The sequence below is a fragment of the Cantharellus anzutake genome, assembly GCF_015039405.1.
Source record: "Cantharellus anzutake strain C23 chromosome Unknown EI90scaffold_154, whole genome shotgun sequence".
NCBI lineage: Eukaryota > Fungi > Basidiomycota > Agaricomycetes > Cantharellales > Hydnaceae > Cantharellus > Cantharellus anzutake.
Window position 1 is genome coordinate 96,116 of NW_024067104.1, and position 72,089 is coordinate 168,204.

A 72,089-nucleotide genomic window follows, 5' to 3' on the forward strand; every position below is an offset into this window, starting at 1 on the left:
GTTCGCTGTCGTCACATGAAGGAACAGCATACCCCTTGCACGGAATCGTTCAAATGCACATTCTGTGCCAAAGTGTACGCCATGTGTGTATATTACCTGAGAAGGACTTTTAAATAATGGTTGCATCACAGATTCAAGCGAAAAGGTGTCCTTCAACAACACATTTTCAAAGTTCACGAGTCGACGCCATCGGATGTTACAGACGTTGACACCCCAACGACCGTTGTTGCGACAACTCCGCTTTCCCCCACGCAAACACCTCCATACTTCCCCGAAATGTCCCTTTTGGATATGGACCAACTTCTCTCCGCAATCTCAGAGCAAAACCCCAGTTTGTATCATTCGACAGTGCCGGGTACATCCACGCTCTCGTGTCCCCCCACGTCACCTCCATGCCCAGAACAACTATTTCTAGCGCCGGATCCTGCTATTTCTCCCCTTTCAACCCTTCAGCACCCCCTCGAACCCTCTTCTCGCTGCGAAAAGGGCCTTCACTATGATGCACAAGCAACGGTTAACTTATCCGACCTTGAACTTTGCAAGCAGCCCGTCACGTCACTTGAAGTCCCCCTGGTGTCGTATTTAAAATCCTCTCCAAAACTCCCATCCATGACCCATTCCTTCAACTCCTTGTTGGGGACATCTTGGACCGTCGCCATGAGACCCGTAGACCCTTCAGAGATGGTCGCAATGGATGATGTGTTCTACCCTTACTACATTCCCAATAGCGTCCCTCTGTCGTCGGGAATCGACGACGTGACGCTCGAGGATTTCATGCGGGCGCCATTGATTGGTTCACTCTATTCGGGAAACGAAACCTGTGCGTTCTAACTCCATGGCACTTCCCATTCGCGTACTTTTGGTTTGGGTTGGTTTGTTGTTGATTTTCATCCATCTCTACTTTCATCGTAACCCTCATTTTTACAAGGTTGCTTTTATCTTCTGATTTTTCTTTTCTGTGCGCAAAGGCCAATACTGTAAGGTACGATCGGGATAAATCAAATCCGTTGTAACACCATAAGTTCCTGTTCAGGAGAAAAGGAGCGCTATATAAAAAGATATCAAATGGGTGATCGGGTCAAAGAGGAGGCTTAAATTCCGAGGACATTGTCCTGCGCACAGTGTGGGAACATGATGTTAACGGAATGAGAACACAAAAATTCGAAGAAAATCTGTTGGAGGGCAGCGCATATAGTGCCCAAAGGCACTAGTGTGGGACCTCTTCCGGACGTTGCCGGAAGGTTGGTCTGACCGGTTAGACCATGTGACTTGTCCCCACAAGTCACACTTCTCTTGGCCATTTCGGACCTATCCGCGAAGGCCACATACATGAGGTGAGCGCGGGATTGAATTGCTAGTAAAGCGTGGCAACTCAGTCTCAAGCAAATATGCGAAAGAGAATGAAACTAAAGAATGTGGTGTTACTAACCTCAGTCTCAAGCAAAGAGAACTGAGGGAAAAAGGAATTGAATGAATGGAAATTCCCATGTAGTTTGGGAGCGGAGTAGTCCGAAATGAATACAAAAGTGAAAAATACTACCATCCGGAATTATCCGAATGTGGCAGTGCAGGTCGTGAGCGGCAAATATTTCTGGTCATTGCAAGGTCACGTGGAAAATATTTATTCTCTATAGCTGGTTATGTAATTAGGTGGAGTTGGCTGTCTCTTTCGAAATTACTTATGTACTTTATACATGTCCTTTGGCTGAGAATTCTTGATAAACCTCATGTACTGCTTCAGGTGGTAGTCCATGATGCCCTTTGTATTTCTTTACTGCCCAGGCAGTCTCACAACCATTCAACCCATGTGTCAGGGCACACCTGCCTGACCCGGGTCCACCCGGACCTGTCAGAACCGTGCGAATCTTCGCTGATGGTAGCCATAGGTGACCGAGCGTTGCCCACTAGTGGAACAGGCGTCCTACACACGACCGAGCTTTAGCGAGGGATAAACCCCACCGATCTCGAGGCCGAGGCTACTTAGGCGAGTGAGCCGGGATTTCGGCTTCAATGACTTGAGGAGGAGCGTTGTGCCTTGTTCTCGACGTGGTCCCGATACTTCAGAAGGTCGGAGGTCTCACGGGGGACAGAGGTAAGCCTAGGGGGTGAATTCTAGTTGATTTCGAACTACAGTACAAGCATTAGTTACAAGCCATATATAAGCGCTAGGGAACTGAATAGGGAATAAGTCGCCAGATCTCGTGGAGATTGCGGGTGGAGAAAAGAAGCAGGAAAACAAACAAAGAGCATGTGTTCAAGACAACGAAGGTCAAGCGTGACCTTCGCTGCGAGATAACAAGGTGCGGCGAAACATGGAACAACGGGTCGCGGCACTCTGTGCCGCTAGGTCGTTCAATGACAAAGAGGAAAGGTGTTGTGGAGAGGTGGCGGGAAGTGGTTAGACGGCGACGGGCGGCGAGCGGAGTGTGCAGGGAGTGTTCGGGCGTGGGAGAAGGTCAGGGAGGAGGTCGTCTGGCCCTGGGGAACGCCGGGTCGTGACAGGACCCACCCAGCCACACCACACCCACTCCCCACTGTCCAACCCTCTCCCTCCTCCTTCCTCCCTCTCCTCCCCTTTCCTTTCTCTCTTTCTTCCCCTTTCTTTATCTCATTCCTCTCATCTTCCCTTTCTTGTTTATTTCCTTCTATCTACACGGACCACCTTCCTTTGTATCAATGTACTATTGACCCGTCTGGCCCACACACCCCGGATGGCTTCCCGCTGTGCCCAGCACGCACGCATGCAGCGGACGCTCTCGGGATCCCCCATGGGGATACCCGGATGCCTGCGGCTGTCTCCGAGGGTGATGTGGCACTTGTCATGTGACTCAAGCCGCATGTACATAAATGTACCTGAAGTGGGAACCGAAGAAGTAACCTTCTTCTCACATTCTCCACTTCAGGTAAGTAGTATAGTTTTCCCTTTTAATAACAATAACACATTCTCCACTTCAGTCTAAGTGGCCAGGGACTGCTGTCCCTTCCCGGACCTGCCAGTACGCACACCTGGTTCGCACCCCGTGAGGGCCCTTCTGCCGGGCGGTACATCCGGACCCCCTCTACCCCGGATGTGTCCCTGACACCATGGCAATAACCATCCATGTATCACAATGAGCGATTTGAAAACCTGAGAATTAATGTTATCTGGAAAGTATGAAAAAATAAAAGGTTTCCTTGTGCATTGATGTGATTGATACAGATTCCAGTGCTTTCTGTAAATTTAGTTTGACATCTTTGACTCTTGAAGAAGGTGGGAACTCACGATAAACATGCTTTGAATACCCCCACACTTGCTCAATAAAATTAAGCTCACAATGGAATTTTGGAAGAAATAGGATGCCAAACCCAGCAGCTTCACAGTGTGTCTGAAGCAGGGATTTGATATCAATGAAATCAGCAGAATGAAAAAGGATATTTTGGCAGCAACATTGTGCTGCCATGCCACTGCATTTGAACCTGTCACACTGAGCATGGAGCCCAGTGACATCATAGCCTTGTTCTTCTAAGAGTTTGGCCATCCCCTTGAAATATCCTGGATAATCAGGGTGGTCATCAGGGTAATAAAGGTGTTGTATGTGACCATCCCATATTGTATCTGCCATACGCTTAGTTGTGGTTTGAGGTTTTCTGTAAGGGGTTGGTGTAGGTGCCAACCCTGGTTAGCCTAGTTCCTCAGGCTGTCAACAAAACTAACTTGTATGAAGTGGGAGGAAAAGGCTAAGTTGCTCTTTCCACTTTCCCACACTATTGTATGTACTTTGTATATACATGTTTATTACAAGACAATTATACAATTATGTAATGGGAAATAAGGGGTGGGGTTACCACTCCTTACATTTTCCATTGGGCTTGTATATGATTGCACCACTCTCATCATGTGCATTCACCAATACTCCCCATGGCTTAGGACCCTTTGGCATCTTGAGTGCTGACAAGGCATTTTCAGCATGTTTGGAGTGAGTACGTGCATTATTGAAGACCAAGACATGATGGTCATTGGGGTAATGCTCTGTCAAGATCTGCATTGCGTTTGATGCTTGTTCAATTACACCATCACTTGTGAAGTATCCATCGCGATTACTGTACTAACACGACCAACAACCGGTCATTTCACGCGTCACACGAAGGTCTTGGATTGAAATAAAAATCAACACAACTGAATTGATTGGGTGCCTCCGGCAATTCCCGGAGACCGTGGGAACCAGTTGTTGGTCGTGTGAGTACAGTACTCCCCAGTCTGAGTAGGACCTGAGCTGTATGATCACCACCTTTGAGCCAGCCATAATTGGCTGAGTGTCAGGGCCTGGCCTTGGACTCAGAGGCTCCCTGACCTCAACCCCCATCTAACCTGTCCTCACTATGTGGGGCATGAGATGTTGTAAGCGCATGGTTATAAGCGCCTCACACTCCCGGTCCATCACACAAATACACTTTAATGAGCTATATTGTTAACGGGGGAGTAAAGGCTGGGTTGCCTTTCCTCCTACCCGTGCATCTTATATACTTGTATATACATGATGTAATGTGGCTTCAATACATATTCCTTACATCCTCCTCCCTTGCGATATTAAATATCGCACAGAAAGGAAGGGTAACAAAAAGAAGAAAAGTAAAGTAAAGGTGAAGAAGCCTCCACATTCCCGACTTATCGGGAATAAATCAAAATAAACAATGAAAGCGAAGGCAATTAGGCCTCCACTCTTCAGTGTATAGACAAGTATAACACAAAGGCAATTAGGCCTTCATGGCACGTTCCTACATGTATGGATGGAGGTAGTTGCACAGGAGCAGTGGTAGGAACCACTGGGCACTGTGACCCCAAAAAGGTCAAAGCACGTGGGTGCTCCATGAACTGGCACCCAGCTTGGGCTGGTAAGCGATTTTCTCCACTTAGAACTGGTGGGGGAGTGGTCACAGGAACTGTCTCTGGCCTCTCGGAATGAGAGGAACAGGCTGGGACTGGAGATCTGACAGCTCCAGAGAAAATCGACGTGCAGGGCACATCGATGAGCTGGCACTCAGCAGAAGCTGAGCTGCCCCCATTCTGGCATGAAACAGGATGGAAGACAGTTGAGTAAACTGTCTTAGACCTCTCAGAACCAGAGGAGATAGCATGGGCTGGGGATTTAACCAGCCCAGAAAAAGACGAAGCGCGGGGCACTTCAGACAGCGGGCACTCAGCAGATGCTGAGATGTCCTTATTCCAACGTGAAACCAGTCAGAAGATGGTTGAACGGACCATTGTTGACCTCTCGGAGTGAGAGGGAAGCTCAGGAGGTAGGGGAGGTGGAAGTTGGCAAGCCTTTGGAAAGAAGGCATGCCAATGTGTCAGGGCACATCTCTGGGTTGCTAGTGTAAGTAGCGCAGCGCCACATGGCCCATATCCCCATCAGGTTCTTCTTCTTTTCCGCTTCTGATCTTCTATTTGATCCAGTCACACGGTATCGGTTATGATGCCATGTGATCTTCTATCATCTTTGATCCGCTCCTACCGGTTATTAGTTAGTTGGCTAGTTACTGTCTCTACCATGTACATATACATCCTTTGCTGGCATGGGCATGTCCCCCAGCTTTGCTATCAACTTGGTTTTGGGGGCATCCTTTGTTGCGAGCATGCATGACCCTGACACAATGATGCACCCGGTTTGGAAAAATATCTTTTCAAACAACCTCGAAACTCTTCAGAGGTCATTGAAGGCCCTAGCAGCCGCGCAGATCTTCGAAAGTTGGTGGAGATCTGCTGCCAGGTTGCCACTGAGTGGTGTGTAGGTGCACGTCTGGGAATGTCCACGCACGGTTTGAAGAACATGATGTGACAGTGCCTAATGCGGACCTATTGGTCGCCTCAGTACACCTTATTGGGGCAGGCAGAGGCATGTAAGGGACCCAGGAAGGTCTCCCAGATGCGTCAGAAGCACCGATCTGATTAAGATTGGCTGGATTGGTCATGGAATCATACGTGCTTTTGTGTGCAAATCTGGCCTTATGCAGGCCAGTGGGAAAACCTGCCACCCTTCTAGACTCCATGTCATAGAAGGCAGATTGACCAGCTACTGCTGGTTTTGTTGGCATCTTGCCCCATGAGGGAGCCAACACTTCGCACAAGTGATCAGCACACACGAATAGTGCGTGCAGCGATGCCTGTGAGAATATAGCCTAAGAAGCTTAAAAAAGTGTAAGGTCGGTGTAGGTGCCAACCTTGTATCTCCTCACTCCTCAAGTCCGTCAAAGATATAAGCTTGAATAGAGCTATATTTCAACGAGGTAGAGGAAAGGAGTATAACTCCATTCATCATACCCTGCATCATTTATATATGTAATTACATGTGTTGTATGTTATTTATAGCAGGGCATTCCTTACAGATGTATAGTAAAAGAAAGTGAAATATGTACACTTGCCTATGTGGGGCATGAGATGAGAAGAAGGGTAAAGGTCTCATCTCCCCGCATGGTTGCTATATAAAGGAATGGGTCACATGCCCACAACTATACAGCTCCTAGAGTTGTGTAGTGTGACCCGGAGGGAACATCCATGTTACAGGAATGGGTTCCGGGGAACCCAACCTGAGCCGTTCTGCTCACAGACGGAGGTGGCTGCATAGCTGTTGAGGGGAGAGCAGGAGATCCGAGGCCAGGTGGGCTAACGGTAACTTGGCACTCTGAGGAGCGTACTGGCAGCGGGTGTGGTGGTCTGCTAACGGTGACTTGGCACTCCGAGGAGCATACCGGCAGCGGGTATAGTGGGGGCTCCTTGGGGGAGCCACCTAACAGTCAGCTAGCAGTGACTTGGCGCTCATGTGAGTGTACCGGTAGCGTGGGTAGTTGGCACTCCTTGAGGGAGTAGCCCAGTGGTCGACTATCGGTTACTTGGCGCTCAGGGGAGCGTACCGGTAGCGGGATTTGTTGGGACAGGCAGGTTGGTTGACCAGTGCACGGTAGTGAGTGACCGTGGGAATTTGGGCCCGCGGGTACGTGGCCAGGCATCCTGGGGCTGCCTGAGTCACTTCTCCCTCCCAAGAAGGGAGGTAGGGTTGTAGGACCCAGTAGGGTACTACAGGAAGGGTAGGAATGGGAGCTCAACCACCCAGTGGGGGGGTGGGAGCAGGAAGGGTGAGGTCCGGTGTCTGAGCACTCACCGGGCCGTTGAGGTTTTCTCACAGATTGTAAGAATATCGATGTAGACATCGATATGGACCAAGTCAGATATTACAGAGAAGGCTTACAGTGGTGGCACAATGGTGTGGCAGTTACAATCACGGTACAAGGTTTTGTGGGTTATGTATTAGATGAAGAAAGACATTTTTTGGCATCTGCCTTACACATCATATGACTTCTAACTATCTAATATAAAAGTCACAATGGTCAAGGGAAGTCCCTTGAAACTCAACAAATTCCCCAGCCAGCACCAAAACCCAGTGGGAAAGCTTGGCATGGGGTTTGACAGTGAAATAAAGGTGAAGGGACCAAAGGCTTGATTGTTCATAGTCACGGACCATAAGATTCTAGGTCCATTCCTATAACAGGGCATGCCCTGACAGTAATGTAGTGGGATATGCTGCTCTGTCACATGTTGGAATTTGTACACGTGGTCTTGGGAACCTAAATGCTAAAATATGGACATTCTGGGAGTCGAACTGCAGAACCCTGCATAGGTACCAAGAGTGTGTTACCATTACACTAAATGCCCGCATTAGGCGGAGGTGGTTTCTAACACACCCCCTTCACATTGGATTGAGCCCGTGATCCACATGTGACCCTAACCACCAGGCTTCCAACAGCCCGTGAGCCATCACCCCCTGAATTCATATTCAGGCCGGACTTACTGTTGGAGTTACAACGACACGTGACTCACTAACCAAACTCACATGATCTTACTTTTCGTTTCCGTTGTATTGATACCGTGACTGCATTGTATATAGGTAATTGTTTGGGTCTACTTTCCTTTTCTCCTCAGTTCTTCATTAACGGAGACTGAGGTTAGTATCATTGCTTTTAGTTAGTTGTTACATTACTTACTCTGTACTCTTCTGTACTATAGCTCCCGCTTTAGGTTAGTACTAAATGTAGTAATTCAGTTCTTCATTAACGGAGACTGAGCTCCCGCTTTAGCCCTCCTATTAGGTTATGAGCCCAGCGGCTCTCTAATTCTAACCAGAAAGAACTCCCATCAATCCAGTATCAATCATGACCACCATTTCCCACAAAGTCGATACCAGAATCTTCGAGAATGACCGGCTACGAGCCGATGGATCAAACTACGGAACTTGGAAATCAATGATCGAACTCGTACTGGAGAATCACCACTTACTGGAATACATTGATGGTTCAATCCCTAAACCTTCCTCCACTCCCCCTGCTCCCGCACCCACTACTGCGCCTGCCAATACTGGTACAGGTTCAGGAAACACTCCCCCTGCTACTCCTGCTCCACAACCCAGCACCGCGTTAACTCCACTCCAAATATGGAAAGAGGGTAATTCTGCGGCTTTACTCCAACTTGTCGTGTCCGTCGATGAGGAAGTCAAACTCCTCATAAAGGGTATCAAAGAAGCTCCTATAGCATGGGTGGAAATCAAAAAGAAGTTTGAAGGAAAAGGCGCGAAGTCTGTCTTTTACCTTATGAAGAAACTCTTCCGCACCGTTATGCTTCCCGAAAAGGATATCTACAGTCAAATTCAGGAGCTAAAGGATTTGTTCATTAAACTCGACTCACTTGGAACCAATATTAGCGAGGAAATCCAGACAGTTGCCATACTCATGGCACTTCCGGAAGAGTGGGAGATGATTCAGGAAATTCTCCTGAATAAGGACAAACTTACCCTGCAAGATACAATAGATGCGATCCTCGTACATGAGAGTAAACTCAAGCACAAGCAGGAAACTGCTATGCTAGTCCGAGTTGGGAAGGGAACCCCGAAAGGGAAGGCCTCTTCAGGCCAGCTGAGTCAGAGATCTAGGGAGGGAAACAAATTAACGTGCGGCAACTGCAAGAAAGAGGGGCACACTGCAGAGCAATGTTGGGCAGAAGGAGGTGGGGCAGAAGGGAAAGCCCCAAAGGGAAGAGGTCCGAGACGGAAGAAGTCGGGGAAAGGGCAATCAGCTAAAGTAGCTGAAGCCGAAGAATCAGGAGAGGGGTTATTGGTATACCTCGCGCATGAGACCCTCAAGTCTGAGACTGCACTAGTAGCCTCAAAAACTTCCCCCTTCACCCACTTTGTCATTGACACAGGGGCTTCATCGCATATGACCCCCGACTCCTCAATGTTCTCGACTTATCAGAAACTCACTCACCCAAAGAAGATCAAAACCGCTGACGCTTATATTGACGCAGTTGGTATTGGTGATATCGAGGTCCAAACATTCATGGGAGATCAATCCCATCCTGGCCGATTCACAAATGTTCTTCATGTGCCCCACTTAAACGAAAATCTTCTATCTGGCCGACAACTTGCGAAGAATGGTCTCAGAACCATTATTGAGGATGACCGCATTGACATCGTAAATTCCAAATCTGGAAGAGTCGTTAATCGCGCATACCCACACGGAAGTCTCTATAGACTCCGGGTAAAGATCATGTATCCCGAAACTGCAAAGTTTTGTCGAGTCGAAGTTGCAGAGGATGATGAGCACGCACTCACGACCCAAACCATGTCAACTTCCAAAGCCAGCCTAGCCCTATGGCACCGGAGGCTTGGACACGTTACCGAGGATACAATCCTAAACATGGAGAAACATGGGTCAGTGGGCGAAATGGAAATTACGGAGAAAGGAAAGGGACGCTGCATACCTTGCCTAAAGGGAAAGCAAACACGCGATCCAATCCCTAAATCCACCTCAACCCGCTCATCCGAACCACTAGGCCGAGTCTTTAGCGACTTATGCGGCCCAATCACTCCAGAGACCTGCGAGGGTCACCGTTATTTCATCACTTTCACCGACGATTATAGCCGGTACACCCATATCGGACTTGCAAAGACCAAGGACTCAGCGCTAAATCTATTCAAAGCCTGGAAAGCGAAAGCTGAAAAGGAATCTGGAAGAAAGGTTAAAACCCTGCACACAGATGGAGGTGGCGAATACACATCCGCCGACTTCAAAACTTACCTTGAGTCCGAGGGAATCACCCACGAGATCACAAACGCCTACACCCCGCAACAGAACGGAGTTGCCGAAAGGGTAAACCGCACTCTAAATGACCGCGCACGGTCAATGCTGGAAGATGCGAAAGAAGTGCTTAAAGTCAAGCAACTTCCTCCGAGTTTCTGGGGTATTGCCATACGACATGCTGTCTGGATTAAGAACCGGGTATTAACCCGAGCTCTAAACCAGAACCAGACACCCTTCGAGGCATATTTCGGTCGAAAACCTTCACTCAAATCACTGCGACTATTCGGATGTGTTGCCTATGCACACATTCCCCAAAAGTTTCAAACGAAACTTGGGGCCCGGACAGTCAAGTGTATTCACGTTGGGTTTGCCGAAGACAAAAGAGCGTACTTGTTGTGGGACCGTGCTAAACGCCGGATGATAGAGTCGAGGGACGTTGAATTTATTGAGGGAGGTGAACATGAGAGGGTGAGGGTGAATGTAGATGATGAGGAAGAGGGAGTGGAAGACGAAGTTGGAAGCCCTAAAGGAAGTCCGAGTAGTCAGAATGCTGTTTCAGGGGGGACAAGGACGGAAATGGCGAGAATGATACAAAGATCAACTCACCTAACGTACCCAAGAACCCGTCAATCGAGAACCAACATTCCGACCTTAATCCTAAACCCAACACCGCTCCGAACCCAAATCCCAATCCAGACCCAAATCCTACTCTAACTCCACCACTCCGTCGGACGACTCGTAAGAACGCTGGAAAGCGACCCATCAGACCGGATGAAGATCCGAAGATGGATTTGGGTTCTAGATGCACCCAAGTAACCATGCAACCAATCCCGAATGCGGAAACAGTGGGCGATTCTGAAAAGAATACAACTTCAGTGGGCGAAAATGAAGAGAAAGTTGAAACACTCAACTTTGCTATCATGCGCGATGGCGAAGAATTCGCCTATGTTGCAGCAACCTCTCCCCGGAGTTACCACAAAGCAATGAAAAGGAATGATGCTGATGGCTGGACGGCAGCGATAACCGAAGAATATCAGAACCTTGTCAACCGAAAGGTATTCGAGGAAACCGATGTTCCCGAAGGCATTCGAGTCCACGATGGCCGATTGGTTTTTGCCGAGAAAACTAATGCCGAAGGAGAAATCGTAAAAAAGAAAGTTAGACTGGTGGCAAAAGGATATACCGAGGTTCTGGGAGTGGACTACTTCCAGACTTACTCACCCACACTTGGCCGCGACACTTTATTTGCGTGCCTCACCTATGCCGCTGGACACGACCTCGAAATCCACCAGTTAGATGCCGTCGCCACTTACCTGAATAGTGACCTCCAGGAGGAGATCTACATCAAACCTCCTGCCGGAGTCCTGACAACACCGGGAAAGGTGTGGTTGCTGAAGAAGGCCCTGTATGGCTTAAAGCAAGCTGGCCTAGAATGGTACCGCACACTCCGAAAGCACCTAAAGTCACTTGGATATCAGCAATCTGGATACGATCCTTGTTTATATTACGCGGATCACTCACGCTTCATTCTCGTCTATGTTGACGATTTGTTACTCGTTGCTCCGAAGTCCGAGTTGGCCAACATGAAGGCCGAGGTTACCGGAAAATTCGAGATGCGGGACCTAGGAGAAGTCCATTGGTTTTTAGCGATGGAAATCACACGCGATAGAGCTGCACGTACTATTACGATAAGCCAGCGACAATACGTCACCGACATCCTTGCGCGATTCAGGCTGGAAAAAGCACAACCAATGAGTACCCCAATGGCCGCAAATTTAAAACTTGAAAAGTTGAACTCACCAGAAATCGACCAAACGCTATACCAATCTATGCTCGGATCGCTAATGTACGCAGCGATTAGCACTCGTCCTGATATATCCTTCGCCGTTGGATTGTTATCTCAACACGCTGTGGCCCCTGGACAACAACATCTATCCGCTATCAAGCAGGTATACCGATATCTAAACGGGACGCGCGACCTTGCACTGACGTTTGATGGAAAGCGATTGGACAAGGGTTTGTGTGGATTTTCCGATGCGGATTGGGCTGGAGATCCTAGCACAAGAAGGTCAGTATCTGGATACTGCTTCATATTCGGTGGTGCCGCAGTAGCGTGGTCTTCAAAGAAGCAACCCACGATAGCGCTATCAAGCACCGAGGCCGAATATATGGCCACCACGCATGCAGGGAAAGAGGCTACTTATCTGGATCATCTACTCGACAACTCCGACATATCCTCCCAAAAACCCATCACCATCTTCGTCGATAATCAATCAGTGCTTGCCATTGCCGAAAATCCTATATTCCATGCGCGAACAAAACACATTGATGTCAGACACCATTGGATCCGCGAAAAAATCGAAACTGGTACCTTGAGGCTGGAATATGTCCCTACTGCCGATCAAGTGGCAGATATATTCACAAAGCCATTACCCGCATCAAAATTCGAGAAGCTCAGATCGAGTTTGGGATTGGGATGAGTCAACAAGCGTTGAGTGGGCATGTTGGAGTTACAACGACGCGTGACTCACTAACCAAACTCACATGATCTTACTTTTCGTTTCCATTGTATTGATACCGTGACTGCATTGTATATAGGTAATTGTTTGGGTCTACTTTCCTTTTCTCCTCAGTTCTTCATTAACGGAGACTGAGGTTAGTATCATTGCTTTTAGTTAGTTGTTACATTACTTACTCTGTACTCTTCTGTACTATAGCTCCCGCTTTAGGTTAGTACTAAACGTAGTAATTCAGTTCTTCATTAACGGAGACTGAGCTCCTGCTTTAGCCCTCCTATTACTTACTGCTAATCTCCTACATGTCCGCATCATGTGGTCTGAAGCAGCCAGATTTGGGTCCTTAGTGCTCTGAGCTACACCCCCTGAAACTTTGTCAGGCTGGCTAATTTAATGCTTGACTTCACATGCCCATCTCACGTGGCAGCAACCGGATTTGGGTGTGCTCGTGTCAGGGCATGCCCCGCCCGACCCTCGCTCTGCTCCCCCACTCCGCACCGCTTCTCCCCCTTCCTTTCTCCTTTCCCCTTTCTTTCTTTCTTTCTCACATGGACCACCTTTCCCGCTGCTCGATGTATCACCAGCGCACACGCCCATTTCCCCTCTTGTATCTCACTGTTCCTATATCGCCACCATCACCACTGCACTTACCCCACACCCACAGCGGGCCCTCTCGGGATCTCCCGCAGAGGCACCCGGAGAGCCATGGCTGTGTGCAAGGGTGATGTGGCGCGCCCCACGTGACTGATCCTGCATGTATATAATAACAGCTGGAGTGGGAACCGAAGAAGTAGCCTTCTTCTCACATTCCCACTTCAGGCAAGTAGTGTAGCCTTCCCTTTTAATAATAACTCACATTCCCACTTCAGACTAAGTGGTCGGGGACGCTCACCCCACGACGAGATCGCTGCTATGCACAGCTGCTACTCGTCCCACCGAGTCCCGCACGCCGGGATCTCGCCGCTTTCGGAGCTGTCCCTGACAGCTTGGTGACTTCTGTAGAATGTCCACCATGTTGGAATTTGTACACATGGTCTTGGGAACCTAAATGCTAAAATATGGACATTCTGGGAGTCGAACCGCAGAACCCTGCATAGGTACCAAGAGTGTGTTACCATTACACTAAATGCCTGCATTAGGCGGAGGTGGTTTCTAACATCACATGCCAATGCGACTGCGGGGTAACAAATATGATATCAACAACAACAACAACACCAGAGGGTCGTCCAGGAGGTCTTGGAGACACTGTGGAAGAGGAAGCTTTTCCTGAAGCTGGAGAAGTGTCAGAGACTGGAGTATTGTCAGAGACGGAAGTACTGTCAGAGTCGGAACACTGTCAGAAGGTGGATAGAAGGCGGATTGGGTTCTGTCTGAGTTGAGGTCGGAGGTGATGCAGAGGTCTGTTGGAGCACGCATGCGGATATGCGGGCGGAAATATGCGGCGCATCCGGAAGTGCTGTTCAAGGTTAGCAGAGTGGGATCGCGGCCTCAGCGACTCAGGTGGAGTGCTGTGCCCTGAGCTTGATGTTTGGGGGAGATCCCATATTTACGGATTGACACTCACAGCGGACTTCAAACAAGACTTGCAGGTGGAGCGGACCTGTAGGAGGAGCGCGGACTCCGTGAGCACGGACTCAGAGGGGGGAAGCCCCCTTTGCAGAAGGAGAGACTCAGACCAGACAGGGGGGGTACTCTAGTTGATTTCAGACTGAGGTCTCCGAAAGTATTTACAAGGTATAAGTAGATAAGAGAAATCAAAAGAGGGACCAGTCGGTCCGGTGCGGAAATAAGCGGAGATGAGCGGGGACTTGTCAAACTAAACCAAGGACAAGAACCTGGGAAATGGGAGGCAAGGAATGAATAAAGTCAAAGCAGATCAAGTACCAATATTGACAGATTAAATGAATGAATAGAAAAGTGCAATAGCACATGGATCAAATGCCAATATTGGGGTGAACATAATAGGCACTCGGCAAGGAATGAATGTTATGTTGCTGAGTGACAAAAATGGCCAGAGGACAAAAGAGGAGGTCAGCGTGCGGCACCAATACAAGTCCGCAAATAAGCGGGGTCGGTGCGGTGCCGACACAAGTCCACGAACAGAGGTTGATCTGTCAGCACTGTCACACAAGGACAGCATGAAGGCCAACAGAGATACAGAGGGGATTGGGAGTGTTGACCTGACCAGAGGTGTCAAGGGCAACCAGAAGTGGCCAGAGGGTGCAGAGATGGGCAGAGGGCATGGAGTGGGCAGAGGGTGCGGAATGCATGGAAGTGGGGCATGGCTGTGACCACATAGTGGGAAGCAATGAGTGTGGTTCAGATGGAGACAAGGCTGGCATAGGAACTGGAGGGACTGAATGCCGGGAGCGCCAAGGGCTCGGGAACTGGAGGTAAGGTTGGAATGCCGGCAGGGTCTAGGTTCTGATTGTTGGCCAAGTCTCACACAATAAGGCAGGGGGCCAGACACCAGGTTGGGGGCTGGTTAGGATGGGTTTCGGGTTGGCGGATTCGCCTATCGGCATTGGTTCGCTGCTGACAGAGTCCCGGGATTTGTTGGTCATGACAAGAAGTGCAAGTCCAAGCAGACACAGATCGAGTACCTCAGACTTGTCATCTCTGAGGGAAGCATCGCAATGGACCCTGTGAAGATCCAGGGAGTCCTTGACTGGCCAGCCCTGACCAAGGTGAAGGAAGTGCAGTCCTTCCTAGGGTTTGTGAATTTCTACCACTGGTTCATCAAGGACTTCTCAGAGAAGTGTCAGGGCACACTGCCGCCGCCGCCGCCTCCTTTTCCTTTTGTCCCATCCTCTCATTCTCTCTTCTTTCCTTCTTCTCTTTTTCTATCTTTATACAGACGACCTCTCTTTCTTTCCTACCCTTGTAGCACGGATGCATCTGACGCTGAGCACCCCGTAGGGGCACCGCAATGCCGGATGTGCCACGCACTTCTACTTGTACTTCCCCTCCAACACTCGGGATCGACCGCAGAACCACCCGTGGTAACCCGGCTTCGTCCGAGGGTGACGTGGCACCTCCACGTGACCCATTCACACATGTATATAAACTAAGCCGAAGCAGGACCGAAGAAGTAACCTTCTTCTCATTTCCCACTTCAGGCAAGTACCCTAGTTTAGTCTGGCTTCCCACCCTAATAACAATACATTTCCCACTTCAGCCTAAGAAGCCACACAGGGACGTTGTCAGGGCATGCCCCGACATGCCCCGCCCGATCCCCGCTCCGCCTCCCCGCTCCGCACCGCCTCTCCCTCCTCTCCCTCTTCCTTCCTCCTGTTCTCCTTTCCTCTTTTCTTTCTTTCTCTCTTTCTCTTACACGGACCACCTTTCTCTCTGCTCAATGTATCATCGGCACACACGCCCATCTCCCCTCCTGTATCTTACATCCCTACACTGCCGCCACCGCCGCCGCGCTCGCCTTGCACCCTCAGTGGGCCCTCTCGGGATCTTCCGTGGAAGCACCCAGAGAGCCGTGGCTGTGTGCAAGGGTGACGTGGCGCACCCCACGTGATCATTCCCGCATGTATATAATAACAGCTGGAGTGGGAACCGAAGAAGTAGCCTTCTTCTCACATTTCCACTTCAGGCAAGTAGTGTAGCATTCCCCTTTAATGATGACTCACATTTCCACTTCAGACTAAGTGGTCGGGGACGCTCACCCCACGACGGGATCGCCGCTACGCATAGCCGTCATCCGTCCCACCGAGTCCCGCACGCCGGGACCTCGCCGCTTTCGGAGCTGTCCCTGACAGACGTAAGCCCAAGTAAGGGCTGTCCACTATACGGTCTCACCGCCCCGCCGCTGTCCAGGCCGCTAGCGCTGAGCACTATGCCACTACCTCTGCCTTCCTCGAGCCGTCCCTGACAAGAAGGCACACCCACTCCATGCGCTGACCCGAAAGACCAAGGTCTGGAGCTGGGGCCTGGACAAGGACCATGCCTTCCATGCCCTTAAGGAGGCCATCACCACTGCCCCTGTCCTCTCCTTCCCCACCGATTCCGGCTGCTTCAGGCTCAAATGCAACACCTCCAACTTCGCAACCGGTGCAGTCCTCTCCCAGCTCCAGTCGGATGGGGAGTTCCACCCAGTGGCATTCATGTCTAAAAGCTTTACCGATGTGGAACACAACTATGAGGTATATGACAAGGAGATGCTTGCGATCATCCGAGCCCTCAAGGAGTGGCGGCACTTTCTGGAGGGCACCAGAGAGAGTTGAGATCTACATGGACCACTGCAACCTGGGGTACTTCTGCATGGCTCAGAGCTGAACCAGCACCAAGCACAGTGGTCTCTCTTCCTCTCCCACTTCTACTTTACCCTCATCCACTTCCCAGGGAAACTCATGGGGAAACCAGACATGCTCTCACGATGTGCTGACCACCTGAAGGGGAGAGACAACAATGAGGGGTTGTCAGGGTTGTGCGTGCTCGCAACGAAGGATGCCCCAGAAACCTAATTGATATCAAAGCTGGGGGACATGCCCATCCCAGCACACGGTCATATATACACGGTAGAGGCGGTAACTAGTCAACTAGCTAATAACCGGTAGTATTGGATCAAGAATGATAGAAGATCATGCGGCATCATAACCGACAGCCGCAGATCGGATCAGATCGGAGATGAAGAGGAAGAAAAGAAGTAGAAGTTGATGGAGATACGGGTCATGTGGCAATGCGCTACTTACGCTAGCGACCCGAAGGCATGCCCTGACAGGGGTTGACGCTCCTCCAACCAACCTGGTTTGAAGCCCAGGCAACAGAGGCGATCTCAGTGGAGGGTGAAGAGGTGGGCATTCTGGAAAGGATATGTGAGGCAAAGGGCCACAACGAAAGGGTAGTGAAAGCCATGCAGGAACTGGGAGAGGGGATGCTGAGGTCAGATGAATGGGAGAAGCAGGGAGAGTTGGTCCTGTACCAGGGGAGGGTGTATGTACCGAAAGACCCGCAGCTTCACCATGACCTGGTATGGCTACATCATGATGCATGGGCAACAGGACACCTTGGGTTGTTATGGGGATGGGGGGAAATCCCCATTCCTTGATCCGTTCTTATAGCGGGATGATGAACGTCATATCTAGTCTGTACCATAATGGGATATGTAATCGATGAGTGATCCCAGTCTTGCATGGGAGTGGATGATCGAATTCCCATCGATCGTGATTGGTGATGTAGTGAGCTATTAAGGAATTGATGGTAGGTAGTCGGAGAGACCAGGACAGACAGGTCAGCCACGGGTACTTGGCACTCCTCAATGGAGCGTACCATGTGCGAGGTTGCGACTCGTGAGGTGGGTGAGAACTTCGTATAACTGCCATCGGGTACTTGGCGTTCGCAGCGTGAACGTACCGGTAGCGGGTTGATATCATGAGCGTGCAATGAGGATTGACTAACGGTGTCATATCCGTGCATACCCGACCCCGACCCGACTTCCGGACCTCCACCCTCTTCACCTCCGGAGTCATAACCTACCGCTGCCATTCCGATACCCACCTTCGGTCCTGGCAACACACCTCCTTACCTCTCCGACCCTATCTCCGTCCGCTCCGATACTCATCTCGGACCGAACACCGCCCCTCTCGCCACCCTCCTACGCTTCCCCCGTCCGCTCCGATACTCACCTTCGGACCTGACTACTCTCCTTTCCGCTACTCCTTCTCCCTTACCTTTCCCCTCTCTCCTCCCTCTGTTACTCCTCCGCCACCCTTCCGCCAAGTTATGACCTTCCACCGCTGTCCCGTACTTCGCACTCGGACACCGCTCGTACCTTGCTCCGAGCCTCCGTCATAGTCCCTACCTCGGACTTTGACTCCACCTTGGTCTTAGTCCATTGCATTGGTGACCTCATACTACGTAAACACCATTGCCAATATCCCTCAGACTTTCAACCCCGCCTCCGTAACCTCCGTAACCTCCGCAACCCCCGAGCTTCACGGATCACCTTCGGCCCTCTCGCTGCTTGTAATGTATTTCTCGCGTTTTCCCCTCACCCCTATTTGGACTACTGCTTCTTCCTATTCTAGCCAGTTAGTCATCATCCCCACTTCCCCTCATCCTCCTGCCCCTCTGGGCCTCGCCCTCCCTACCTCCTTTCGGATGTATCACAGGTCCTGCCTTATGACCTTCGGTACCGCTCCGCTTCTTCTACCCTTTGTTCCCGTTCGGACGTCTTCGTTCCGATTCGGTTACCCTTTGTTCTCCTTGTGCTTTTGCCCCTTCCATTATATATATCGGCGCTTGTACATACTCGTTTTGGTTTAGTCCGAAATCGACCTGAAATGCCCCCAAGAGACTTCCTGCTCACCTACTGTGAAATTAAGGACCAAATGGACAAACAGCAATGGCACAGCGCTCCGCTTGAGTCGCTGAGGCCAAGGTCCCTCCACGCTAAGTCTCCGATTCCACTCCGGAGTCGTCTGTTTCTGCCCGGTTCTAACAGTAGCAAATTAACTGTTTTGTGTTTACACTTTGAAATCTGGAGTGTTAACCAGCTCTCCTGTTGAAATATTTACTTAATATTCTCTCCCTAATTGCTGCCTTTTACTACAGTGGCAATCTTAACTGTATATCACTTTTTCGCACTGGAGTGACAACCAGAAATGCTTGAGAAAAATAATACTCTATTTTCTTACTTCTCTAAGGGGGGGAGCGAAAAGTCGCAGAAAGGGTCTCCCTTTTATACTCCTTGGGTCACCTTCCTTTTTCACGCTCTACCTTCTATTTACAGGATTTATTTACAGTGTATTTTTCTCAAACTGAATAAAAAATGAAATTTTCACACTATAGTTCTACTGTGCTTTTGCTGCGCTGAACTGCGGTTCTACTGCAGTCAGACTGTGCCTAGAATCCTTATTGTCCTCCCTCACCTAAGCTATTTTAATGGTTAATTAGAACTTGGCTGCGCTGCATTTGCCACAGTTACCTATTTCAAATTCCCTATATATACCATTAAATTTGCTATGACTCGATGATTCTGAATTCAAACTTTGCATTACTATGCGTATGGCTGTGCTGAGACCTTCAGCTGATTTATTCCATTTTTATTTAGTGACATTTAGTTAAAATGAGACTGAAATGGTAAATGAGTGAATTATTCAGGTTTAAAACTGAAAGAAAAAGTTGCTAGTAGTCAAGAATTACTCAAACAAATGTGTTATAGCTCTCCACCTCATTAGAATATTGTTCCCTAAAATTCCCGCCATGGTCCGTCGTAGTTTAGTGGTTTTCGTGAATTTCGTTCATATTCCCTGATTCCCCTTTGTATTATCACATCCTAATCCTCCATATGTATTGTTCGTTGTTATAGTAGGTCGTCCTTGAAGATATCATATTTTTATGTATTTTATTTAGGACTCTGGACCTCTTGAAGCTGTTTTCCCACGCGTTTCCAGGTTTCTAACTTCATGTCCCTACATTTCTGGATGTTTTCTCACGTTCTTGGTATCATAAATTTTCATTTATTCCCACCTTTCCAATGGTACTAAGGTTGTGTCCTATTTCCTGGTATTCATTGAGTTAGCAAAAGTTCGCACGGACATTCGGTAATCACGTGCATTGTTCCCATAGTCGTTCGTATGCGGGCGCCATTTCCGTTTAATTGTTCGGGATTTACGATATGCGCAGGTTTTTATTTCTTTCATATGGGCTTCTGTGATTTATTTCAGATTTTTCCCTCATGATCTAAGGTTGTTTTGCACTTTCCATGCTTTGTTTTGACCGGGCTCTTCCTTATTTGGACGGAAGTTGGTCTTCGCGATCTGCTGAAGTGTGGATCTCGGTTCCGATGGCCGGTTCCTGCGCATCGCCACCCTCACATGTCATTACACATGATGCGGATTTCTATATTCCCGTCATGGGTATAACTTCACAACGGCTGGACCGTTTGGGCTGAAAATTTGCATAACTATAGTTCCCCATTTTTCATAATTTCCGTGTAAATTTCGTTGTATGTTTTAATTATGGATCCTACGCAAACATCGTCTTTTCCCTGAGCTCGGACTTTTGATGTTGCTATTCCCATTATTGGATATCTCATTAACGCATGATCCTTTTATTATGAAAATTTGGGAGGATTAAGATTAGATCCCTTCCTTTCTAATGCCTTATCAAGCTTGTCTCGGTCGTTACTGGTTAATTTTCGCGTTTGCCTTTTAGATATTGTCCTCGTTTTGCAGGAGTTTTAGTCATATCTCCGTCGTTTATGGGTAGTTTCCCCTGTAATTACTCTCATTGGGTCCGTTTGGGGGACATCTACATTTCCTATTATAAACACGACTTTGAATTTTGCATTAGTTCCTGAGGAATCCTTGTTCCATGGTACTTCCATCCTTGGCTACGTGTGCGGACGTGGGAAAGTAGTTTCCGTGGAGGTTCTCTGATTGTTTTTATAGTCAAATCTTGGTCGATTGTCCTAATTCTTGTTTTAATATTTGCTATAAATTCCCCCGGGAATTCCGTCTCGTTGATGGTAAGCTTGAAGTATTTTTGCTATTTTTCTTTCTTTCGATTTATCGTGTATAGTCATAATAATTCGTAAAAATTCGTAAAAATTCGTGTCCTTCTGTTTTTCTCATATCTACTTGTCATATGAGGTTTTGTGATTTATCTGGCATATTTCCATAATGGGTTTCCATAGTGTGACCGTTATTTCTCCTACAGCGGACGTGGGAAAGTAGTTTCCATGGAGGTTCTCTGATTGTTTTTATAGTCAAATCTTGGTCAATTGTCCTAATTCTTTGTTTAATATTTGCTATAAATTCCCCCGAGAATTCCGTCTTGTTGATGCTAAGCTTGAAGTATTTTTGCTAATTTTCTTTCTTCCAATTTATCGTGTATAATCGTAATAATTCGTTAAAAAATTCGTTAAAATTCATTAAAGTTCAGGTCCTTCTATTTTCTCACATCTACTTGTCATATGGGGTTTTGTGATTTATCTGGCATATTTCCATAATGGGTTTCCATAGTGTGTCCGTTATTTCTCCTACAACACTATAGTTCTACTGTGCTCTGCTGCACTGAACTGCAGCTCTACTGTGGTCAGACTGTGCCTAGAATCCTTATTGTCCTTCCTCACCTAAGCTATTTTAATGGTTTAATTAGAACTTGACTGTGCTGCATTTGTCGCAGTTTTCTATTTCAAATTCCCCATATTTACCATTAAGTTCGCTTTGACTCGGTCATTCTGAATTCAAACTTTGCATTACTATGTGTATGGCTGCGCTGAGACCTTCAGCTGATTTATTCTATTTTTATCCAGTAACATTTAGTTGAAATGAGACTTGAAATGATAAATAAGTGAATTATTCAGGTTTAGAACTGAAAGAAAAAGTTGCTAGTAGTCAAGAATTGTTCAAACAAATGTATTATAGCTCTCCGCTTCATTGGTATATCATTCCCTAAAATTCCCGCCATGGTCCGTCGTAGTTTAGTGGTTTTCATGGATTTCATCCATCTGCCCTGATTCCCCTTTGTATTATTACATCCTAGTCCTCCATATGTATTGTTCATTGTTATAGTAGGTCGTCCTCGAAGATATCATATTTTTATGTATTTTATTTGGGGCTCTGGTCCTCTAGAAGCTGTCTCCCTGCGCATTTTCAGGTTTCTAACTTCATGTCCTTGTATCTCATTCATTTCTGAATGGTTTTTCACGTTCTCGGTATCATAAATTTTCACTTATTCCCACCTCTCCAATGGTACTAAAGTTGTGTTCTATTTCTTGGTATTCATCGAGTTAGCAAAAGTTTGCACACACATTCAGTAATCACATGCATCATTCCCATAGTTGTTCGTATGCGGGTGCCATTTCTGTTTAATTGTTCAGAATTTATGGTATGCGTGGGTGTTTGTATCCTCAATACAGGCTTCCGTGATTTATTTCAGATTTTTCCCTCATGATCTAAGGTTGTTTTGTACTTTCCATGCTTTGTTTTGACTGGGGTCTTCCTTATTTGGACAGAAATTGGTCTTCACAATCTGCCGAAGTGCAGATCTCGGTTCCGATGGCTGGTTCCCTTCGCATCGCCACCCTCACGTGTCTTTAAACATGTGTCAGGGACAGCTCCAAAAGCGGCAAGGTGTCAGGACTCGGTCCTCGATCAGGGACAGCCCGACCTCAGGCCTAGGTGTGTGCAGTGTAGGGGTGCCGTGGTTCTCAGAGAACCGGTTCGAACCGGGACCGAACCGAGAACCGAACCATGCTGGAACCGAACCGTGGTTCAGTTTTGACCCAGTTCTCTGATGGTTCGGTTTTGGTTCTCTGGGTTGGGGGGAAAATGTGAACCGGTTCTGAACTGAACCGAACCATAGAACCGTAGGAATGTTGTCATGCTCCAAACCTTACTAGTATCTTATGTCTTGTTATTTAATGGAGGTACGAGATTAAATTAGGCTTGTGCGCACTCAGTCTAAACGCACTCATTGGTCTCTTTTCACGCGTGGCATTTTTCCCGGTGGTGTTTAATCTTATGCGCCGTACCCGCTGTCAGCCTTACACATACTGTGCCTTCCAAGGTTACAGTCATGCCAATTCAGGTTTTTGCCGCTGCATTCCTGGTTCGATTCTTCCGGACAATCTCATCCGTGAGTTTCGTCCGCCTATGCTACAGGGCTCTGGCCCTCTTATACCTTTCCTCTGCTGAAGGCGTGTTCTTTCTTAGTCTTTTCTTTTGTCCTGTATGCTGTTTTTTGACAAAGACATTCCTTCGTCTTCCTTGCTTCCAGTAAGCCTTTCGGTCTCGCCGAGGGGGAGGTGTTGTGACCTTCGGTTACTCTCGGTGGGTGGGATCCCGATTGCTTACTTAGGTTTTTCTAGGTTTCCTTTTTTCGGTTGTTTCCTTGCTCGCTGTAACTTCTGTCTTTCTTTCCTTATTGCTCGTTGTCCTTGTCGTTTGCGAAACCCTCCTCCTTCCCCGGCCTCCTCCCTATTGTAAATTAACCGGGTCGCCTTCAATTCCAGAGGTTCTGGCATTTGCCGGGACTGTCGCCCCGCTAATCGCTTGAGTCTCCTGCGTGCACACAAGACACAAATGAAAAATGAGAGCATGCGCATCATTGTGAGTCGCGCCATTCATCTCCCAGAGTGTTGATTGTCACAGACTATTACCAGTTTCTTGAGTATCATTCCATATATGCAACCCGGTCTGCTGCCTTCAATACAGCTGGAAAAAACCAGGGCGAGGGTGTATATGCGCTGCCAGTTGCCACTTCAGCTGATGAAGTTTCTGGTCTCTCTCGCCGTCTTGCAGCCAGCCAAGCTTGACGGGCTCAGGAAGTATCAAGCGATGATCCTTGTGGGGAACTTGAATGCTATCTCAACGACCCACTTGAACTGCCTGGAAAGGACATCCTCAACTTTTGGATGGTGAGCGGCACCAGTATTTTGTCTCAACTATGCTTTAACTTCGAACTTATCTATACTAATTTTCAGAAAAAAGGCGCTACATATCCTGTCTTAGCCTCCATCGCCCGAGATCTGCTCTCGGTCCCAGCATCCTCTATTCCATGTGAAAGGGCATTTTCTGCCGCTAAACACAGTGACACTGACAGTCGGAACCGTCTCACTCCCGAGCATCTCGGGGCTATTCAAATCGCGAAGGCCGATATGCAGCGTAACTACTTCAAGGAGAGGGAGGCAAGGAAGGCATTAGACACAGCAAAGGTCCGAGAGTGGCAGGGTTATGATGCAAATCTCATGATAGAACACGCAGAGCGGGTGGGCCTCATTATGGACACTTAGAATGTTCCGCCGAAAATATAATATTTCATTGAAATTATCACATTTAACTAAGTTGGTTCGAACTGTTCCAGAACCGAACCGAACCGCAAGAGAACCAAATAATGGTTCGGTTCGGTTCACATACTGGTTCGGTTCTGGTTTGGCATTATCATCAAATTTCGAACCAGTTCCGGTTCCAGTTCTCAAAAAATCGCTCCAGAACCGAACCAAACCGAACCGTGGCACCCCTAGTGCAGTGTTCTGGGTGGTTGGGCGTTAGACCCTGTCCTCAGCTCCTCAAACTCACTGAAGGGACTAAGTGGGGATTGAGTTGTCATGTATTACAGAGGGTAACTACAACTTGCCTAAGCGGGGATTGAGTTGAGAAGAAGGGTAAGTTTCCCTATTCCCCACTTGGCTACTATAAAAGGGAAGTGTACTGTACAGTTCATAACGTGACTCCGGGTAGAAGCCGAGCATGTTCCTGCGACTCGGAAAAGGTGTCACATGGGTTAAGGCGAGTTGCTCGCCTTGACCCACGTGATTTTTCCCGCAGGCTCACATGTGGGCTGAAGTTGTGAGAGATATGTAGGGATGGGGAGGTCAGGGAAGTGGGGGAAGTCTGGGAAGGTGGTTCTGGGGTGTGGTTGGGTGCCCTGACAGCGGGGTCAGGGGCCGATCCCTGACACAAGGTCCTGGTGTGAGGGACTCAATGGGACAGATGTTGGCTATGCGTAGCGGCGGTCCCGTTGTGGGGTGAGCATCCCCAACCACTTAGTCTGAAGTGGGAAGTTGTGTTATCATTAAAGGGGAGAAGCTACAGTACTTACCTGAAGTGGGAAGTTGAGAAGAAGGCTGCTTCTTCTGTTCCCACCCCAGGCACTATTATATACATGCAGTTGGGGTCATGTGGGAGGAGCCATGTCATCTCTGCACACAGCCGCACTTCCCTGGGTATCTCTGCAGGAGATCCCGGAGGTGTGCCACTCTGTGAGCGGGAATGCGCGCGGCAGGCGTGGCGATTGGGGGAGCAGGGTTAGGTGTGTAGTGATACATAGAGAAGGGGAAGTCGACCATGGAACAGAAATAGAAAGAAAGAAAGAAAGGGAAAAGAAGAAACGGGGAGTGATAGTGGGGGAGCGGAGTAGGGCAGTGCGGCATGGGGTCAGGTGGGGTGTGCCCTCACAACATGATGCGGATTTCTATATTCCCATTGTTGGCATAACTTCACAACAGCTGGACCGGTTGGGCTGAAACTTTTCATAACTATAGTTTCCTATTTATCATAATTTCCGTGTAAATTTCGTTGTGTGTTTTAAATATGGATCCTACGTAAACATCGTCTTTTCCCTGAGCCCAGACTTTTGATGTCACTCTTCCCGTTATTGGATATCTCATTGATGTGTGATCCTTTTATTATGAAAATTTGGGTGGATTAAGATTAGATCCCTTCCTTTCTAATGGGCTATCAAGCTCGTCTCGGTCGTTACTGCTTGTTCTTCGCACTTGCATTTTAAACGTTGTCCTCATTTTCCGAGAGTTTTGGTCATATCTCCATTGTCTATGGGTAGTTTTCCCTGTAATTACTTTCATTGGGTTCGTTTGGGAGACATCTACATTTCCTATTATAAACACGACTTTGAATTTTGCATTAGTTCCTAAGGAATCCTTGTTCCGTGGTACTTCCATCCTTGGCTACATGTGTGGGCATGGGAAAGTAGTTTCTGTGGAGGTTCTCTGGTTGGTTTTATAGTCAAATCTTGCTCGATTGTCCTAGTTCCTTGTTTAATATTTGCTATAAATTCCCCCAAGAATTCCGTCTTGTTGGTGCTAAGCTTGAAGTATTTTTACTAATTTTCTTTCTTCCAATTTATCATATGTAGTCGTAATAATTCGTTAAAATTCATTAAAATTCGTTAAAATTCAGGTTCTTCTATATTCTCATATCTACTTGTCGTATGGAGTTTTTGTGATTTATCTGGCATATTTCCATAATGAGTTTTCATAGGGTGACCATTATTTCTCCTACACTGCATGTATATAAACATAGCCTAAGTGGCCAGGGACACCCATCTGCATCAGGCCCATTGCTACGCATGCCTGCATCACACCCTACTGGGCCCTCAGCTCCGGACAATACACCTGGACACTCTCGACCCTGGGTCAGTCCCTGACAGGGTGCCGGCCTTGTGTCAGGGCCCGGCCTCAGACTCGGAGGCTCCCTGACCTCAACCCCCATCTGGCCTGTCCTCACACTATGCGGGGCATGAGATGTATAGTAAAAGGAAAGATAATATATACACTTGCCTATGCAGGGCATGAGATGAGAAGAAGGGTAAAGGTCTCATCTCCCCGCATGGTTGCTATATAAAGGAATGGGTCACATGCCCACAACTATACAGCTCTTAGAGTTGTGTAGTGTGACCCGGAGGGAACATCCAGGTGGCAGTGCCCAGTAAGCGTGGGAACGTTCTGGGCGAGTTGCTCGCCCAGAACTGTGGCTGTGACCCGTGGGAACATTCTGGGCGAGCTGCTCGCTCAGAAAGTTCCCACGCTATCCCGTGCGCGCGGATACACAACACAGAAAGGCAACAATGAAGGAATGGAAGGAAGGGATTGGTTGGGGAGTCTGGGGCACCCTAGGGCAGGGTGCTGAACCCTGACACCTTGGTGACTCCTCAATCCTCAGGTTGTCAATAATCTAGACTGTATGGAGCTAGTATTTTGACAGGGGGGGAGGAGAAGAGCAAGGCCCCTTTTCCCAACCCCGGATGCTATATAAGTACATACAAGTGTTTTACATTGTTTATTATGAAGAATATTAAAGCATAAAAGAATAAAGAAATGTGCACTTTGCATGCATCATCCATCCTCTATCCATTCCTTACAAGTGGTAACTGTCAGGGATGGTGCAGGAGAGGTGGGGGTAGCAGCATTGTAGGAGGGCACAGCAAGTACCACACAAATGAGGCCAGAATTGCATTTTTCAAGGCTCCAATGAGCACCCTCAAGCCTCCAACACATTCCCAATGCCCATGGCACATTTCCACATTTTTTTCAATTTTTTCCATGCTTTTTTTCTCAAGACTCATATTGCCACTTCCCCAAATTTCACTGTTATCCACCATTTCCCCCATATCTCCCCAATTTTCCACCAATTCACACAATTTTGAGCTCTAAGGACAGTGACAGATTAGGAGAAGAGGATGGAATGATGGGATGGGAGTTAGGATGATGGATACACAGTGGAGAAGCAAGATTAATGGTTGATATTGACCTTATGGGCCTCAATTATTGATTTTATTGTTACCTTGTGGACACCTTTTTGCCTTATTGTTTCTTAGCCAAGTGTCAGAGACCAGGTTGAGACGAAGGAGTGTCTCCGTGGCGGAGGGCTTCAGCCTCAGCGACTTATGCCAGGAGCGCTGTGCCAAGTAACACGTCCATGCCCTAACTTACTAAACTGGCAACCAGAACTGAAGGGGGTAAACTCTAGTCAATTTTATTACTGGGGTGTAACCTATGTACAAGTTGAGTATATATATAGTTACAACAAGGGTGGGCCTGCAAATGGCGGAGCCGAGCGGAGCAGAGCTAACAGGGTTAGACATTAGCCAATTGAATATTACTGACGAGTCAGGTTATGGGGTTAACGGTGTAGGAGAAATAACGGTCACACTATGGAAACCCATTATGGAAATATGCCAGATAAATCACAAAACCTCATACGACAAGTAGATATGAGAAAAACAGAAGGACACGAATTTTTACGAATTTTTACGAATTATTATGACTATACGCGATAAATCGAAAGAAAGAAAAATAGCAAAAATACTTCAAGCTTACCATCAACGAGACGGAATTCCCAGGGGAATTTATAGCAAATATTAAAACAAGAATTAGGACAATCGACCAAGATTTGACTATAAAAACAATCAGAGAACCTCCACGGAAACTACTTTCCCACGTCCGCACACATAGCCAAGGATGGAAGTACCACGGAACAAGGATTCCTCAGGAACTAATGCAAAATTCAAAGTCGTGTTTATAATAGGAAATGTAGATGTCCCCCAAACGGACCCAATGAGAGTAATTACAGGGGAAACTACCCATAAACGATGGAGATATGACTAAAGCTCCTGCAAAACGAGGACAATATCTAAAAGGCAAGCGCGAAAATTAACCAGTAACGACCGAGACAAGCTTGATAAGGCATTAGAAAGGAAGGGATCTAATCTTAATCCTCCCAAATTTTCATAATAAAAGGATCATGCGTTAATGAGATATCCAATAACGGGAATAGCAACATCAAAAGTCCGAGCTCAGGGAAAAGACGATGTTTGCGTAGGATCCATAATTAAAACATACAACGAAATTTACACGGAAATTATGAAAAATGGGGAACTATAGTTATGCAAATTTTCAGCCCAAACGGTCCAGCCGTTGTGAAGTTATACCCATGACGGGAATATAGAAATCCGCATCATGTGTAATGACATGTGAGGGTGGCGATGCGCAGGGAACCGGCCATCGGAACCGAGATCCACACTTCGGCAGATCGTGAAGACCAATTTCCATCTAAATAAGGAAGAGCCCAGTCAAAACAAAGCACGGAAAGTGCAAAACAACCTTAGATCATGAGGGAAAAATCTGAAATAAATCACAGAAGCCCATATGAAAGAAATAAAAACCTGCGCATATCGTAAATCCCGAACAATTAAACGGAAACGGCGCCCACATACGAACGACTATGGGAACGACGCACGTGATTACCGCATGTCCGTGCGAACTTTTGCTAACTCAACGAATACCAGGAAATAGGACACAACCTTAGTACCATTGGAAAGGTGGGAATAAATGAAAATTTATGATACCAAGAACGTGAGAAAACATCCAGAAATGTAGGGACATGAAGTTAGAAACCTGGAAACGCGTGGGAAAACAGCTTCAAGAGGTCCAGAGTCCTAAATAAAATACATAAAAATATGATATCTTCAAGGACGACCTACTATAACAACGAACAATACATATGGAGGATTAGGATGTGATAATACAAAGGGGAATCAGGGAATATGAACGAAATTCACGAAAACCACTAAACTACGACGGACCATGGCGGGAATTTTAGGGAACAATATTCTAATGAGGTGGAGAGCTATAACACATTTGTTTGAGTAATTCTTGACTACTAGCAACTTTTTCTTTCAGTTTTAAACCTGAATAATTCACTCATTTACCATTTCAGTCTCATTTTAACTAAATGTCACTAAATAAAAATGGAATAAATCAGCTGAAGGTCTCAGCACAGCCATACGCATAGTAATGCAAAGTTTGAATTCAGAATCATCGAGTCATAGCAAATTTAATGGTATATATAGGGAATTTGAAATAGGTAACTGCGGCAAATGCAGCGCAGCCAAGTTCTAATTAACCATTAAAATAGCTTAGGCGAGGGAGGACAATAAGGATTCTAGGTCCAGTCTGACCGCAGTAGAACCGCAGTTCAGCGCAGCAAAAGCACAGTAGAACTATAGCGTGAAAATTTCATTTTTTATTCAGTTTGAGAAAAATACACTGTAAATAAATCCTGTAAATAGAAGGTAGAGCATGAAAAAGGAAGGTGACCCAAGGAGTATAAAAGGGAGACCCTTTCTGCAACTTTTCGCCCCCCTTAGAGAAGTAAGAAAATAGAGTATTATTTTTCTCAAGCATTTCTGGTTGTCACTCCAGTGCGAAAAAGTGATATACAGTTAAGATTACCACTGTAGTAAAAGGCAGCAATTAAGGAGAGAAATATTAAGTAGATATTTCAACAGGAGAGCTGGTTAACACTCCAGATTTCAAAGTGTAAACACAAAACAGTTATCTTGCTACTGTTAAAACAAGCAATAAAATAAGACAAAAATAAAACAAACCCAAGGGACACTCCAGACACAATCCAAATTCATTAACTGAATAGAATCTTTGAAACTTCACCAAGTAGAAGATCAAATTCAAGTTTAAATCCAAATTAAACAATGCTACACAGAATTACACCTAGACAAATTAAGAAATTTCAATAAAGAAACAGCTCTGCAGGGCTCGGTTTATCTGTAAGTCAATTCCCAGGAACTTTAAAACTAACCCATAAAAATAGAATTAGCCAAAACACTCGGATTGGTACTATATTTACAATAAATAACACTAGTACACTTCCCCATCCTAACTAAAGAACCAGGGAACAGCTTGGTGGTGGTCTCGTTTGAACCTCCCAACTGACCTTCCTTCGTTCTCTCCTTCAACGGAATGGTAGGCAATAACCCAGAAACGGAAAGGAGGGATAGGCCCGAAGGTGGGCTTGCAGGGCAAGCAAGTGTATTGCCCAGCGGAGGTGGGAGTGCGCTAGCGGACGTTGGAGCTGTCTGGAGGCCTTCAGGGCTCTGTACTTAGGGAGGCATAGGTAATAAATTGAAAAGGGGGGGTGGTGACCATCGAGGGGTACCAAGGTGATTGCGGAATACGGGAGCTCCGAGGTTAGTGAAGGAGGAGTGGAGGTAGACCAGAGGGATCGGAGGGAGTGGAAGTCAATGGCTGGGGATGGATATGACACCAAGCTCTTAACATTCTTCCTGTTTCCATTGCCACCATCCATCAGCTATTTTCCTTGTTTTTTTGTTCTGATTTATCCTTTTTTCTATATATACACCCAGTTTGTGTTGTACTGTTATGGATATAGAGTCTCCAACAACCATATCCATTGCACAGTCAAAGATCTCCCCTTCTCTCTCTCTCTCAATACCTTACATATTGTCAGGGCACACCTGCCTGACCCCACTCCACCCGGTCCAACCCCACCCGATCCCACTACCCTCACCCGATGCCCCCATTCTCCCTCCTCCTTTCTCTCCTTCTTCCTTTTCCTTTTCCTCCTCTTTCTTCTTTCCTTTCTTTCTCCTTCTTTCCTTTTCTACGACATGGACGACTTCCTTGCTCGATGTACCATTAACCAGGCTGCACAACACACCCGGACCCGGACACACCGGGTGACGCCCTACACACCGGATGCTCCTGAGACCTCTTATGGAGATACCCGGGCGGACACGGCTGTGCGCATAGATGACGTGGCGCTCCCCATGTGACCTCCAACCGCATGTACATAAACACAGCCTAAGTGGGAACTGAGAAGTAACCTTCTTCTCACACTTCCCACTTTAGGCAAGTAGCTTACATTCCCCTGCTAATAATAATAACACACTTCCCACTTTAGTCTAAGTGGCCAGAGACCCTTGCCTGCTCCGGGCCCATTGTTATGCACACCCGTGCCGCACCCTACCGGGCCCTCAGCCCCGGGCGATATACCCGGACGCTCTCGACCCCGGGTCGGTCCCTGACACATATCCTCTCCCATTCTATCCCTTCCCCCCCCCTCATGCAAAGCTTTCCCCATGTCACGACCCAGCAATTCCCATGGTCAGGTGACCACTCCCCACACCTTCTCCCTCCTCCGCTTCAACCCCGCTAACTCCGCTACCCGCCCAATGCTGCCTGGACAAGCCCATCACCCCTCCCTGTCACTGCTACCTTTTCCATGGCCCATCACGGGCCTATGAGTCATTCCTTGTTCCTCTTGTTTTCTTGACGGCCATGCATGGCCATCCTTCTCCCACGCTCTTTGTTTGTTTTGTTCCTTCTTAAAGCTGCCTGCAATCTCCATGAGATCTGGTGACTTATTCCTATTCATTCCATTACACTTAAATACCGGTTGTACACTACCTCGTACTGCAGTTCGAAAATCAACTAGGGTTACCCCCTGTGCTCCCTGTCTGATCCAGTTGCACCCTCTGCCCTCTGAAATATCGGGGCCATTGTCAGGGGACAGACCCCGGGTCCCCATGACCCCTCTCTCTATAGCCCACAGCCCTGTGTGTAAACAGCCTATCCTACTGTGGGTAAGAAAGTGAGAAGAAGGTTAACTTCTCACTTTCCCACAGTGGCCCCAATATGGCGAAAACTTCCGGGGATACCCGGAAGTCACATGAGGTGGGATCCGGGGTCGGATCATGTGGCACACGGAGCATGCGGCGCGGGAAGTGGAGCGGGTCCAGGCGCGGGTCCGGGTCCAGGCTAAGTCAGGGTATGTGCCCTGACAGCCATGTCAAGTACGAGGCACAACGCTCATGGACGAGTCGTTGAAGCCGAAACCCCGCTTCGCTGCAATTGTCATCGCCGCCCTTAATGGGCTGTTACACCAGAGTAGCAGACCTTAACGGTCGCCGATGGCGAGTCACGGTAACGCTTTTTCCCATGCCCTGACACCCCATCAGGGTTTTGGTGCTGGCCGAGGTTATTTGTATTTTGTGGGATTTCCCACAACCATTCACTTTGTAGATAGTCATGCATCATGTACAGAAACTGCCAGAGGCAGTTCCCACTAACTAACACAAACTGCTATGAACTACCTTGTGATTCCTTATAGACACATATGGCTGAGCCTCTCTGGGTGTCTCCATGGGAGATCCCAAGGGTGCCCACTGTGGATGTGAGGTGAGTGTGGTGGCAGTGGCAGTGGTGTAGGAGTTATAGGTAGAGGAAGGGTGCACAATGCACCTGGGGTGTGCATGCTCTATGGGCATGTTGGCAATACCTAGATAAAGGGAAAGGTTGTCCATGTGGTAGAAAGGAAGAGGGAAAGGGGAAAGAGAGTTAGAGGAGGGAGGAGTGGGTGTGCCCTGACAGGAAAGAAGAGAACCATGTCTTGACAAGTACACAGTGGTAGGCATGGCATATGTCAGTCTCTGAGAGCTTGGTTGGATGACCACCACTGGGCTTAGAAACATCATTCTCATGATGATTTCATCTTGCAGCCTTGCATACACAACTCAACAAAGAAAAGGGTACCGGTGGTAGGCTGGAAATCATGGGTGGTGCAAAATATGCGAGTGGCTGGTGGAGCACCAGAAATGTAGACAGCAGTTGCCATCCAATTTTTTAAATAAAACTCGCGCAACCAGTCCAAGCCTCAAAGATCAACACAAACTTATCGGTCTAAGCCCAATCATCCTCCAGGGATTGCAAGCGAGTCAGGAAATCAATAATCAACTCAAGAGAATCGTTACTGCATTGAATAACCGCCCAATCACCGTCCTTGGCTCATTACACAAAATCGTGCATTTCGGTACCATCGAGTTGTTCTCCTTCAATCCATCTGACTAAGGTCCTCAGCCTACCCCTTACTATCCACCGCGCCCTCGCGTCTTCACAACAATCATTGTCACGCATGATGGGTAAACGCATCACGCACCCGAACGCGCGCGAGATATCCTGCCAAGCAGCCCGCATGACCTCCCGGTCATTATGTGATGTTCGCGCAAATGCAACAAGACACAAATATATGATGTCTGGGTTGATGGGGGGGTTGGGAGGCGAGGATGAGTCTGGGGAAAGGGGAGTATTGGAAGGAAGCATTTCGAGGAAATGTGAGAATATTAAATTCAGATCTTCTGAAGTCCATGTTGCTGCTTCGGGGTGTGTAGTAGCGGTGGTGGAGCGAGCGAGTTCGAGTTGCCTTCGACCAAATCTCTTCCTTTGCTTTCGGGCTGCCCAAGTGTTGGATATGTTGGGCGACCATGCAACACCTGTATTAGCAAACCCATAGCTGATAATTCGATCTACGGCATTCTGAACGGGTGCAACGCCATGGCGCGTGAAACCAATGAACAATGCCCGAAAGACGTCCGCCGTTGCGTCATATGTTTTCGTTCCACCGTCGGCGCGGGACAGCCGTCCAGAACGCCAAGGTTGTCTCCTGCAGGGCGTAGTCAACATGTCACGGAATACCTCTATGGCGCCAATGAAGTCTCCATGATACGCCAGGCACTGAATGATGCATCGAAAAGTGATGATGTCCGGACCCTGGTTCAAACAATTCTCGATGCCAGAAATGCACAGTATGGGATGAGAATCCATCTCGTCTGGAAGTAAAGAACCCTGTAAAGCACGATATATGGAAACGGCGTTCTCCAACCTTCCTGTCCGCCCATATGCCCATATAACAGAGTTAATTCCATCAATACCGGGATTGATATCGTTACGAAGCATGGTTTCTATAGTGGGGGGTATGCGTTCAAGTGCACCTGTGTTACCGTAATGCTTGATCAGAGTGAGGTGGGTTATTCGGTCCCTGTCTATACCGTATTCATCAAATAACGTCAAGGCACGCTTGACGAGGTCGGCTGAACGTGTCCGAGCGGCTACATTAAGGAGGGAATTAAGTGTCCATACATCCAAATTCGCCTTCGGAAACACCGGTCTCGTAGTAAGTGCTGAGTCACGATGATCATCCCCTGAAAAAGACGATTGCATGTCTTCCACGATTTTCAGTGCCGCGTCAAAGTCCTCCAACTCTGCTTTCCGGAATCCACTTCCAGCAAGATGAATAAGTGCATTCCATTCCCATAAATGAACCTCTTCTTGCATATTTCTCAACTCAGATATAACGGCGAGGAGTCGAAGAAAATTCTCTCGAGTTTTCGGACGTGCCTTGGCAAGGAGCAGAGCAAGACGGTGGAGCAGATCGGGTTGCAAGAGATTCGACCCCATTGGATGTGTCATTGCTATAGCCTGATATGCGTCCCATGCCTCCGCCCGATCAGAGCGCCGTACGGCGCGATGGAAGTTAGAAACAAGTGAAACAGCGGATGGGTCGTGTCGGATAAGACCCGGCAGTTTGTCTGCATCAAAGGGAGACAATTGGGGATATTTGAGCGGTGTTCGAGGACGCGACCCTAGCTGATATGATTGACTATGTTGTTCAGGGCCATTGTGTGTGGGTGGTGGCTCTCGTAAGTCTCGTTCTCGGGAAGTCTCTCTTGGCCCCTCCTTTGGCCTAAGCCGTGCTGCATTGACAAGCGCATACGACAGCGTGTCTCCGACAACATTAGTTCTCAGCTCATTTTCAGAGATACGACTAGACATAAGGAGATATCAGAACGTCGAATGGGCACCAGGCTGCATTCACATAACGCACGAACTAGTCGCAAATTGGGAAAGTGCGCGTGGGGGAGTTGGGATATGGACTCTCGAGGGCGTTGTTCTGCATAGCATGCGAAAAATTGTCATAAAGAGACTGCACTAGCAGTCCCGACCATCCCGGCCAAGGTACCTTCAAGTGGAATTTTCCTGTCGTTGATGACGCCCCAAGACTGTACGGGCTTTGCCGATCCGAGGGTATTGCGTGTGAATTTTTGGTGATGAACATGCGCATGGTATGGACTGCTCAAAAACATACTGGAAGCTTTGTTTCTCACTTTTGTCTGCATGTAGTTACGTGCTTCTTTGTTACCGATAAGAACAGCCCCTATAGCGTGCAGACCGTGCGTTTCTTCCCCAACAATGTGCGCCTTCGTAAGCGCTAACCTTGGGCGTAGTCCAGCCCGGAGGTCACTGGCCACGGCAGCTGAGGCATCACCGGCCTCTCCTACCTCTTCACCAGCTAATGTGGATTCAAAATTAAACAAAATTGTTGACGACATCTCCGGTCTTACATTACTGCAAGCAGCTGACCTGGTGACACTCCTGAAGGTGTGTTCTAGTGCGCTTATTCCACGTAGATTATTGCATTGGCCTACACCTAGTCTCGCTTGAACATTCAAGAAATAGCCATGCCCGCCCCAACTACTGCTCCCGTTGCGAATGTCTCTACTGAGGACATTACACCCCCAGAGGTTCGCCAGATTAGTCGTGACTTATAATCTCCGATTCTTCCACTAGGATGATTAGGAAAAACCAAAGGAAAAGACGATATTCAACGTAACGTTAGAGAAATTCGATTCCGTGGCCAAAGCCAAGATCATCAAAGAAATCAAGTCCATTATTCCCAACATCAACCTTGTTGAGGTACGTCTTGTTCTAATGCCCTGGTATTGATTATTTACATACATACATTCATTGCAGGCGAAGAAATTTGTCGAATCCGTGCCGAGGGTTGTCAAGGAGAATCTTCCTAAAGAGGACGCTGAGAAGTTGAAGAAAACGTTCACTGATCTTGGAGCGACTGTCACTTTATCGTGAATCGTAGAGCATTCAACTAATACAAATCAGCATCGCAGTACCTTTTACCCCCCTCAATCGCTACTCGATCATATGGGGTTACGTCGGCGGCCGGTCAACATGGCACAACCCAGTAGCAGAAAAATACGGGCGCCTGTAGCCCAGTCTCACGAGATGCCTGCCACCAGACCGAACCACAGGAGATTAAGTATGACAGAAGGAGCCGAGTGATGAAGTCCACAGCAACCGCTCAGCCGGCTGGGGCGTTGTCCATGACAAGCACTATCAGCTCGCTGAAAGGGGAGATACTCGCGTCGAATCGAATCGAATGCAAAAGAACAGTTGAAGCTATAGCCAGAATGCGTAAATAAGCAACCCATCAACAACCTGCCCCCAGGATATACACGACGTCGGGCCACCAGATGTTGTTAACCGCCTAGCAGTTGCCGGAATGAGGGATGCGCTGTCTCTCAAAACATCAGTCCCATTCCATGCAACAGCAAAATCATTCAGCTGCCTCTACGCAAGTGCCAGACGTGTAATTGCAGTGCTACCTATTTAAAGGAGCAATGCTCCGTGACTTGCGTTCTTCGGCGGCCCGTTTCCCTGTAGCTGCCTGGTCCTAGCACTTGACAACCCTCGCCCGCATCTTCTTCCGCTTCACGATGAGCAAGCAGGCTTATCTTTCCCCAATTCCCCACGATGTCCTCTCTGAGCGAAGAGGCACTGGTATCTATCAAAGTGACGACCTCTAATCAAGCCACCCAATCTCGTCAAATAAATGCAGCTAAACTACAAAGACTCCACATACCATCGTCGCTAGCCGGATGAAGTACGTTCACCACAGCACTCCTCGATGCAGCTTCTCTGGATTTGGACAAAGCCCCAACGCTTCCGCCCGCAGCCAAGGTTAGGTCAGACGTCCCAATGGAAGGCTTGTCACCCTCGGATCTGGTGACCTACAGATCAATGACGGATTCCTTAGGTGTCGGCTAGAACAGCTGAGCAGAATGAACGGAAAACTGTCGTTATTTCTCGCGGAGTTGTTTCTAAATGTTCTATTTTAGTAGAGGCTAGGATCCTGCCTATCTAAATGTTACAGGATTACAACAGGTGCGGCATATGAATATAGCATTTCTTGGAAGGACCCCGTCCCAATATCAGCGATGCCCTTCAGAACGAGCCATTTGGCGGGTCTCAACCAGTTGACAGTAAAGGCGTCATTACCCATATTTTTATTTCGATCCGTCTCGCTATCAGTCTTTTCGCTCGAAGCGATGGCACAAAGTTAGCGAACAAGTCGACATTATACGTGGACGCCTGCAAACGTATTTGCCTGTGCTGGCTCAATCAAGGTGAACGTGCTGTAGAGCACCTCAAAGTCGCAATCGATATCACTCTGAGGTATCCAAACCTAGGCCCTGTTCAGGATAGCATTCTCCGCGCCACTGCTCAAGGTCTCTACAAGATAGATGGGAAATGAGGAAATGATCTGGCTTGAAGTTCTGGAGAGAAGAATCGGCGCGGGGAATTCGAAGGCCACGGCACTAAAAACCTTGCCCGATCATATCCCTACTTTCTGTTTCTGAAAGTCCACAGACACTCAGAATCTTAGCAGCTTGCCGCCAGCACTTCCGACGATCCAAATGCGCGGTTGCCGCGGAGTCTGCTGGCGTAGTACAAAGTATCTTGGCCATGAAAAAGGAGAAGAGCCCCCTCGAGGTGCGGAAAGGCACCCCTTCACACGCACGCTCGGTGGCGACGAGGTCCCCCATCGATTCCATTCAGGCTGGGGCCCTCTTCTTCTGGCACTATTGTGCCCAAATTGAACGCATGCTCTCCGACGCATACCAGTTATTCATAACGCTGGGTAGTGGTCAAAAGCAATTGGACGTCCATCTGGTTTTGCAGTACCACGACAAAAGATAATAGTGCCTCCATCTCTGGTCACGATCCGCACCTATTGGCGCCTCGGAGTCAATCCAAGAACTGGTTTTCTTTCCCGCATCATTAGCAGAAATGACCCATGAGGGGGACGTGTAGTCATTCGTTGAGTGGTACATGAAGCACTTGGATGCCAACGGCTGGACTCAAGCGGGCTCCGCAATCTCCGGGGATGTCAATCCAGTAGATTGTGAGAAACCGCCTTGTGCAAATCGGGTCGACCTCCCCTCTATTCGGATGGTGGGGAGCAACCGTCTGAGGATGCTGCTAGCCTAGCGTTGGAAAGAACCACCTTTCATCTCGGGCAGATCAATGCATGGAAATGCCGGAGATTCCCCCCAACTACATGCAAATGCTGATGCTGAGGCACCGCGAGATGCTAAAAAGTATCTCTAATGTCTACTCCTTCCTCAGAGCTTGCGACGCGATATAGGATATTTGTGAAACGCGTGGGGACCCTGGGACCGGATTGATCTTGGCCAAATTTCATTAACAATTGCCCCTACAGACCTCTCGCTGGTAAAGTTGTTCATGGTCGCAGTTGATGATCGGCGGCAGCTGGAGACTCAATAAAGCCGTTCTGACGGTTCTAAGCGTATTCGTCTGTGAAAATCCTGGAAGCGCCAGGAGAATCGAAGCTGAAAGCTTCGCGTCATAAATCGGTTACTGATATGTACGAACATGAAGTATTCGACGTTGGCACTGCATGTAGTGGTATTTATTGAGAATTCGATTGGGGAGCAGGGCATGCCTCCACACTTGCACAGTCAGAACGCGCACTACGCCTTCAGTACAAAATAAGACTATGACTAGATATCGGGTGATATGCGGAAAGCACAAAGATCCGCGGATCTATGCGGACTTGAGATACGATGTTGCGGGCAATGTGGCAGGCCGACTTTATGTAATGGGCAAGTTTTAAATTACGAGATCATCACACGTGCTGTGTTTTGGTTTTAATTGATAATATAATATTGATATTCTCATTCCACAACACGTGACCTACGTCTTTATTTATGGACTGTTCCATATTCACTTAGGATTTATTTACACATAGTGGCGTGGCATAAATTCAGCCCTATGAGCTACTGCTGCGCATGGAGAAATATCCTCATTCATGCTCTCCGCTTGACGCGCTATGACCATCACCTTCGCCCTGTCTATCTTGCTTGCTTACATTGTGCAAGGACATGCTCAAGTCACTATCTACACTACACCCACTGTGCTGCCCGATGGCAGTCCTATTAATCCTACCTCTGTCCTCCAATCTATAGAGGCCCAAATAACCGGTCTCAATGGTGTGGTCAACCCCTGCTTTCGCCTCCTTTTATTCTCACCCCGATGCATCATGTAGCCTATGCTTCAGTAACCCTTCAGGCGCCCCCATTGCCAAGTTCGATGCCCCCCTTGAATTTCCCCGTCCAGCTTTACAGCGGTGAGTTATATGCAGAAACCCATTTTCTGTCCGACTGAAGGGTTGGGATCAGGCGGGATGAATAGTCTCAGCCAGAAACAAAGTGGCACTCTCACGGGCTTTTCCATCGAACTTTCCATCGCAAACCAGCTTTGTAAGTGGTGGCCGTGGTTTTCAATCAACAGAGTGCTCATGCAAAATTCCATTCATTCATTTGACAGTGGGACGTAACTCTTCATGTAATCCAGTCATCCCTTCTACCAAGAAACAACTCGCTGATTGTGTACTAACAGTAATCAATGTACCTTTCCTTAATTACCTTCAAGGCATTCGCTCTCGTGCTGGCGCAGGGCCTGTCGTTCGGGTCGGTGGTAACTCGCAAGAGAGTACCGAAATTTTCTTGGAGACTTTCCAGCCTCATCATGAATTTCTGAACAAAACCGTCATTCCTGGCACCATAACTCCCGAAGTTAACATTGCGTTGGATCTATTCTATGCAATGTCCAACATTAGTACATTTGTCGATGTTCAGTGGTATGCTGGCCTACCGTTCGCCGCTCCTTTGAACCTTTCGGGCATTGCCACGATGACGGCTTATGCGGAGCAAGTGATTGGGGATAACCTAATCGCTCTCCAACTAGGTGAGTTGCGATCCTTACCACTCGTGAAAATCGTTATCAATGATCCACGCGACCGAAGGCAACGAACCGGATTTGTACGTCTCGCCCACCGGAAGTTTGGTGCTGCCTAACATGACACTAGGTTCGGTATCGGGGCCCGAGCACGTCCTACTGGATACTCAATCCAAAATTTTATGTCGGAATGGAACCAATCCATTCAGGTTATGCAACAGGACAGCGCCATTACGAATGAATCGATCCTTATCGGGCCTTCCATCTGCTGTGACATCGATGGGCAATGGAGCATCGATCAAGTCATTAACGCCGGCTATATCAGCACGTTCAATAAACAGCTCAAGCAACTCGCGGTGCAGTATTATCCTAACGGTGAGTCTCCCGGTGCAGCGACTTTCGCACTCTTGAGATCTGAGGACGATCGACAAAAGATAATTGCGCGGGTTACAACCCCCCTACTGCGCAAAGCATTTTCCCTAATTACCTGATGCATACTATGGCAACGAATTCGGTTCGCCAGTATCTAAATGCCTCAGGTGCGTAGACTAGGGTTTTATTCTGAATGAGACGAAAACCTGCAGACCTTTGCAGTTGTTGCACAGAAGGCTGGGAAGCCTTTTATCATGTTTGAGACAAACACGGCTTCTTGTGCTGGTTTCCCCGGATTGTCGGATAGTTTTGGCGCTGCATTGTAAGTCCTTATATTTCTCAACCCCAGCCCACGCTCACAGCTGGCTATGACAGATGGGCAGTCGGTGAGTGTGGAACTCTCGTCCCCCGAATGTGCCAAACTAACAGGTGGAGCGAAGATTATACATTACAGCTAGCTTATGTGAATTTTACAAGTGCGCGTTTGTACTCCATCGTCCAAGGGGGAAAACGCTGATTTCTTTTGATTCAGATGTCCTTTTCCACTTTGGTGGTCAAAATTCTTCATACAACCGTTAGTCACGGTGCCGCATTAAGGGCCTCCGTAGAAGCTGACGCAGCTATTCCCCCTAGCGTTCACCCCACCTCCATCCAACTGGAGTCAGGCTCTAAATAATATGTGGAGCACTGGTCCTGTTTGTAAGGGGGTTCCTTTACATTCAATGCTTCTTATCTAACGCATCGTTAACATCTAGACTATTCTGCCCTCATGGTCACAGAGGCCCTTGGATCGTCGAACCAATCCCAAATTGTTGACCTAACTCTCAACAACAACAACCCATACACCGTAGGCTATGCCATCTACGAGAATGGTAATCCTATGCGCGTCGTTTTAATCAACTTTATGAATGATCCAACCGGTGCCAGCGACTTCACCGCAACTGTTGCGATTGGTGGTGGCACGTCGGGACAGCCAGCAGCCAATCCAACGTCAGCCACAGTGAGATACTTGAGTGCGCCCAGTGTGACGGAGAAGCGGAATATTACATGGGCTGGCCAGTCATGGGGGGCATTATTCAGCAGTGATGGGAGACCGCAGGGTAACGTTAGCACGCTGACCGTCCAGTGCAATTCGAACAACGGTAAGAGGCATTTCCTTCACTGCACCTTCCAAGTTGCCCAACCCCTATCAGGTTGTCCTGTCAAGGTTCCTGCGCCAGGCGCAGCTCTCGTATTCCTCTCGGATCAATCGGTAACTGAGTCTGGACCGGGGACACTCACCGAAACATTCACAACATCCGTGTATAAGTATCCGAATGAACCAACTATTGCTCAAGCCGTTTTGGCGACAAGTAATGGGAGGGGTGGCAAGGGTCAGCCTCCGCAGTTATTGGACACGAGCAAAGGACAGGGTAATGGCGATCCCCTGGGTGCGAGCGTGTCGGTGCTTTGTATTCTTTTGGCCGCATTGGGAGCAAGTATTGGATTGCTTCTCCGTGGTTGATCTAAAGGGCACCAACATTACAATATTCAGTTACGGACCTGTATTTCTTCTTCCAAAAACTTTCCCCTTTTGCAAGTTTGACGATGAGGATTTCAATGAGCATAGGCAACTTGCCTAATCGAGATAGGGGATTGCATTTGTCGTGCCCATCGATGAATTGCCCTTGCCCCTCGAAGTCGAGATTGTTAGTTGAACCGGCATTCCCCAAATTTTCCCACATCTTCCACACATGGCTGAAGGCGAGATTTGTCTCCCAGAGCATGCTTATTACTGTTTCGATATGTTACAAGCTCATCTCACCAACTCACCTCTACCCTCACCCCCCTTTCCCGATGCGAAGTAGTGCGTATTGAAACTATCCGATCGTACGCACAGTGTGTGATGGGGAGAATCATGATATCCTTAGCCCACTCTTCGTAACGTGGAATGTGCGTTCCAGCAAACCAGGAGGTCACTCAAAGCTGAGGGGGTGCATTGGGAACTTTGGAGATCAGGATCTTGGGAAGGGTTTGGCGGAATACGCTCTCATTAGGTATGATGCACGGTCTCGCTTGGCGTGCGTCCAGCCGCCCTGAATGCGCCCTGGCGTGAAGTGCCCTAGAGGATCATAGATTCAATCCAATCCAGGAGAAGGAGCTTCCGAAGCTCGAATGCTCGTAAGTTGGGGCTGGATTTTCTTACAAGCTTATGCCTAGCTTCGCGGATCAACGTTAACAAAGCGCGTACTGATGCCAATGGTTATCTTTCTCCCCTAGTGTCTCCCTCTTAACTGATTTTGAAGATGCCTCTAATTATCTAGACTGGACGATTGGCGTTCATGGGATATACATCTCTTTTGAGAACCCATATATTAGAGACACATCGTTTCGGAACGTTTTCTCCCGGAGAAGGACATATTCAAGGAACACAATGACTGCGACATACCTACCAGAGGTTATACCTGAACAAGGATGGGATAAAGTGGAAGCTATCGAAGGTGCAATGCGTAAAGCGGGGTGGGATGGTGACATTGACGAACAGCTAAGACAAAGCGTCCGGCTGCGTCGGTATCGGAGCCGGAAGATTACGGTGTCTTGGGGAGAATACCAGGCATGGAAGGAGAGTCAAATAACTAGCACTACTAGTGGGACAGACACTCCAAACCAGTCCGAATAAGGACTCGAGCCTGAGCTACGATTTTAAGGTGTAAACTTTCCATGAGTTTTAGAGTGTAATGTTCTGTGTAGTAAATATTATTCTGAATGATTTGTCAAACTCACATCTTGAAATGTTCGTACGTGGAGGTAGAGTCTGTCCTATAGCGTGGCAGCGCCCGAGACTTTGTTTGGGTTCAAAAAACCCGTGCAATATAATGTGTCCAGCTGGTTCGAGAAGGTGACGAATGAAGTATCTAGGATATGAGGTACTCGCAGGACAAGTCTGCTCTGCGTTCTCCGCACCAAGGCTGCGCAGCAGGCCTTTCTACTGGCATATGGATGGATGAAAGTACATACGTGTCCATACCTATCGACATATGCCGTACTATAATGACCGGGTGAAAGATGTTGGAAGAAAATAATAGACGGATTACTTGTCAATGGGTGAGTGTGAGGAAAGTAGAATGAATAAATAACACATAAGAGGGGCATGCATCCCCTGCACTGGCATGAACTGTCAGATGGTGTGGGAAAAAATAACGCGATCCCCAGTGCAGGGGTCGCGCTGTGTGCTGTGGTAAGCCCAAGAGGTGTTGAGGTTTGTGTGTGCGGTTCGAGTTGAGGCGAAGGGTGTTGTCGAAGGATTGTGTCACGGTTGGCGGTTCGACGAATAAAGTGGCAGCGGAGGGCGTTGAATGTTGATGGCCCCCAGCTCATGCAAGTTAAATGAAAGCATGAAGTGGAAAGGCTGTCGGTAAAAAAGGTAGTGGAAACCCAGCCGTCTCCGCTTCGTGTACTCGCACTGCACAATGTAAGAAAACAACGAAGTGCGCGTCGCTGTCACCTAAACAGCATTCGATCCAAGCATTTGTTACACGAATCAATCCACACTATTCACAATGAAGGTGCGCGTTCTTGGATGGAACATGGAGATCGGTAGAGTGTTACATTGTACACAGAGAGGACGGCGTACAAAAGTTCTTTGAGTGCATGAAGATCAGTCAATCATGTATCAGACCAGAGCGGAGGATAGTGCTTGCAGAGGCGAGTCATCATGAGGTCTCCGGGATAACGGACACGAATGCTACTCTGTCGAGGTGGGCTCACAGAGGTGGTTGAATTGACCATTAAATGCAAGGTGATTATAAGGACACATCGCAAACGGAGTTCGGGGTGAAATAGTAGATATGGGCGGATCGCTGAGAAACATCCAGTGGTGTCCAAGACATGAAGTTCCCTCCAAGTTGCATTGTCATCGAGTTGGAGAGGTATCGTGGACCTCAAATAGAAGAACTGGGTGAATTGACGATAACCCAACGAACGATGGGAGTCGCCATGCAAAATGGAGACAAGGATGTTATCCAAAGAAGACTGATTGATGACGACGGATGTTGCACACGCTTTTACAGATTACCGTGCACAAGGGAAAACCATAGGGCAGACATTGAAGCACCACTGAGTGGAACCCTTACACCTTTTAACGCGTATGTGACATTATGGAGAGTGCAAGTGTTAGAAGTTGCAACCCAACGCCACTGGCGGTCAGAGGAGTCGGCAGTTGCCTGGCACGAATGCTGCACTCGGGCCACAATTCACGCTTTGCTAACCTTTATGTTCTTTCACAACGTTGTTTTCACGCTTTGTTTTCCTTATCCCTTGTTTACGATTCCCGCTACTCTGTAGCGGGTCTTGGAAGCGTAGACTGAATGGCCGTGCACAAATATTGGTTATACCCCTTTTTTACCTCAGCTTTCTGACACACGATATTAGCTCATCACGCTTACCGTCAGCTAAACACTGGAAACCTTGTCCACATGCTCTACAACCTGGCCCCCTTGCTTTTGGCTACCTCCTGTGTTCTCATGCCTTGCTCTCCCTTTTGTACTCTGTGTGCATCGCTCTTTATGCTATCAACCCTAATCAATTCCCCCTCTTTTGAAGCCTGCTGTGAATTTTTGCTAGGTTTCAGTAACATCCACCAACAATTCCCCAATCCGTTCACAATCTTGCGATCACTTGTCTCTCTCGATTTCAACTGCTTGCGCTTTGTTGGTTTCATGGTTTACTTAACACTGTGACTTGTGGGTAAGCCCTGCGCGAACATTTGCGTATGATCGTGTTTGAATACGACACAGTTAACGATAGAGGGCAAGGACGAGATCGAAAGAAGAGTCGATCGGGTACAAGACAAGATTGAGTGCGATAAGAGCAGAGCGCTCGGCGAGTGCCAGGCTATAAACCAGCCAATCGACAGAATTTCTTGTGAGGACGAGAAAAAACGCTGGAATCTAGGGCACGACGGCTACTGAACAAACTCTCACAGAACGTTCGCACGGAATAGCTGATCCTGTATGGTTTAGAGTCCAAGTATTCGGTGCAGAATGCGCCTGCCGATGTGAAGCTTGCGATCTTGCCCCAAAAAGAAAGCACGAGGCCAACGTGCCCAGCAAGCGAAACAAAAAGCAGGCACGGTGAGCCTCCAGTTGGATAACTTTCTCATGGCCACCGTTGGCTTGTCAGCGGGATGAGTGGCGGGTATTGCCGCTTCAGGCGGCGCTCATCAGTTATTTACTAGATGGGGGCGAATACAAGACAACGTGTGAGATCAAGATTTGTCTACTAATCGTACGTAAAAAATAAAAGTCACAGAATGGAAATTGAACACATCAGCACCAAGGAACAGGTACATTAATTACGTCACATTCTCCAGAGAAACCCGCAATCAATCAATCTCCAGGATAACGAAGCGAGCACTGTATTGGGAGGAGTGATATCAAAAGTACTATCCGCATCATTGTTGTGAGCAATCCGCGAACTACCGGTGCGGACAGCTTTTGGAGTGCTGCCCTCACCAGCCTCACCTCGCCCTCCGGCTTCGGCGAATGACCCCCAGCCTAGATATGCCGTCCCAATGTTCTCGGTGACGACTTTGGGGATCCCGCAAATCGAAATCTTTACGTACCCTCTTGTGCAATCAGAGGCTACGCAAGCTCCGAGTCCGCCAACAAAAATGAAACAGGGTACTGTCCTCATTTCTACAATGCGCTGCTCCTTGGGTCATCACTTGGGACATCTGTTTGGCCACGCCTATCACTTGCCGAGACAATCCTGATGGTATATCAATATATCTCAACCTCAGAAATATTTACGTGCCTCCGAGGGGCGGTGCATGGTTACCGAAGGCTGAAAGCACATTTTTCCCAAGCGGCCCAAAACAGAGTGTATTTGCCGGTTCACTCATGGAACTGAAAACTGTAACTGATATACATACGGCGCCCATATTTATACTTCGCAACGATATTGAAGGATTTTCCATGCGCAAGCGCTTACACAGGCGCTGACTCACCCGTAGGATATTCCGAAACATTCCAGCTCCTCCCATACATGTGACTCGCATTACAACAGGGATCCCCTCGGTTCCAGTATTTATCCTGCGTGAGGTCGCAACAAGCAGTCGAGCCACTTGCCAGGACCGTAGCGTCCTCATGGTACGCACCCGATTCCCGTTCCTTTGTGTACTTCTTTACGAATTGTATGAACATCCATGCGTCCTTGAGTGTGCTTGCAAGTCCAAAACTAATCCGCAAGATCCCCTCTTCCTCGATAAAGCGCTCAAGATTTTCATTTATTGGGTCAGAATATGCTCGGATCGTGGTGTGAGGTGAATCCCGTTCGTTGTTAAGAGTCGATTGTGATTCTTCGAGTTTGAAGTTGGCAACTTCATTTGTAACCCCAAGTAACTCGGCCGATGCTCCTGGATTGCACATACAGCCAGATCTGATGTGTATCCCAGCCTTTCCTGCTTCACGCTCAACCCGATGAGGGGGAACGCGATCGCCAGTTGAGTTCAGCAGAGAAAACGAAACCATGGCTCCGTGAGTTTGCGGAGAATACGAGTTGGGAGAGCCGGATATAGATTTAGCCTTAATGGCAGGGGTCGGAGAGTGGATGCGAACGATGGGCTTTCCATTGGTGTGACGCAAGGAGTCGAGGTAGGATAACGTAAAGTGCATCAAAAGGGCTAAGCGAGAAGGAAGATACACCGAGTAGCTATTGAGGAGGTCAAGAGCAGGTTTTACTGCGGATAGTCTGAGGACCAGATCAGAAAAGCGCAATTTTGGATGCAACGAAACTTAGCTCACGATAAGAAATTGATAGTTCCATCCTCCCATCTTTCGTGATGATCATGAAGGAGCCGACCGATTCCGGGCACCTGTGACCGATAATTAGTACGGGCTGTGCCATCCATCCCCGCGTCAGCCACATACTTGGACGATTCGGACAGATCCGCCACTGAACCATCGCTTCTTTAGCTTGGTCAGGAACGTGCTGCGCGCCACAAGTGCTCCCACGCCGGTCGGATAGCCGATCATCTTGTATAGGCTAATAGCCATTGCATCCACTGAATTACCAAGACTGCGCAGCGAAATACGGGTAGTGGGCGCTAGGGCTGCAGCATCAAGCAACGTGTCGAAGCCATACAGCTTTTTGACAAGATTGAGGATCTCTAGGTCGTATTTATATCCAGAGACATTTGACTGGCCAGTCAATGCAAAAAGCCCAGGATTTGGTGATGTTAGACGAGGGAGGGCCGCCAAGGTCTGCGCAATGTCACCGAACAACGGTGTATAGGAAACATGTGCTCCTCCGGCGAACGCATATTCGCGCAAACCATTAACGGAGTTATGAGCGTCCAGAGGAAGTATGAGATGTGAGTGGTCGGGGAAGTATGGGTATGATTCCCCAACGATTCGGAGAGCATTGGATGCGTTAGAAGTGAATATAACTGTGTACTCGTTGGGGTCGGCGTCGAAGAAAGAAAGGACAGCCAACCGTGCTTCGCTTGCGAGACGGGAGGACATCTCGGAACTAGTTAGAGGCCCAACTCAGCTCTTCATCTCACACACTCGAAAACTTGGCATCGTGCTTCGTACCTTGGAGATGCGCTGTGAGGGTTTCCGAAAACAGCTCGCTTCATAAGACGTGCGTGATTCTCCACGAGTGACTTTGGGTATAGACTGGCACCAGTATAATCAAGGTAGGTACCTGCATCATTAAGTCGAGCGTATTCACGTTTGCGAAGGAGATCAACAGGTTTCGAGGCCCGCCACTCGGGATGCGCCATGACGAAGAGCCTCTTGGCGGATTTATACGACTTGTTGGAAGATAAATTGAACGGACGAAGAACAGGCCTTTCGCACCCTTCGCGCAGAGTGCTCTTCATCCTGGGACAATGCAGAGGCCGCAGTGTTAAGGGTGTCAGCCATACGTGATGCTAACTATTTATACCAGAAACCGACCAAGGAGACTATCTATCATTGCTGATGCTTTTCAAACCTGTGCACACCACTGTGGAGGGGACGGCGTAGTTACCCCATATGCGAACCACGAGTTGGGTGCGTGATGCACTCATCCGAAAGTAACATTGATGAAACTGGAAAAAACTTTCGGGGTCGGCCAGTCATTGAGTTAGTATCGCGGCGCGATAATCTGGCGACAGGGGTCGGCCCGGAGTATGGGTCAGGGCAGCATCAAGGCGCCGCGGCTTTAGGAACCCGGACTAATTCCTTTGGGGCTGTCCTCAAGGTCGACTGCTAATGATTCATGGCAGCTAGAGTCCAAGCAATGAGTAGTGACAATATTTCTTAGCGTTACATCCGTTGGTGACTCCTGGGTTCAGTGATTCCAGAAGCTGTATGCATGTGACCGTGACGGCACTCATTCAACGTCTGTGACGCTTTCTTATTTGTGGTCGAACCTTGCTGCTCTTAGTGCACAATGGACGTGCGGTGCATGTCGCATGTAAACCACCCTTGGTTCACATCCGGACTCAAACGAAAGCGTAGTGTTGTGGGTTCATCGAATGCGTGCGACTCAATAGAAGCGGCCACAAAGAAACGGCGACAGAATGTCATCGAACGCGGTATGGCGTCGCTCACTCTAGACTCCAGTCCAATCATACAAGGCACCGCATCCCAATTGCCCCCGCTAGCAGCCGCATCCCACTCGCAGTCCGTCCTGTTCCTTCATTCCCCCGCTGTTGCTGAGACATCCCGTCCTGTGCAAGAGGTTCGAATGAAATCCGCATCATGGTATGAACCTGAAAAAGATAGTAAGTGATTGAGCTCCTGTAACCTCCCTGTTCATCTTCCTTTCAATGCCCGATTCCGCGCTTGTAGGAGTTGTTGTCCTGAGCTTGGATTCTGACGACGAGTCCGAAGACGACATCACGACCGGCGGCAATGTGCAAGAAGCTAACAACACATCATATTATGTGCTACCGTCCGTGGTGTCGCACCTCAACAGCTTTACCACAGATACAGTCCCGAGCAAAGACGAGGACTTATCGAAGGCTCTGGTTCTGTTCAGGCCTGTTTTTCAGCAATTCGAGACACCACGAACGCCCCTTCCTACATCCATCACGGCAGATGAGACAAAGATTGACGAAAATGCTCTTGTTGAAGACGTTGACATGATGGAAGTTGACAGCTGATACACCTTTAATATTTACAACGCCTAAACCAGATCTTGATAATGCTACAAGATTACTCAGTAGTGAGACCCGCAAGCGTGCGGATCGTTTAATAAGTGCAATCTACCGTGACGCACTATACTCGTTCCCCATTGTTCCAACCTCCGTATAAAACGGACCCGTCACTCGACCCAGCAGCGGGCTCTTTATAAGTCGCAGACATCAACTCGTAAGGGTCCTGTCCGAATTCGTGCATGGATGCTGTGAGTCCTGAGAGTTGAGGCTGCTGTTTCTCGGAACTAGGTTCATCCGGGTAGTGTAGTTGTCGTGGAGTACCATTTTGCGTTTGCCCCCTTTCCCGGAGTTCCTGCTGTTCAGCAACGGTCAAAAACCGACCTCCTGGACCCCGTGGTCGTCTGAGAGCATGGCGGTGACGAGATTCATGCAGATAAGGCTGAAAAGCATACATACGGGCTTGGTCTTAGTGCGCCCTTTGTGTATTCATCAAGAAGCAAGAGAACATGCCTTCCGTTCCTTGGATAATCTATGCAATTCTTCTAATCTAGCTCGTGCAGCGCGTCGCTTGAGAATCCGATGATATTGTTTAGCATTGACGAATAATGGCTCATCATCAACAAGGTTATTATTGGCAGCAGAAGCTGCAGGATCATCCATCATGTCAGTTCCTGCGGATCCAGTCGATGGGGTCGTCCGCCGTTGCTGCCCGTGTCCTTCGTCATCGCCAGCGGTGGCAGTGTCTCCCCGTAGTTTCGGTTTCTCATTGGAGTTAAATGGCGTGCTCTGATAACTGCCCTCACCGTTTATTGCCGTCTGATACGCTGTATACGATTAGCAATGAGTCAGCCTAGACTAGCACCTGAACCCGTGCCCAGTGAATGCGGACCTGCAGATAAAGGGTCTCCATAGTTAGTGGGATCCTGCGTTCCCATTGGCTGCCTGTCACCACACGAGGCTGTGTTAGGAGAAGCATGACCTCTCGCAACTTGCCGTAACGCCAAACTTCACGCACAGAACACGACCATGAGCAAGGAGGCAAAATTGTACGTTCATTACCGTCGTAATTTGCGTCAACATATCTGAAATGATTTTGTATACCATCTTAGAAAAGCGCTACGGGTCCCAGAACTCAAGGCTTTGCTGCAGAAGGCAAGTATTTGGCGCTCTGTGCCTTGTCCACCTTCCTGATTATTTGCAGGCTAATTTGCCAACAACCGGGAAAAAAGAGGAACTTATTTCCCGTATAATCGCGTCTCCTGCCGCCTTCGGACCTCCTGCTCCTAATAATCCCGCGCCGGCCCCCGTCGAGACGGCGCCATCGGGTGGCGATGATGATCTCGTGAGTGTCACGGTCGTTTAAACACAAATATGTCTGACGTTTCCCTATGATTCAATAGTTTAAGCCTCCCGAGGAGTATGTTGTATATCTTTGGCGCGTTGCTCGCTCATTTTTAACGTCCTTCTAGGTTCGACTGGAATTTAGTGGGGACGTCCGCAGAAACGGAGGGAACTGGGACGAGTGTGGCCTCGTATGCCCCAGCCGGGGGACCAACACCCTTAACGGGGAAGCCGGTATGATTGTGTCATATAGATGTCACTGTGGTCCTCCCGAGTCATATATAAACAGCTGTCACCTAGGAAGCCGACCTCAGCATCAAAAGCGACACCTATTTCTACCCCCGCCCCTGTTCTTCCTTCGTCTACGCCAGCCTCCGTTCCCGCTGCTGGGACGAACAAACCCGGGGCAGAGCCATCCAAGCCAGTTGAACCAGTTCCTCTTGACCCTGAGGAAGCAAAAAAGAAGGCTCGTGCTGAGAGGTTCGGGGTCCCTTACGTGCCGCCTAAGGCAGCTAAACCCACTCAGCCTGTGACGCAAGCGGTGAAGATATTTCATTTTTTTTGCCTAGATCATGCCTCAACTGCCAAATTTAGGATGAGGTGAAGAAGGTGGCTCGAGCAGCTCGCTTTGGCAGTGCAAATGCCGCCACTGCCAAACCGACCCGCACGTTGGACCCTGCAGAGGAGGATAAAAAGAGGAAACGCGCTGAACGTTTTGGGACGCAGCTAACTGAAGCGGTCAGTTGTAGCATAATATCCACACACTGCACGTTATTGACAGTCTGTTCCAGCCTGTGGAAAAGAAGGCCAAGACGACGTCTTAACCACTTGGGCTGGTTGTTTGCATCAGACAATGTAACTTATAGACATATGCATGTTGTATTCATACTTGGCACGTGCGTCTACTTACAGTTTGGTTGGTTGACCGGTCGGGGACCAGAGCCCTATTACTATGGTGGATCACATACGTAGTCCTTCTGTGATTGCAAGGTTTGCCTGCGTGTGAATGGCCGATGGAGTTGGATTTATTGATGGTTGTTTTGTTCGAGGCAAGCCAAGTCGGAAACAATCTCATCAGAGTATTCTGCCGTCCTGGACTCCCTCAGCTTCGTGTGCTGTTGAATCGGTCTTTTGAGACATAACTGTTGTCCATTTTCCGAGCTGGAGTACATCTGCTTGCTCAGAATTATACTTGAAACCTGTAGGGATAGCGGTTTGTGATGTCAGGGACACCACAAACTCGGTCGCGAGTCAGCGGTTTACCAACACCAAGTCACCGTTCGGTTAGTGGATTACCAACGCCAACCCGGGCCCGCTCCTCCGCTGGTGCCTACAAGGATGTCCCACTGGAGAGTGACGCGGCCGCTATGCGTGCTTTGTCCGATGCCATTCGTGCCAATGATCCTGCGCAACACAGATCGAATTTAGATGCATCGGGTTTTAGAATGGGGAAAGACGCGCTGGATAGACAGTCTTCTGTGTCTAGGGCGTCATCAAACAACATCAGCGCGCCGCGCGCGAGTACCTCCTCCTTAGCCTCCTCCGTAGCCTCATCAGTCAATAGCCACGCATTTGACAGATCTACGTCAACAATACGTCCGAAAACGCCTGCGTCCGCGACATCATCCATGTTCAGGTCCACCCAAACCCCTCGCTCTTCCACAACAACCATAAGCACCCGTCCTGGAAGCCGCACCTCTGATGTATTTGGGAGAACACCAAGTCGGTCGAGCACAAGGCATGCGCCTTCTCTCTCCGGATTAGATAGACCAGCAGAGGTCGGAGATTATGTGCGCATTGACAGTCTCGATGTTGAAGGAACCATCCGGTTTTTGGGCGGGACGGAGTTCAAGGCTGGTGTATGGGCAGGAGTGGAGCTTTGTGCCTCTGATACAGGGAAAGGGAAGAATAATGGAACAGTTGCAGGGTGTGTACCCCACGTCCCTAGCTTTCGGCGCTTAGATGGAATGTGACGAGCTTCTTAGGGTGAAATATTTCTCTTGTCCGCCAAATTGTGGAGTTTTCGTGTTGGCTGCCAAACTCACTCGAATACCCCTACGACCGTCGTCCGTAGCCTCCTCTCACAGCCGGCCGCCCTCATCAATGTCTGGCCGCATCACCCCAGCGAGTCGTAGCAGTATGTTACCATTCAAAACGCCCGATCCCCCCAAAATATCCGCAGGATCTCGTGCTAGCAAGTACGTAGGTTTGACCGCTCGTCAATTGGCATCATCAAAAGAAAACACCAATACTCCACGGGTGGGATCTATCAGCCCCACACGATCGCCTGCACGGCCTGTCACATCGTTCGCCACCCCGAAACCTGGGAAACCATCTGCTATTGGCCTCCCTGGTCCCGGACCAAGACGATCACTTGCTACGTCCACAACTATCACGCCGCGTGCTGCTGCGGTGAACCGAAATGGGAAGACTGAGTCGCCAGTGCCAGACCTCCCAGATTTGTCGTTTATAAGAGCATCGCCTTCACGAATGAAGCCTATAGGCTCAAATGGTTTCCCTTCATCTAGGGGTACTCCCGCCCCTGAACAGCCACTCGATTCCCCGGTATTCAAATCTGCCGCTTCGGACACAACCAGTGCCCTTCAAGCAAATGCCCAAGCTCTTCAAGAAAGAATAGCGAAGCTTGTTTCAGGGGTACCTGTATCTCCCAAGACCTCGCCAACCACTGCGTCCTCTCCAGCACCTCCCTTCACTTCGGCGAGCACTGATGTCGCTCCCGCCGACGACGAAGTTCGACAATTCATCGCCAAGATAGAGCAACTTGAAAGCGAATTAGCGCGGGTACGATCCATCGCGTCTGAGGCACCTGCGCCCGCACACCCGGTTGACGCATCGAATCGCGAAGATGCCGTGGCATCTGCTCTAGAAGCAGAGAAAGCTGTACATGCAAGCCATGTTGCCGATCTTGAGAAGCAGATTCGATTGATTCAAGATTCAGCGAAGACAGAACGGGAGACTCTGAGGAATCAGCTTCTCGACGCCAATGCTGCGATGGAGAGATCAAAGCAAGAGCTAGATCGCTGGGTCGCCCAGAATGCTGACTTGGATGTCACTGTAGCAAAGTTGAAGTCGGAAGTTAGTTCCAAGAACGAAAGCTTGGATGAAGTCAATTCCGCTCTGAGTCAGTCGAACGACGCTCTGAAGTCACTACAGGAGAAATTTATGAAGTCTACTGAGGAGTTCGAGGGTGAGAAGGCGGAACTCACAATGCAAGTGGATGAGTTACGCTTGGCGGGCCAGGTGAGTTGAGTTATAAATCTGAATTGAACTAGCACCATTGATTTCTCGCCCCAGGAAACAATTGCCCTATACGAGGAACGTCTTAGCAATAGTGAGGCGCGTCGGTACGATTTGGAAGATGTCATCAAGTCACTTGAGGAGCAACTGAAGAAGCAGGCAGAACCCATCTCGGCTGCGGAGCTGCAGGCCCGAGCCAACACTGCCGCACAGATCGATAACGAGACCCTACAGGAACAAGTGAAACATTTCCAGAAGCGAATCAGCAACTTAGAAGAGCAGCTTGACGAAGCCCGGGCTGCTCAGGAGCGAGATGAGCAGGCTATTATGACCCGCGTTACCCGGTTCCGTGAAGCCGAGGTACAGCTCAAGAAAGAAATCGCTCTTATCAAGCAAGAGAATGACGACATTGCAAGGACGGAGGCTTCTGCCAGGGCAAGGGTCGAAGAGGTGACGGAGGCACTTCGAGAGAGCGATCTTGCTCTAGAAGATGCTCGGGCGGAGATTGAAACGCTCCGAGGCGACATTGCCGTAAGCATCCGCCAAGCCCTGCGTTTCACTGCTCCCCCACTGCTCTTTTTTATTAGTCGCTCGAAGCCGCAGCGAGTGCTGTTGGCGCTGCCGCGGACGGGGCCGATGACCCCATCAGCAAACTTAGGGTTGAGTTGCAAGCAGCGAGAATCGCTACCCAAGAGAAAGCCTCCGCGAATGAAGCCCTTGAAGCACAGGTCGCTTCTTTGCAGACAGAATCAGGGGAGGTGAGATGCGACCTGGAAAGATCACCGATGGTTCTCACTACAAACAATAATTCTAGCTTGACAAGCGGTACAGAGAATCGTTGTCCGTGTCCAGAGAATACCAGGAGCGTTTGGCCGAAATGTCCCGAGTCCTTGAGCAGCGGACAACTGACCTTGAACCTATGAGAGGAGTTCACTCACCAGCCCGTGAGAACAAATATGTGAATGGTCGGGACGATTCTCGAGAGCAAATCACCGGTCTCAAGTACGAAACAAACTTTCGGTCATTGTCATCTTATTGAACAGGATTTTCACAGACATGTCGTACAGCAGCTCACTAAAGAGAATGCCGCGTTGATTGCTAGCAGCAAAGTCCTAGAGTCAGACAATAAAATGCTCACGACTGAGACGGCTGAGCTCCGGGAGGTAAGTGACACAGTATGAGCTAGAGCGTTGCGAGCTGATTGTGGCCTAGTCGCTGAAGGAGCTTGAAGAAAAATTCGAACAAACCATACTGCGGGAGCAGAGCGTACTTGACGGAGCTGGGGTTGACCCTTCATCTCCCCTTCTCCAAGACGTTGCTACCCTACGGCAAGCTATCAAAGATGCTCAGGCTCGTCACGAGGTACGAGAAGATTTCACCCCAGGAGCCTTGCTTGATCTGACTCTGCCCAGCGCGAAATGGAACAGATGCGCAGGCGGGTCGCCGATATGGAGAAGAAGCATGCCCGGACCGTACATGACGTGAGATCGCCTCTCCCAGCATTCGACTGCAAACATTGCTGATGGATACGGCGTTATAGCTTAACAAGGAGATTGCAGAGCTCGAGAACTTAGTTGAAGCCAAGATATACCGGGAAGTAAGGGTCCACTTCTAACTTTTTTGTGGGCCTCCAAGTAACTCACTCCGGGCAGGATGACCTCGAACGAGAGATCGAGCGCCTGAAGGAAAAGCTCTCTCGGCGCACAGCTAAAGCTAGTAGTGAATCGGTGCTCAGCAAACCTCGCGAAACTGTTGGAGCATCCAACCCAAATGGCAGCACGCAAAAGACGCTGCACGAAAACGTCAATGATGATCTGACCTGCGAGGTTTGTGGCGAGAGGGGACACGATCTTTTGACCTGTCATTTGGTGTTTGACAGTCCTCGGAAGTCAGCTGCACCTTCATCGACACCGCAGCCAGACGAGTCGTGGTGCCAAGATTGCGAGAGTAAGGGGTGAGCATGTCATCACTGACTATTATTACTTCGTAATTGCTGATAGACATTCAGACACAACACTGAGACGTGCCCATATTCACAAGACGTTTTCTAATGGAACTTTGCTTTCTCATTTAAAATTACACTTGCCCTCATCTTCCCCTCGTTCGCCACTTGTTCCATCATTTGTTCATCGTTTTCAGCTCTTCATGTCACAATATCTGACTACCCCATTCATTGCTTGTCTCTTTCAGCCTTATGGATCTTAATGTTGATACCCTGATTATTAACCATCCTTTGCCTACGACCGGCGCGTCTGGTGACCGAAGATCGCATGGATCATGGATTAAGCTCATGGGGTCCCATGCAAGTACATGTGGATGAAAATAGGTGAAAGCGAAAGCATACGCCGAGAACGGTTGTTTGACTTAATCGCCACCGCCACCAATCGATCGTGCTGAAAAATAAGACAAAATAAAATAAGAAGGGTTTGAGGACAGACTGAGTGATGAAACTAACTGTAAATTAGCTGGCCGCTGTGGTGTACAATTCTCTTGATCTGTTTCTCCTTTGCAAGGTGGCGAATGGCACGTCGAGCAAGGGAACCGTTGATCTTTAACCGCTCAATAAGGATGGACTGAGAGATGAACTTAAAGGTGGGGACTTCTTTGAGAATGCGATCGTATGTGGGCTTGTCAAGAGTGACGAGGTGCTGAGCCTTGTCTTTGACTTTCCCCTTTGACCACTTCTTTTTCTTGGCACTCTTGCCTCCTGATGAAGCTGCAGCTTTAGCTTTGGCCTAGTTACGTGAACGAAAGGGAGGAGAGAGAGAAAAATATATATCAGCGAATAGTGTCCTGGAAGTGCATCCAAACGAGCGAAAAGGAATCCATAGAGATATTATTGGTTTAGACAGCACAGGAAATGCCGAAAACGCAAATCTAGCATCCCAGTGTTCTTTCGGAGTAAAGATCAAGCCTATGACACCCACCATATCGAGCCAAACAGTGAGTCTTGAGGATGACGAACAGCGCGGCTGGTCTTGAATCACCTGACCTGAGTTTCTGACACTGCCACCGCCTTGGTGGCACACCCCGCGGCGGCGGCCACTCGTTCATTGGGACCATATTTTGCCCTCTGTTTCTCTTCCTAGGTGATCGATGAGCCATGAAAACAATGACAACAACCAAAGGGGCCTATTTGTCAGCTCGTAAATAGCGCATTGATGATGGATATGACACTTCTGTCCGCTGTTGCCGACAATTTCTGGGCAATTTGTCACCATTGGTTTGACTTTCACATCCATTTGGATGCACTCGCCAAGTTTGGATCCTTGGGGATCATTCTGTGCCAAACCCAAACCTACTTGCAACATGACTGGCTCATTCTCGCAGTACCGTTTGATTATGTGACGTGAAATTGGAATCTCTGTCCTCCTGAGGGCGATTCTTTAGGGTGCTCATGTGATAACATTCAATTGCTCCAATTTCGCAACACGTGTTGTGGTGTGAAATATTTTATCACAATCTCATGTGTTCGGGCGTCCCTGATAAGGAATACGCCTCAAGTTTTCACGCCCCGACTGGCGAAATCAAAAGACGCTTTGCGTTAATCGTCTATTTCTATCCAGGCAACAAGGGGCACAACTGGCACTTGCTTAACGACTATTTGCGGCCTGATAAAACATCCGCCCTTCTTGCATTTATCATGTGGCAATCAAATTCAAACCCGAAAGGGAATTACCGATTCCCGACGCTTTGGCCTAAACATTTTCTGTACCCGTTCAATGGACAACACAGGGGCTTTACAGAAAAACTGGCGATCAACAGCGTCTAGCGCCCCTCTTAGCCATGCATGCATGCTGCTTGTTCACAGATCAAGGGCTCGATATTACTAGCTCCAGGACCTCCAGGGGTTGTTTATTCCGCCTTTTTGTTCCACCATCAAACTACCCTTCACTCATCGTTATTCCTCGGCCCGCTAGATGATGCGAGCTTGCCTTAGTCGGCTCGGAAACAGGAACAATAATATTTCATCTATCGCATTGTTCTCCCCTTCGGCAGCTTATATTGACTACCGTCTCCTTTTCCCCTGATCTTTCTTCTCCCTTTGGTCCAAGGGAATGGATTGTGTCTCTCTTGGCTATGTTATTGATGCTATCTGTATTCGGCCGCCGTGCTTTTCGTTTGGGGGTGCAGTTTTTCAAATCTACCTTCGTGCTTGGCGAGCGGCTCTCTCCAGGATTTCTCCAGCGACCTTTGTATGATACGCAGGTCACGAGAACGATCGAATTATGGTGATGAGTCCGACAATTCATACAGGAAAGGAGGTGATACCAAATTTCTCTGTTGCAGGCTTTTTTGCTCCTTGTCCTTTTCTTTTTTTGATCGCGCGCCATTGCTCCACGCCTGTCCCTCTTAAGGAACTCGGGGAGCAGAGAACGCAAACCCAGGTCAAATACATCATTGAATTTTCTTCCCATCTACGAGGAAATACAGCATTGGGTTAACAGGAGAGTGAATACACAGCGTCATCTGATGACTTTTGCGGGATACAGAAAAGTAATGATACAGCGGAGAAGAGAGAATGTGTAGTCCCAAAAATCATATGAAATGAGAAGGCTACGCATGAAGCATCCATGACTCGTTGGCCATGCCTGTGGAGGAATCGGGAATGGAAGAAAAAGATGTTGATGCCCCGTTGAGAGCAGCTAGCAACATAGACGGGTTCATCCATCCTTCAGACTCGGACCCATATTCGCCACCAACGGCGCCCGCAGAATATGGACTGTACCCAAAGTCGTGGGATAATGATGCGGGTGGGGGGTTGGATATCCGGAAGCATTGCTTGTATAACCACCACTAGATCCACTTGGACTGTACTCGTCCGGAAGGCTGAGGGGAGCCGTCGTTATCGCTATCTCTAGAGGCTTCGGCACAGGTGGAAACGCATTCTCGATGGGGGAAGGAGGCGCTTCGGCATCGAGGTGACCGTTTAGAGTGCCAAATGATTGATGATCGGCCGAGGCCTTAAAGCCATTGATAAATGAGGGATGCGCCCAGAGATGCGGTTGCACAATGTGAGCCGTCGGGTAGGAAACCAACGGGTAAGGTGAGTGAGCCGATGGAGCATAATGTCTGGAGGATGGGGGAGAAATGTGGGCAGGGCCGACGACGGGTACGCCGTACGGCATGCTGGACGCCGGGAGACTAGCATAGGGAGGGGGGGGATAAGCCAACGCGGGTCGTTGAGATATCTGAGCGAGTCCCGCATCAGAGACCAGACCACCAGTAATTCCATGTTGCCTGATTCCTGGGGAGTGACGAGGGAGAGGAGTTGGGTTCAACACAGATGGCCCGATCCTTAGCGGCGTTGGCGAAACGGGGGTGGACAAACTGGGACGATGGGCCAACGTAGGCGGCTGAGAGGCGTTCCTGCTAGGGACACCAGTACTAGGACGAAAATCGGACCCGTCATCCCCCGCCGAAGACGAAGGGGAATCGGTGTATTCGTTTTCTTTCACCCTTTTCACCTTCATCTTCTCTTCCGGGGCCCCCAAGGGATGGCGAGCCTTCTTTCGCCCAGGCCGGCCGGATGTGCCGCCGAAGTCGTCGTCGTCACTCTCGTCTCGCGGACGCTTCATCGAGGCTGTAACATGTTCGCGCTTTGGGGCTGGCGTGAAATCGATGGAAAAATTCTCTGGGGCGAGCTCAAGTGTCAGTTTGAGAAAAGCCTCAAGCTCCTCTCGCCGTGTCTTAAGATCCCTTTGAGACGTCCTGTCGTCTCCAGCATAAATAAGTTTCGGCTTTTCAGCGCCGAGAACGTTAACGGTGAACGTGGAGGATAGAACCCGGTGGGGGTGTTGAATGATGTCCGGATGTAAGTTGTATTTATAACGGCAGTAAGGGTGAGAAGATGAAGGCGAGGGAAGTTGGGTAGACTCTTCAAGCTGCTTATATGGGTCATAGTAATTAATCAAGTGAAGCTCGCGATTGTCGACGACCAAGGAGAGGGTCTGGAGGGACGCCGGAATGAAATATTTAATATCAGAAATAAGGGGAAAGCTCGAGTGATGTACCTTTCGCATGAGACCACCGACAGGGTGCTCCTTGTATCCTTTGTGCGCGCCAAAAACCTCGTCAACTTCTTGCTTCGGCTCGTGTGGCGGGGGAGGCGCGTGGTCAGCTTTGGACCCTTTCCTGGGCAACACCTGCCTGTAAAGCTTCAAAGCACAACAGTAAGCGGCTGCGGCCGCTTGAGGGAGGCAACCCCGCCACTCACCAGGAATACACCTTGCATACGAGAAGGGGTCCAAGGAGTCGTGTACTTCCACCGCTGCTTCCCCTTGCATTTGTTCCCTGGGTCGTTCGCGACGGCTGTCTCATCCCAAACGACGACGGAGCCGTGGTACTGTAGCTTCTCCCTTTCCTCATCGGTCAAGGACCTAGTGCACAATGGGAACACACCATCTAAAGCGGATTGTACGATGATGAATGCATCCAGTGACGAGCGGATAAAAAGACGCGGAGGATTGGTGGGTGCAGGAGAAGGGGAATGATGAGCCATAACAGTTTCGAGGAAGGTAATGGGGACAGTGGGGGATCGTTTGAAGAAGCAGTAGGAGGGTTCGCAAGCGGAAAGGGCTGGTAGATGTTGTCGTAGGGAGATGTGAGCCTCCTCACCACTGGTTTAATAGGAAGGCGGGGGGGGGGGGACAACAGTGCATTAAGGATGCAAATCAACAATGATATTATTTTGAATGAAAAAAAAAAAAACGAAAATAAAACAAAAACAACAACAACAACAGAATATAATGCTTACGTTCCGCTGTGAAACAGGCGCGCAATATCATTCAAGAGTCTCGTGAAATTTTGGGTCCACCATGCCTCCCTCAGCCGGTTATGGTACCTTAGAGCTGCCATCGTTTCGCCACCATGACAGCCCACAGCCCCACCACGGAAGGCGGATGAAAGACATGGAGAAGACCATTCTTCTGATTGACCCACTGAGCAATTCTCCTCAAATAAATAAATAAATAAACAATCGAAATAAACGGAGCGAGGGTCCCATTTGTCGGTCCTGGAATTTATTCATACAACTAATTACCAAAAGGGGCGGAAGTCACCTCAATTTCCTTTACTAGTTGCGTAAGTATGTCTCATCGACCAGAACATCCATAACGGAGGCTAGGCCACTCTGTTCAAATTTGGCGAAACCCGTTGTTGCACGAGACTCTCTCATGCATCGGGGCACGTGATTGAAGAAGCAATTAATTATATGTTAGGGCTGTGCTGCAGTGCCACATCCGCGATCCAATCAACACTAGACGACCAATCTGACCGAGATTCAAACCCATGTCGGTATGTGTCATATTACCCTTCTCCTACCTCCCGCTCACTAAAGGGACGTTTGAAGACCCCACGCGAAGATGATGAAGATCTGAAGGCGACCTTTGAGCAAGGGTATAAGCCCGGCGAGAAGAAGGTAACGTTACGTCGCAGCTCGAAGGCGTGCTACTTGCCTCGTGATATCGTTGTCCGATCCCATCCGACTGACTGAGCCCAAACCGTAACGGTCATCCGTGATGTAATGTAGAGTATAGACGAGTATGCCAAACTTGACTCCAACGATGAGTCTTTGAAGCGATGGAAAGAATCCTTGGGTATCGTGCCAGGAGCTACTAGTAGCCGCTCCACGGGGCCCAAGGTAGGCTGAGAAGGGTCCCGATCGTCATTATTGCGGTTCTCCTCACGATTGCCTCGTAGGTAACGATCCTCACTTTGGAGTTGACATCCCCCACGTTGCCACAGGGCAAGAAGATCTCGTTCGATCTTCAAGACAAAGCGACGATTGACACTCTGAAGAAGAGCCCGGTCTTAATTAAGGAGGGCGTTGAGTATAGGTTAGTTGAAGCGCAAGTGCTTTATGAGGGGACCTTTTGACCCAGATGACCCAACAAGCGTCGGTGCCACCTTCCGCGTTAACTACGATGTGATCTCCGGGTTACGGTACATACAAGTGGTGAAAAAGGCAGGAATTAAAGGTAAACGAACATTGGTCCATTTGTCCACTCGTGCTTAAGAGCTTCTGGAATGAATGTTAGTGGAGAAGCTGGATCAGGTAAGTGAAGTGGTGATGGTTTACTTTGGTTGCACCTAACGATCCTCGTTTGAATACTCAGATGATCGGGTCCTATGGTCCTCATCCCGGAGGCGAAAACTATAAGACTACGTTCTATACCGAGGAATCACCGAGCGGGTTGATCGTTCGTCAAGGCACGTACCATGTGAAATCCAGGTTCACGGACGACGACAATCAAGTGCATGCCGGTATGTTTAAATCCTGACCAAAGAGACAGACGTTTGTTGAGACTCTTAGCTCAGATTTCGAATGGGCGTTTAAGCTCGCCAAAGATTGGGCATAAAAAGCATTGTCATTTTGTGCCTCCATTTCCACGGTTCTCTTTCTCCTCTTTTCTTTTGGAACTCGTCTCTCGCAACTCCATGACAACCACCTCTTGTGCAATATGCCAGCTGCAATTTCAAATTCAGAAGTTAGCTGACCGACCGTGCGAGTTACAGCAGAGTCAGGAATCTGGTACCCGGTATAGTGTGTGAAGATGAACGAACGCCGTTGCTGGAGGACCTTTTAGCGATGTCAAACTGTTTGAGCAAGTGCCACCACGTCGTGTGATGCATTCCCTGAAATCGACCGGAATGACAGCTGCGAAGCGATATCCGGGACGGGTCCTGATCTAGTTTGCTCAAAAAGGAAATGTCATTGCGGTGACATATAAATGAGTCATCACTCATTACATGTCTTCCCACTTTTTCTTCCCTCTTTTCTCTCACTATAGCGTTCTGTGTGCTTCAAGGCTATCATCTATGGCTCGCTCTTACGACACCCGTGACGACTTGAACGACTCTGAACGATCCTTTAATGAACATTCTACTCTTCTGGCCCCAGATGCACAGAAAAGGAATGAGCCTATCGGACCGACGCCCCTTCCCCTCACTCAACTGCTCATCTTGGGAGCTGTACGACTTGCGGAACCTATTAGTTATACACAAGTGAGTGTTTCGTAGGCCTAAAATGTATAGGGTGCCAACAACGTCCCCTTGCCTGTAGATATTTCCTTATGTTAATGAGGTGAGCAGCCCAGGTCGCGCGACGCCCAGTATAGATCCTCGATAAAGTTACTCGCCTTTTAAGATGATGGAACGACTACAAGTAACGGATGATCCCGCAGACATTGGATATTATAGCGGTCTTGTTGATTCTTGTTTCGCCATCGCTCAACTCTTGACGGTCGTTTTCTTATTTGTTTTTGTTTTTGTGTTTTTTTCTCATTTTGTGACTTTAGATCTATCAATGGGGCAAATGGTCGGACCGTCTTGGGCGAAAACCAATCATAGCTGTGGGTCTGATAGGTGTGGCCATTAGCTCATATTTTTTCGGGTTGAGCACATCTCTCGTATGCCGGCGCCTTGCTTCAACTCTGTGCATGATTCCTCAACCATCTTATTCCAGACTACTGCACTTATCTCAAGATCCATTGGTGGCGTGCTTTCTGGCAATGCGGTCGTTGTTTCCTCCATGATTTCCGAAATGACGGACAGTACCAATCAAGGAAAAGGTAAAAGAGGTTTTTATTATCTCTAATACCATTTTGGTGCTTGTGTGCAACAACTGTCTCGTCTCTGACAGATGAATGAACTGTACCCCCCTCGGACCAATCCAGTCATATCAAACTTTTACTCACCCATTCTCGGTTTCTTTATGTAGCCTTCCCTCTATTCGGTGCGACCTGGGCTCTCGGATGCGTCATGTGAGTTATTGAATGTTTGGAGGATCCGAAGCCCGGCCATGCTAACGTCATCTCATGCTTCCTTTCCCACAGCGGACCCATAATAGGCGGTAACTTGAGCAATCCCGCCGAGCGTTATCCTGAACTTTTTGGACGATTTCAGCTCTTGAAAGATTACGTGCGTTTACGCTGATTTCCATCGTTTACTCTTCTGAACGAATGGTTTCTAGCCTTATTTTCTTCCATGTATCATTTCTTCTGGCATTACGGTCCTTTCGCTACTTCTTTGTCTATTCTTCGTCGATGAGGCGAGTCCATCACCAGACCCCTCGATCATCAATTCATCTTACCGTTTCCGATTAGACACTTCCTAGGATCGTCGAAGCGCGTAAAGCGAAGAAAGATAGCCTGCTTTCACCTTCCCCATCTATGTCCACTTACGGGTCCACATCTAACACACCCACTTTTGGTTCTCGCTCTCATTCACCCGCGCCATCCAACTCTGAGACTCTCGTCGAGGATATCTCCGAACCTCCGACTCCCGTCTCGGAATCTTTTCCGAGTCAGATCGGTGACAACAAAAAGGAAACGATGTCGTTAAGCGAAATTCTCAGTTACCCAACTGTACGCTCGATCATGGTTTCGAGTTTTATGCTTTCTTTCGTGAGCATGGCGTTTGATGTTGTCTTTGTGCTATTCTCGTACACCAGCATTGACTTAGGGGGATTGGGTAGAACGGTGAGTCAGCATGCGAGGACGGGGTGATTTGGACCTGGATCTGACGAAAATGCGCCTTTTTGGTGGGGGGATTTAGCCTCAGCAAATTGGATTTGCGATGTCGGCGAGTGGAGTTGCAGGCGCGATTGGTTCGCTGTTTGTTTTCCCTTTCTTCCAGCGGACCTTTAACAACCGCAAGGTAATCAATCACTCACATTCATCAAAATTGGAACCCTCGACTCACTCTTGGGTTCTTGTGCGGCAGCTATATACTTTCTTGATGTCGATGTGGATTGTAGCCTTCCTGTTCGCGCCGATAGGAAGTATGTTCATTCGTCTTTCTCATGATGATCCTACGGTTGCCTGGCTTGGAATTGCATTCATTCTTGCCCCTGTCAGAATAGCGGTGCTCAACTTTCCGTAAGTTACAACTGCACCTTTTTTTTTCTTAAAAAAAAAAAACGCTCCACTATTCTGACGCTGGTTCAACAACATAAGGCTTAACATGATCCTCGTGAGGAGTTCGGCGCCTTCGATAGAGGTGCTCGGAACTATCTTTGGATTGCAACAGACACTGGGGGCGTTCGCGCGAGCCATTGGTCCTGCATTCATCAGGTTCGTATTCTTCGCAGGGGCTCTTCTTTGTCTCGGGACTTATGCAAAATAACAGCTCTTTGTATGCCTTCTCCACGGATCATATGGAGATCTTACACGGTCATCTCGTCTGGTTCGTCATGGTTTCACTTACGATTTATGGGGCTTACGTTTCGAGCCGTGTGAGGGATATCGACACTGACCGAGAGACGCTCGACGGCGTTGAAGCCTGAACAATGGATAAAAAACTCTTTTTAGGCAAACCGCCTCCTTTGATATTTGTTTACCTACATACAACTTAGTATGGACGGACGCTTGCTTTTCTTGGGCTGACCACGGTCACAAAATAGTTGCATGCATATATGTATATGGATGATACTCTAATTGAATGACATTGCCACGCCAACGCTACTCAAGTTGCGGGTGTCGCTGGTGATTGCGTAAAGTGAAATGGCCTCAAGAAGGCGATATCCGCTTAATTTGATCCCTGTCACCTCATGAGATCATGCGAACATGGGTGCCTCCCCACGACGTTGATCCTTGTTGTCTTTCGCCCAACCTTGCAGCGCACACAGTGGCCATAGTGCTTGCTCGTAGGCAGCGTCTATGCAGATGCTTCCTGAAACGATTACTCCCCAATAGACCAGGGCTATCGGGTATCCGGCCGAGATTGGCCATAAATGATCGATGTCCCTGCACAATGATAGGATAATGCATGGGCCCTAGCTTTGGCCTTCACTCATCCTACCATCTCTTCCTCCCCCTCCTCCCTCTGTTTTTTTCTTTTTTCACCTCCTCGCTTTCTTGTACAATCTAGACAAGAATCATGACTCGTGTTCAGAATGGGAGTACTCGCCTCGATGACTCCAACGCCTCTGATCAGTCTGTTGATGAACATTCAGCGCTTCTCTCAGTATCAACTACTCAGAAGAGGCAGGTGATGGCCTTCAAGGCTACATCACTTCCTTGGGCTCAGTTGCTCATCCTCGCGGTTGTCCGTCTTGCTGAACCCATCGGCTATTCTCAAGTAAGAGAGTTGATATAAATCGATGTTGTCGCCATGATGGGTTCTTGGCTCTAACTGCATATTCATATTGGGTTTGGTATACAATAAGATCTTTCCTTATGTTAATGAGGTGCGTAGGGTGACCATTCGTTTGGTGAGGGTACTAACGAATCGATCGTGAATACTGGGTTCATAGATGATGGAACGACTACATGTTACGGATGATCCTGCGAACATTGGGTACTATAGTGGTCTTGTCGAGTCTTCCTTTTCACTAGCCCAACTTTTAACCGTGCGTTTCGCGTCATCCAACATTTCTTCGCTCCATTGATATCCCTTTCTCCGAATCCTTACCCCTTAGATATACCAGTGGAGTAAATTATCGGACCGCATAGGCCGCAAACCCGTAATCATCATGGGTCTAGCAGGCGTAGCACTGAGTTCCTTTTGCTTCGGTCTAAGCACATCTTTCGTTCGTCTCATTTTCCTTTTCACACTCTGAAGAGAGAGAGTGTGTGTGTGTGTGTGATTGATAAGCTGCCACAGATGGGAGCACTCGTCTCGCGGTCTCTTTCTGGGATGCTCTGTGGAAATATCGCCGTACTCTGGTCTATGTTGTCCGAAATAACGGACAGCACCAATCAAGGGACAGGTGAGCACCTTGTACCTTGTCTTCGGGCCGGCCCGAGGGGCTGGCATTGATGCTACCAATATTGCCGAGGACTGTAATCAGTCACTTTCACAGACTTTTGCTAATTTTACCACCATCTTTGTTTTTGTGTGTGTGTTGTAGTGTTCCCTTTATTCGGTGCCGTCTGGGCTATGGGAACCGTAATGTGAGCGTAAAGTCGTTTTATGAACTTCTCCTTGTTCATCTTGTGGGCGTTTCAGAGGGCCGATGATAGGCGGAGATCTGAGTGACCCTGCAGAAAGATACCCTGACACCTTTGGAAGGTATCAGTTTTTGCGAGATTATGTAAGTTGTTGAACCCCGATGTTGGGGGGGGGGGGTCACTGATTATTTCCAGCCTTATTTCCTCCCTTGTGCATTGTCTTCTTGCATCACACTCGGATCAATCATACTTTGCTTTTTGTTCGTGAATGAGGCAAGTCGCATCATCGTTTCTTGATTAGCTTCATGCGATCCCTGAATCTCGATTTTTTTTTTGGGGGGGGGGTTTCCAGACTCTTCCCAAAATCGTCGAAGCTCGCGAAGCTCAGAGAAACAGTACTCTGCTCAGTGCATCAAACCCTGGATATGGTTCCATAATTGGGAACACCACTCCCGCCGTGCCTCGATCTTCCAACATCGATCACAGCGTAGTTATTAACCCTGATTCTTCTACCGGTGTCCAAGGATCCTCCAATTCGGGAAACAAGGAGGTATCCATGTCCTTGTGGGAGGTGCTTTATTATCCAAAAGTACCTTCGGTGTTAATTTCAACCTCCATGTTGAGTTTCCTAGCGGTAGGGTTCGATGTCATGTTCGTACTCTTCTCATACACCGGGATCGACCTAGGAGGGTTGGGTAGATCGGTGAGTTCGTTTGAAAAATTACCGGATATACCCCAAAGTGGTTTATATGATGGTTCGGGAATATCGTAGCCCCAACAAATTGGGCTCGCCTTATCAGCAAGTGGGCTCCTTGGAGCGTTCGGCTCTGTGCTCGTTTTCCCCTGGTTGCAGCGGACGTTCAACAATCGCAAGGTAGACATTCCCACTTTAATTTGAGCTAACCTTTTTGCTGATAATGTGGCATGGGACCGGAAATTTGGCGTAGATGTTCTCCTTTTTGATGGCCATGTGGATATTGGCATATCTATTTGCTCCGATCGCAAGTATCATTGTCCGTCTCTCCCACAATAACGCGACAATGGCGTGGCTTGGAGTTGTCTTGATTCTTGCCCCTGCCAGAATAGGTCTACTGTGTCTCCCGTAAGACGTTCGAATTTTTTTTTTTGTGTCCCTGAAAACCGCATTGGGCTGACGGGCATATTCGTTCCAAATTTGTGCATGACGCTTTTTTAAAGTCTCAGTATGATAATCGTCAAGGCTTCTGCACCATCGAAAGAGCTATTAGGCACTACATTTGGGCTACAACAAACTACAAACTCCTTTGCCCGTGCCGTTAGCCCTGCATTCGTCAGGTTCGTCCTTTAATTCAAATATTCGAATGTTCACATAAATAATACTACCCGGGGGGGTGGGATTTCCCATTAATGTGCTGTTATAGCTCATTGTATGCCATTTCAATCGACCATCGCGAAATTTTGAATGGAAACGTTGAGTGGCTGATCATGGTCCTGATCTCGATATATGGGGTGTTTATTTCGAGTCGCGTTAGGGATGTCGAGCCTGCCACTTCAAGAGCTGGAGACAGGCACGGACATGTTGGTAGTGGCTTGGACGGGGAAGTTGAAGCGTAGGATATTTATCTACGCTCACAAGGGGAAGGGTTAAATTGTCAAGATTTCTTTACGCACTTATTTAATGGTGCTCGCATTTTTTTCCGCTGCACCCCTTCCGTCTGTTGCACGATCATTGATTCTTCATAGATATTCCCATCGAGTTTTGTTTTGTTTTTTTTATATATCTCGTTCTGAACAAGACGTAGCATTGTGGTACATTGCATCAATATCGATCGAGTTGTGTCTCTGGATCCTAGCGCATGTGGATTGAGGTAACACCATGCCCGGTCCAAATTTATATCTAAAAAAAGTCCGCCAGTTGTGCCTCAAGCAAGGGCTTTCGTGTACCTATACGCAATGCGAGAAACCGGCAACTGTAAAGGTCGATCCAAAAAATAACTGGTTGGACCCCGCCTGACGCGGCAGAATTAACCCAATCTCACCTTGCACGTTCGACTACTTTCATTTTGGCAAATTAAGCAGCTAAGGACATAACTAAACAACTAGGCCTCGTTGACGGTTAAGGAAGAGAGGAAAGAGAGGAACAGTCAAAGGAAAATACACAAACATAAAGGCCAAAAGACACCCAAAAGGCTCAAGTTGGGCCAGACAGGGAATCGCGAGAAACCTGACAACCTCTGAAGATGACCCGAAATTCGACCTGTCAAAATGAATGAACGCTATGTGCATGCCAAACGCTTAAGATGAGGAGTGTGGCCCAAAACCACCTATTAATTCACCCTTGGTCGGATCTGGGCGGGTCATCATATTCAGAGGCCATATATCTTCTTCTCATTTTTCGTGATTCGGAAGTTTGGTCAGCGTGTTTGAACAATTGGTCCTTCTTTGGTGTCCTTGGTGTGTGAGCGTCTTTGTATTTTCTTTGCTCGATATTTGGTTTGGTCGTTGCTTAAGTTCGGGTTTGGTCTTATCGGTCAACGAGGTCTAGTCTAACTGGGCCTGCAGCGGAGTCGTCCGTGTTATATTGTTGTGTCCTCCAAAATACCCATTGACAGGTGTGAGATGCCGGCCAAAGTAGTCTCTCGATAAGCCAAGAAAAGAGGGCAAAGAGAGAACAAGCGATTGGGAGATTTTAAACGATTGGAGTCGAAGTGGGGGTCGACTCGAATAGCGAAGTGAAGTAAAATAGATTCAAGTCAACATAGCCATGGCATGAAAAAGGAGGGCAGGGGTGCGAATACTATCAGCGTCAGCTGCCAAGGTGATCGACAGCTTTATTCAATTTTGACGCAATATCCAAACCCCTCCGCCTCTAACCACCAAAATCACATGTTTGCCCAAAGCAACACCCGGCAATACCCGGAACCGGACTCCCCGAACGACGCATTCCGTCTGGCAACAGAGAAAAGGACGGAAGAGTAGCAGGCCACTTGCTGCGTTAATATTATGTATGCCGTTGCTGGCCAATTCCCGGAGCGGGTCGCCTGCAAATTTTTCGGACCCAAAATAAATAAATTTACCTGCTGACAAGGTCCTGTATTGTTGCCAATTCTCATATAACCCAGGGTCCTCCGTCGTTTGTCAGAAGAAACAATTCATGATTTGTGGCTCATGCCCCTCAATATCCCTTGCGGTGGTTGGTTGTCGCTTCAGATCGTTGGGTACGAAGGTTCTAGTCTATATGGTAAGGCGGTGGCCCTCACTAAGTATGGCCGGTGCTATCTTATCCACGCCCGCACCCAGCACCGCGGCGACCATTTGCAGTCAATCTGTTTAATATCCAAGCTATCTGGCACACTGCCTCGCCTGCTCGTCCGTGGCAGGGTAGTAATCCCTTCCAAAAAACATTAATTCAGTTGGGGCGAAAAAATTCGGCCAGGAATGCAAGAATGAAGGCAGGGCCGCCTCTTCAGTGATTATAGAAGCTAGTATCCTGCCCAGGAAACATTAGCAGGATCAGCCTGGCCGAAGATAGCGTCGGCCAGTGAGTTTTTTTTAGAGTTGATTGGTCCCGAGAATTCGGGACGCAATCGACGTGTCTTGACGAATAGGTTGGATATCTAACGAGGTTGGGAAAACGTGCCCTATGACCACTTCTTGAAACTTGGCCACGGACCACTGGGCCGCCGCGTCTCCAGCATTGTATCCTCCCAACGATATCATTCTCTGGGACGTTTCATGATGTGCAAATCTCAGGCGACTGGTCGCTCGTGGATGCCTTGTGTGCAGGGCGTGTCAACGGCGGGACGGCGCGCCATTTCGGCGCACGCTGGAACACAGGTTGGGGTACCGGGGAACCACCTTGGCTTCTGTTGTTTCGCTTGGAGGAGTATGTTGGCCGGGGCGAGATCAAAGGGCCTCTTTCGCTTTGCCAGGGGCGGGTGGCAGTTAGGGACCTCCTTTCACTGGTTATCGCGGGGACGTCTGCGATAGCGTTGATGATTCTAAATAAAACTGGTGATAAGTATCAGTGTCACTCTTGCTGTTCTTTTCATCTGTTAATGAGAGGGGACAGCTAGACGAAGCGTTTAGTCTTCTGGTTCATTTGCGCTGAGTTCTCGGCACCATACCTGCTTTTGCTTTCCGGAGCTAGGGAAGTAAGAGAATAATGATGTTCTGGTCCTGCGTCAGGGACATTGGAGTCCCAGCGCCATATGACGATGAGTTGGGGTACAGTTTCACCGGTTGTTCGCTCGCAAATTGTTTCTCGCCCTTCTATTGTCGTTTCGTTCCTGTTGGAAGCCCCTGGAGCGCAGGGCGATCAGGGAGACATGGGTACAGTAATCACGACATTGATTGATGGGAGTAATTTCTTCCACCATTCTGGCGCGTTTCACGAACGTTGGACAGTGAAATCAATGTCCAGATGTTCGAGGGAAAATAAATATCGCCACCTTTAGCTGCAGAGTGAACTTGAAGCGGTACGTTGCGTGCTATGCCCTTCATTAATGTAGGCCTGCATCATGACGTGGGCTCTACTCAAGACAGGACTTAATGGCCATCCTGAAGAACCCGACAGTGGTACCAAGGGGGCCCAGCGAATGACATTTAAAGGCGGTCCCTGTCCCTCGGGGACGCCACCTTACTGGTCTGGAAGAGTTAGACCACGAATGTCTCACTGCCTGGGACGGTAGTCTCGAAAAATCTTCCGTATCATGCTTCTAATCTGTCGGATTATGACTTGAAAGTAT

General features: G+C 48.5%; 1 protein-coding gene and 2 non-coding genes across 3 annotated transcripts; all 3 read right to left on the minus strand.

Moving 5' to 3' along the window:
- Window positions 1-7,614: 7,614 nt before the first annotated feature.
- Window positions 7,615-7,687, minus strand: EI90DRAFT_t279. The gene has a single exon. It is a non-coding gene; the product is annotated as a tRNA-Thr (tRNA).
- Window positions 7,688-13,682: 5,995 nt separating this feature from the next.
- On the minus strand, window positions 13,683-13,755 carry EI90DRAFT_t278. Its single transcript has one exon. It is a non-coding gene; the product is annotated as a tRNA-Thr (tRNA).
- A 9,284-nt stretch (window positions 13,756-23,039) lies between these two features.
- Window positions 23,040-23,659, minus strand: EI90DRAFT_3090880 (uncharacterized protein; the record flags this gene model as incomplete). Its single annotated transcript, XM_039062351.1, has 2 exons — window positions 23,452-23,659; window positions 23,040-23,359 (listed from the first exon to the last, which is right to left on the minus strand). Coding segments are annotated over exons 1-2 (257 nt in total), but the record flags the coding sequence as incomplete, so codon positions are not given.
- Window positions 23,660-72,089: the final 48,430 nt, after the last annotated feature.